Consider the following 65,431-nt stretch of genomic DNA (forward strand, 5'->3'; position numbering starts at 1 on the left):
GCACAGGAGAGGGGCAAAGGGAGAGAGGGAGAGAGAGAGAGGGAGGGAAAGCGAGAGAGAGGAGATCCTATGCAGGCTCCATGCATGGAGCCTGACACAGGGACTGATCCCACAACCTTGGGATTATGACCTGAGCTGAACTCAAGTGTCAGATGCTCAACCAACTGAGCCACCAAGGCCACACTCTATGTTGGAGTATCTTTAATGTATATGCATTATAATGTATATGCATTATAATACATATATAATATAAAGTATATATGCACAGTAGTCAATGTATATAATCTATAAATACATATACATATATTGGGGCCATGCTCAAAAGATTTTTCAATGAAAAGGAAGAAGTAAATTTTTTTTATTTTCCATAAACAACATGACTATTTTATGTAGTAAAAACTACAGACAGAATCTACAACAACAAAAAAAGCTACAAGAACTAATAAGTTAGGAAAGCTGCAGGATGAAGGTCAACATACAAAAATCAATTGTATGTCTACATATGTAGAATATGACACTGTACAGCCACTTTGGAAAATAATAAACATTTGGAATTAAAAATAAAATACTGGGGCGCCTGGGTGGCTCAGTCGGTTAAGCATCCGACTTCGGCTCAGGTCATGATCTCACGGTCCGTGAGTTCGAGCCCTGCGTCAGGCTCTGTGCTGACAGCTCAGAGCCTGGAGCCTGCTTCGGATTCTGTGTCTCCCTCTCTCTCTGACCCTCCCCCGTTCATGCTCTGTCTCTCTCTGTCTCAAAAATAAATAAACATTGAAAGAAAATTAAAAGAAAATACCACTTATAATAGCATTCCAAAGCATAAACTCTTAGGGATAAATTTTTTAAATGTGCATAACATCTGTTCAATGAATATTATAATAAAGCATTGCTGAAACAAACTAAGGAGTACCTAAATAAATGGAAAGGCTTCATGTACATGGATCAGGACATTTAATATTTGTTAAATGTCAATCCTCCCCGAAATGAGCTATATATGTGGTACAATAAAAATACCACCAGTTTATTTTTTAGCAGCTGACAAGGTGATTCTAAAGGCTATTCTCACAAATAGCTAAATCAATTGTGATAAAAAGAAAAACCAACTTGGATTGCATACAATGCCTGAAGAATTTTTTTTTATTACAGATAGGAATGTGTGAGTAAAAAATTGATTTGGAGGATTAAGTACATCTCTTTATCAGAAGTGTGTTTTAGGGTGTTTGTGGGGGGCAGGACTAGTTTATTCAATTAGATCCATTCATTTTGTTTTCAAATAACAATAATTGTTGATGATATAACATTAATCCATATTAAACAAATATTTTTCAAGCATGTCCTGTGTAATAAACATTGACCTAGGCTCTGAGATATGATGGTAAGTCTAAACAAACACAATCCTTGACTTTACGGTAAAATATAGTTTAGTGGAGGAAGGCAGTTGTCAATCAAATAACCATACATTTAAATATCTCATCATAAATGGATACTATTATGAAGGGAAAGTACAGCATACTACAGGAGGCCACAAGAAAATAAATCGGGACACTTTCTCTATTCTGAAGATATTGAGAAAGTTTACCCTGAGGAAGTGACATTTAAGCTGGTGCCTGTGGGATTGATTGAGTTGTTGATTTGTGAAGAGATAGACAATGGCCCAAATGGAGGGAGAGCATGTGTGAGAGCCCTGAGGGGGCATATGGTGAGTGACCGGCAGTGCCACACAGGTACAGATCCTTATACATCAGGGAAGCTTCTGAGATGGATCTGCCTGACAGAGAGTTGGAGTGCAGGCTAATTGACCTCAGGAGCTCCATCCTCTTTTGGTTTCAAGGGAAACAATCACAAACTAGTTGTAGGTACCAGAGGACCACAGAAGATAAGAAGGGACTGGCTGGGTGGCTAGGCACAACTGGAACATTGTGTTCTACCCCAGCATTTCCACAAACCTCGGGTAGTACTCTCTGTGTGGCCATCTAGAAAGGTAACTGTTAAAGATAAAGGACAATGTGTCTTCTATGCCTGAACTACCAATATGAACCTTTCCCTTTGGATTGACAAGAGAATTTCATGAGCAGTGCTCAGCTAGAGGGCCTAGTAATGCGTTGTGATCACGTATTTCCCTGCATTATTTGAAACCAGAGGATGTTATGTGCTATCTTCTGCAGAAGTAGAAGGTATGGAGGAAAGGTAAATGAGGTAAGTTGAAGGGTAATTGCAGGAAATGTGGCGTGGCCCCAGGCTGCAGAGGAGCTGAGTGGGAGAGCAATATTTGACGGTCCATTGTCATTGTGCCTACTAATCGGCGAGGGGAGGAGGAGAGGACAAGGGAGGCCAGGGCTTGACCATAAACATGAGAGAAAAACGAGCGAGCCAAGGAGCCCTCTCAACATGCGATGGCGGAAGGCGGCTATGCCGGGTCTCCAGCTCCGAGAAAGGGGCACGAGGAGGCGGCGCGGGCCCCGCCCCCTCCCCTGGCGGGCGCGGGCGCGAGACGCTGCGCGACGGCAGCGCCGGGCGCGAGCGGCAGCTGTCAGGCCACCGAGGTCTGAGCTGCTCTTGCTGACCCAGCGAGGAGGAGGCAGCAGGAACGGTGACCGTGTCGCTGAGGAGTCGGACTGCCGGCACGCAAAGCTGACCTGCCTGGCACCCGCGGCCTCTTCCCGTCTCTCTCCCATTGTATTGGGTAAGATGCCGGTGCGTGGGCAGGGAGAGGGGCTAGCGGCCGCGGACGCCGGAGGCCGGGAGGTAGGGGGACTGTGGGAAGAGGGAGAAAGGGAGGTCTGGGTGATCTCCGGGGGTATTTGCACCTTGGGAAAGAGGCCTAGGCGCTGCAGGGGTCGGAGTTGTGGGGGGAGGTGACGGTGGAGCGGGGCGTTGCTGAGTAATTTGGAGAGGCTGCCAAAGCCCGGCAGATAGATGCAGGGCTCCGTGGGGAGCGGGTGTGGCTCAGTGCGCATGCGCCACAGCCGCGCGTTCTGAGAGATGGGGGTGAGGTGAGACGACGTGGATCCGAGGTATTTGGAACTGTGCGTAACATCTCACTTTCTAGATTCCCAATGCTAACAGTGACCCTGTTGTAGAGATGACCGCATTCCTGGTCTCCTAAGGAAGCTTCTTTTCTCTGTACCCTGCTCACTTAATGTCACCCAAACATCACCTACCTGTCTCCCGGCAGTCTACTTGGGAATAAGTGGCCTCGGAACAGTGCCAAATTGCTACCTACTGTGCCTTCGGGCTCATAGCCCTAGAGCTGTCATTGTGAGGAGTGAAAAGTTAGAGGTGAAATTCCACACTGAACCCTTCTGATGGCATATAGGACATAAATATGGACATAAATGTGGGAATAGCGTTTCAGTGGCATGACAGCTGTGACATTTGGACTCAGAGTAGGGATGCAGCCGATAACTTGTTCGCTCTACACGATGAATCCAGTGTGTCAGAGGGCTTCCCCACTACAGAACCCACCGCACCCCCACCAACAAGCATCAGGTTGTACTGGCAACAACCTATATACCATTTAAGGTAGAGGGTCTCAAAGATGCAATCATTTCTTATTTGTATTGATTTTTACATAAGTTAAAGCCCTATCCAATTCTCCAGTGCTTAATTTCCAAATATTGTGCCAGGAATCAACAGTGAGTTGAGGAGCCCAACCAGTGTGTCACCACAAGATGGGCTTTCCCTATAGCTTTAACCATGGCTCCTCCCTTGTGCAGATTGTCACCAGGGCCACTCTCATGCACTGCCTAGCTCTCCCCTGACGCTCTTTCTCCACCTCCAGCCCTACTTTACCACATCCCTCTCAACACTTGCTCCCAAACAATCTGCACTATGGATTTGAGCATCATTCCACACATGGCAACTGAACTGACATAGCCAATTTGTTTTTTCATTTCTCTTCTCTCCATCATCATACTAAAATGTACTATTTTCAAAAGTTCAGCCTCTTTCTGGTCATTGTACTGCCTCCTTCTGCACCTCTCCCCAACCCCAAGCATTCCCAACTAAATACAATAATTTTAATAAGCTGTGTGGATGTGGTTTCAAGTGTGTTGAAGAACAGAAAAAAACTAGGAAGTATCAGTTGCGTGAATTTCTAATTTACCTTATTGTCTGGGACTTAGACCTTAAGTGGGGGAAAAAGTGAGTATACTATTCTTAGAAAATTCTTGTTAAATGCGGGAAGTGGGATAAGAAAGGGGAATTGCATTTCTAGGATGTTTGACTTGTTTACAGGCAGATCTGTCTCTGAAGAGGACCAAATTCATATTAAACATTTGAGTCAAAATCCTCACCTGATATGGGACCCGTACAGAATGCATATGGGATCAGACTTTCCTGTTAAATATACTTAGGGTTATCAAAGAATTTCACTGCCTACTTATTGCTATCTTCTTTTAAGGTTTGACTTAAATTTGGCATATTCTGGGAGAGGAAAAATTTTGGTTTGCTTTTATACTGTGCTAGATCTTTTTGAGTACGTACTAAAGGATATCATACTTAGTTTCAAATGATGATGATGATGGGGATGCTAGCATCCAATGAAAACATGTGGAGACAGTTATACTGCTCTTGTATTTGGTAGGGATGAAGAAATTTATATATTTATTTTAAAAATGTACGGGGACAGGGAGGGAAACTGGAGCATTTCCACTAGCTTTCAACAGGTGAAATTCCTGTTAAGTTCCATCTAGAAAGTGATCCAGATAAGTCTCTTTAGTCACAAATAAATAATAGTATTTGGACATATTACAGAACTGCAGATCTCTTGTTCCTTAGCATCAATTCAGAGGCATTATTTTTGGGCACCCACCTAATTAGTATTGATTATCCATGTGAAGGACCCTGGTGCTTGCTGCATGCTGGAGGGGCTTCAAAGACATATGCAAAAAAAGGGACTTACCTTCTAGGAATTTAAATTTGGTTGTGTAGGAAAGACATACTTAGGGAGAAAAGGGTATTTGACAAAATAAGGCAGTATAATAATATCATTTCAACTATAAACCATGAGATCTGAAGCTTATATGTTAATTTGTAAACCAAAGACAGGGAGAGAAGAGCCAGGAAGGTTTCATAACATATTAGAGCAAGGTAGATGTGGGCCAAAATGAGGATGTTAGCAGAGGACTTAAAAAGGATATTCCAAGGAAAAGTCCACAGGATTTAGTGACTAAAGGCAAGAAGACATGTATTCACTTCTACCTTCAGCAAACAAAAGGGAGTTGGAGGAAGTAGAGGAGAGTGGAGGGTTACCTTTGTAAGGTCACAGAACACAATAAGCACTCAAATGTTCTCTCAAGCATCAGTAGCAATATTAGAACAGAAGACCCTTAAGGTCCCTCCAATGCTGAGATTCTGTTGGTATATGCAGATGCTCAAAATTGTTGGGGAACAAGGCCTTCTCAGATATTGAAGAAAGAGAAAAAGAAGAATTGTTATCCTCCTACTGGCTGATCTTTTCTGAGAAGGGTTAATAGTGACTCACAAGGCCCCCAACAGTGAATGAAAGGAGGTGGAAGAGCAAAAGAAACAAAAATCTCAAACCAAAAATTTCAGTAAATGCTCACAAATCTTTGCAGACTTCATAAGTTATTCATTTCCCACATAATCCTGTGAGTTAAGTAGGGCAGTTATTGTCAAGTGTATATTTATATAGAAAGTTATTGAAACACAGCAAAATTAAATAACCTGCTCAAGTTCATAAAACAAATGTGGTGATGAAGACTCTTGTATCCTGTAGTGCACTTGACACTGAACTACATTGCTTTTTCCTCCCTTTTCCCTGGTATAGACCCTATGTACCTGGAAGTTATATGTGTAAATGACCAAAAGGGAATGCACAAGCAATTGCAGCATTATCTCAGATAGTTCTTAATACTTCATCATTATTCCTGGAGCTGAGTGTTTGGTTTCCACAATACTCAGTCCTTGACCCATCATTTGAGTTTATCCACAGCTGGGAAAATAGAGTTAGTGAGTTTAATGATGTGAACACCTGTTTGCTAAGAACTTGAGGAAGCTCTTTTGGCACTGACCCTTTATACCATCAGTACTATTACCCAAGTTTGTACTTCCTCTGTTCCTTTTTTAAGTGAGCATCCTGTAAAATTATCCTATGGACCAGTATAAAAACTAAACAAGAGTGATAATGCTTGTTTCATCTCCATTTAAAGAAATATTTGTTACTTGAGCTAGTTCTGAAGACAGAAGTTTGAAGGCAGGAAAAAAGAGGACAAAAATCAGTAATTGTAGAAAACTTTAAAGTTTTTTAGAGTAGGGGCGCCTGGGTGGCGCAGTCGGTTGAGCGTCCGACTTCAGCCAGGTCACGATCTCGCGGTCCGTGAGTTCGAGCCCCGCGTCGGGCTCTGGGCTGATGGCTCAGAGCCTGGAGCCTGTTTCCGATTCTGTGTCTCCCTCTCTCTCTCTCTGCCCCTCCCCTGTTCATGCTCTGTCTCTCTCTGTCCCAAAAATAAATAAAACGTTGAAAAAAAAATTTAATTTAAAGTTTTTTAGAGTAGATATAAACCAAGAAGGAGGATAAAACCTATCAATTTAGAAGGCATTATTTAAATTCATAATTACTGACTTAGGACTCTAATGAATCCCTTATTATATGATTTATCTATACTTTAAAAAATAGCATGAGATTATCAAGCAATAGATATTTCTTAAAATCTTCTTTATTCCTCAGTAAGAAAGAACACTCAAAAAATCTACGAACTGTTTTTTCTCTTTAGACCAGCACTCTTGATACTGCTTAGATAACACTCTTGCCATAATTATTATGTTAAATGAAGTTGTGTTTGAATATAATAAAGCCAGCTAAATACTAAAACCTGTGTTCAAGACAGATCAAAATTAATAAGTAAAATAATTAGCCAAGAGAATATATTATAAACAGGGAATCCCCAAACATAATTATTTCTTCTCTGATCTTCTGGAATCAATTGCATAGACAGCCTTGAGGCAGATTGATGAATGCATTAATAACTTTCTTGGAGATGGGAACATTGGTAGATATAAAGGGAAGGAATTTCATCTCTGACTTAGAATTTCAACACATCTTAGACTCCTCTGTGCTTTCCCTTTCCTGAATATCATCTATTGTGAATATCATCTTTCTTTACCTTTACTTTCAATGAAGAGTTCAATGGAGAGACAATATAAAACTTTTAAAATCACATTAAGTACACTTGGGTTTTTTTTAAGTTTGTTTATTTTTGAGAGAGAGACAGAGAGCAAGCAGGGGAGGGGCTGAGAGAGAAGGAGAGAGAGAATCCCAAGTGGACCCCGCACTGTCAGCACAGAGCCTAAGATAGGACTCAAACCCATGAACCCTGAGATCGTGACCTGAGCCAAAATCAAGAGCTGGATGCTCAACCGACTGAGCCACCCAGGTGCCCCTAACGTACACTTGTTAGGACAAATTAAAGTTTTTGCAATAATGTTATTTTGTCCATGTGAAATATTTGTAGCATGTTAAACTCTTAAGTATATTTGTGAAAAGCATCCTCTGTAGGTAAGTTGAGATTGCTCTGTTTTTTTCCTGACTTGAGTATATTTATATAGAGCCTTAACTTTGTTTTATTATAGATTTTTTAAAATAATCCTTCCCAATCTGTTTTCTAGAACCCTGAGAAGAAAGAACAAAACAAGAACAAGGAAAAGAAAAGACTAAAATTGTGACAAAGACCCAACTGGGTAGGTATATATATTTTTTCATTTGATCTCTTAAAAATGAATATTTATAAAAAATATATAATTATTATACATGCACCAACATAATAGTAAGGACTACTGGGCTTTTTAAAATTACATTTCAAATGTGTGCACCTCCAGAAGTTCTTTTGCATGTGCTCTTTTGATTAGCATTTAGTTTTCATCTCTTTGGGTCTCTTGCATAAATAACACCCAACTAACATCATCATTGTTGTGTTCCCACACTAGACCTAGTGTGAAAGTACTTAACAAAATCTAGTACAGGTTAATTGTTCAGTAAAATTTGATCTTTTTATGTTACGATGCATTCTAGATATCTATCCCATGTACAGACATGTTGCTGAGGTAACAAGAAGGGTACTGTATAATTATTAGCAATTTAAAGTTTACAGTATATTTTCATTGGTACTATTATGGTATTAGAACCTACATACAAAAATTAATAAGCTATTCAAGATTTTCTTCCTAAATGATAGCCGCTATAATGATACCAGCCAACAATCAAGAAAAGATTATGGAAGATCCTTTACTTGTGAGGGTATCTATATCAATGCAAGTATAATAAGGCAAATTCCTGAAGAAACTTGACCTTTATCTCTCCTCCAAGGTCTAAATGTATCCCCAAACTCTACTGATGGAATTAAAATTTCAGCTTATGCAGCTTTCTCTCCTCAATAATTCTTGGGTCCATCATGAACAGGCTTCAAACTCCAAATCAATTTCATACTGTTTGCCTCTTGTTTGGACCTGTCCAAACTGGAAGCTAATAATATGGTTACACATTTGAGTGATATTCCTGTTCTGTGCTCTCTCCCCTAGAATAGGGTCAGAACTGAACCAAATTATAGCACCATCTGCTAGTCCATTTACCCATGGCATTCAGCCATTTTCCTGGCACAGGCAAAAGACCTCAGAAAAACAAGACCTTTTTTCCCTTGTATGCAAAAAGAATTTTATTCCTTCTGTTGTACTATATAATATAGTTAGTGAGCATGAATCAAGAGAAGTTAAATTATTAGGTTATATAATTCACAAAATTTTACTATAAAGTTGATTTCAGTTCCAGGTTTAAATGTTTTACCTCCTACTTTTTCTTTTTTTTTCAGGTTCTCTTGGTTATAAACTCCTCCCCATCTGGTGCTGCAACAATGAGTGGGAAATCCTTGCTCTTAAAGGTTATTCTCTTGGGTGATGGTGGAGTTGGGAAAAGCTCACTTATGAACCGTTATGTAACCAATAAATTTGACTCCCAGGCTTTTCACACCATAGGGGTAGAGTTCTTAAATCGAGATCTGGAGGTAGATGGACGTTTTGTAACTCTCCAGATCTGGGACACTGCAGGGCAGGAGCGTTTCAAGAGCCTTAGGACACCCTTCTACAGGGGAGCAGACTGCTGCCTCTTGACCTTCAGCGTGGATGACCGGCAGAGCTTTGAGAACCTTGGTAACTGGCAGAAAGAATTCATCTACTATGCTGATGTGAAAGACCCTGAGCACTTCCCCTTTGTAGTTCTGGGTAACAAGGTAGACAAAGAGGATAGGCAAGTGACTACTGAGGAGGCACAAACCTGGTGCATGGAGAATGGGGATTACCCTTATCTAGAAACAAGTGCCAAAGATGATACTAATGTGACAGTAGCCTTTGAAGAAGCTGTCAGGCAGGTGTTGGCTGTAGAGGAACAGCTGGAACATTGCATGTTAGGTCACACTATTGACTTGAACAGTGGCTCCAAAGCAGGATCTTCATGCTGTTAAAAGTAGGAAGCCTTTTAAAAGTGTGCCCCAAATTGTTCAGTCAATAGTGTCAGAATAACTGTGCCCCTCTAAGAGTGCACACACACGTAAAAGGTAGAAGGTTGTGGATGTATGTCAGAGCCTTTCAAATTGAGGTTGTAGAGTGATTAAAAAAAAAAAAAAGCTTTGTCAAGCCAAGTGTATTTTTTGTGATTTCTTCTGTTTCCTTCTTGTGTGTATCAGGGCATTTCAGAAAGCTTTGGTCCTGAGAGATTTAAATATTTTTCAAATTGCAGTTTAAACTTAGAACCCAATAGCATGAAGGAGTTAAGGAGCTACAGCTGTCCCTTAAAGTGTTCCATTAATCAGCTAACAAATGTCACCATGAACTCTTGGCAAGCAGTTTCTGACATTTCTGCCAAAGGAAAAAAAAAATAAGACTCTTGAGCTGTGTCACAATGAAAAAATAATAATGCAAACAAGGATGTCCTAAGCTTCAATTATAAAAAGGTTGTAATAATTCGTATTGTAAGAGTATAATGATGTACACTGCCTTGTTTAAGTCCTTATATGTGATTTGTTACCATGTGGGCTTTTCAAAAAGTATCTCAATAAGAGATACACTGATGTCAGTGTAACTTGATTATACTCTTTGTGTTTGAAGTAACATGGTACTAGTGAATGGATTATGCTTAAATATACCCACCACTCTTGCAAATAAATGGTTGGTCTGCTTTTACTTCATAAGTCTCCTTTTGCTGCATAGGGATGTTGCTTCTCTGACAGCCTCTTATCAATTTAGCAATGTTGCTTAATATATGACTTTGGATGCAGTACTGTCTGCTGATAATTTTGATGGTCCTTTGATCCACCATGCTCTGTTCTCAAAGAAACCTTCAGAAAAGAGTGGGGAGTGGATGGGTAATGACCTTTTCTCACAAGGTTCCTTAATTCAAATACTGATTGTAGAAGGAACTAATATCTTGTATGTTTCACTGTATGTTCAGCTTGACAAACTAGGATGTTGAAAGTAACAAGAGAGCCGACTTTAACCCAGTGGTGGAATGAATTTCTCACAGAGTTGTCCCACAGTGGAATGGACTGCCTTAATAGTGAACTCCCTTCCAATGAAAATATTCAAGAAGATACTAGATGACCATCTGTTAAAATACCATAAAAATATTTTCTGTACTGGCTAGATGTTTGGTTTAAGGTCCCTTCCAGCTCTAAATACTGTATTATAGATATGCAGTCTAGTTCTTATTGTCTTGCAGTCTAAGATCTGTTTGTCCTGCAGAGTTTTTAATCTGTACTTTTAAAACATCTATGATAAAAATAGTGACCCAAGGTAGTAAGGGACAGTTAGAAATGACCCCCCAAAAGACATGTAGGCTGGGGAGGAAGCAGAAGCTTTTACAGGAATACAACCTAGAACTCTCCATTGTCACCGCATATGGAATCAGCCTTACACATGGGACCTTATGTACTTTAAGAGTTCTGGGAATTTTGGACTACACAGACAAGTGGAAGATGGTATTTCAACCCAGTCATATTCAATATTTCTAATTTAAATATAGTCGTGACCCCTTTGTCCAAGTAATTTTGAGACCAGAAGTCCAAAGCAGAACCGGGACCCCACAGCTCTTAAGTAATGGTCCCTATCCTGCCTATGCCTATAGCCAGCCACACTAATTTCCAAGTTCTATGATTGTTTTGCTACAATTATGTTAGGGTGAAAATCTGTACATCAGAACTGTTAAATGCTAATTGTTTTTAAGTGCATGAGACCTGGGGCCTTCTCTTTCTACTTGCACTTTGCTTATAATAGTTTCTATTTGTAGATATCAGGCTTATGTAAAGACCTTCATCCACTCACAAAAGTACTTGTCACTATTAGAATGGCATGTGGTCATTTAAGTAAAAAAAAAAATTTATGTGGGTATTCTATTCATAGACTTCCTGTCTAACCAAGGCAAGTGTTAATTTTATTGACAGGTCATCTGAAGCCCCTTTCCTCTTAGCCATACCAATTTTCTTCTGCCAAATCACTACACAATATCTTAATAAAAGCAGTTAACACTAAGTGATAAAAACAGTGGCATTTTTGGTGAGTAACACTCAGTGGGGTGCTGACATACAGTTTGGGTAAAATTATCAAACACCAAAGGCTGAAATCTGTGAGTACCAGGAACTGTGCATATAGGCTTAGAAATTGTGTACACTAGAATGTGCAGTGCTGTATTTTCAGAACGTTTTTTAAAATTAACACTGGATTTTTTGAATATTTCTAATTGGAACTATACTCTTTTTCAATAGTCCATTAAAACATCATACAGAAAAATTTTTAGTTTATTGTCATGTATTAGGCTAACATTCAGGGGGCCTCAGATTCCATATGTCTTCAAGTGGATTGATGAATTTCAGGTTAATTTGTGCCTGCCTTAGCCATCTCTATTTTACCTTGAGGTATTCCACAATCCTCTCCTCGTAGGTGCTGTTAAAACCTCAAAATTGTGTATCAGAAATTTTGTTTCAACTGTAAAAAAAATCATCTGTGTTAAAGCGAATAAAAAACGCATTTTGAATAACCAGTATACAGTATTTGTGCTTTCCTCCCCCTGCTTTCTCTTTTTGAGAAACTGGTTGGCATGACAGACAGTACCTGTCAATCAAATCACTCTCTGAGACTGCACTACATGTGGCCTCTGGATCATTTTTTCACCAAGGTACTCCAAGCAGCCACGTGGGCTCGAACTCAGGGACTGAGAGATTATGACCTGAGCTGAAGTCGGAGGCTTAACGGATTGAGCCACCTAGTCGCCCCTATTTTATGCCACTTTTTAGTGCATGAAGAGCATTGAGACTGGAAATTGGATCTTGACTCTCCACTTTATCTCTTCTTTATAATTTAAAGCAAATGTTAAAAACCATCACAAAATATAGACAGAATATACATATTCCCTTTATTTTCTTGACTGATAATGCTGTCCAGATCTTAGGAAAACACAAAAATATAGGTGAGATGAATCAGAAAACAAATGATAATTTTGTTAAATAACTCTGTTCTCTTGCTTCTCACATATTGGACTTTGAAGATACTTGCATTTGCATCAAATGACTTGAAATATCCATAGTGGTGACTTTTAAATTATGGACACACATCTCTCAAGAGCACATAAGTTTATTACATTGATTCCATCTGTCACAGATTTAGGCTTCTTCTCCCCTTCCTCTATTTTTGCCTATAAGAACTTTGGGCAATTGAAATCACAGGGAAAAAAAAAATTTTTTTTTTGGCTACATGTACTGTTTCATCTCTGAGGATAATCATTTAACAAATTATCAGACCATGCTTCAAATACAGCACCTACAATCCTGATTAAGCAATAATAATGCAGCCTTTAGACTATAGAAGATCACAGATTTATAAGCCTCTTTAAAAGGATTTGCTCATTCAAAACTGATATTTTGAAAGCAAAATAGTAGCTTTCTGTCTTTGCTGTTTTTCTGCCTAATTCATAACCCAGTGGGAAATCTCCATCTCTGGATGTCTTAACAAAGAGTATAGATCCTCATTTTTTGGAAATAGTTTGGCTATGATCCTTCCAGGAAGTGGAGGGTGTGGGATAGATGGGTTTCTCTTCAGTTTCACAATTTAATTTAAAAATTTAAAAAACTGCTGGAAAATCAAGGCAGTGTTTTGAGTAAGGTCAGGATGGGAGTTGGGGCAGGGACCTTTACTTTCATTTGAACTACCTGAAGTAGTTGTAACTACAACTTTTTTTTAAATTTTTTTTTATACATCAGCGATCCAGATAAGCATTTCACTTTTTTTCTCTCCTTGCTATGGAGATGTAAGATTCATTACAGTGGAGTGCTTTTCTTACCCTTGATTTAAGGGCAGGTAAACTGTGATACACCTTTTGATAAAATGTTAATATATTTTTTTCAAAACTGGTCGTTTTTCCCCCGTGGCTTTATCAAAGTATAATTGATGAATAAAAATTATATATATTCAAGGTGCTCAACTTGATGATTTGATATACATATACACTGTGAAATCATCACCACAGTCAAGCTAATTAACATAACCATCACCTCCTGAGGGTTTTTTTTTTTTTTTGCTTTTAAATTTTTTCAAGTTGCCATCACCAATGAAGCCCTCATTCTTTACTCCTTTCTCTTTAAGAGAAGGAAGGGATAATGATAGAAGTTAGGTATCTTTCAAGAATGAAAGAAGTTACTTTTTAAAATGTTTATTTATTTATTTTGAGTGAGAGTACCGGGAGCACACACGTGGGAGAGGGGCAGAGAGACGGAGAGGGAGAGAATCCCAAGCAGGCTTTGTGCTATTAGTGCAGAGACCAGCACGGGCGCGATCTCATAAAATTTGAGATCATGACCTGAGCTGAAATCAAAAGGAGGATGCTTAACTGACCGAGCCACCCAGGTGCCCCAAGAATTAAAGAAATTATTAAATGTCCCTTTATTGATCTGTTTCCAAAAATGAGCAAGGATCTGAGTCTTAATTTTCTGGTGGAGGTGGTGATGCTTGTGTGAGGTGTTTTTGAGGAGGTTAAGGGTTACTAAAGTGCTTTCCCAGTGAGAATAAGCATCTTCACAGCTCAAGATGTGAAGAAATTGTCATTTTTAGTCATGGAGGAACTGCTGCAGTGAACTATGTGTCTTTAGAAATTGTTTTGGTCTTCTCTAAAGCAATACAAAGAATTTTGATTCAGCCATATTTAAGTGCTTTTAAAAATTTGTTTAAATGTTTTTATTTATTTTTGAGACAGAGAGAGACAGAGCATAAATGGGGGAGGGTCAGAGAGAGAGGGAGACACAGTGTCTGAAGCAGGTTCCAGGCTCTGAGCTGTCAGCACAGAGCCCGATGCAGGGCTGGAACTCACAGACTGTGAGATCATGACCTGAGCCAAAGTCGGACACTCAACCGACTGAGCCACCGAGGCGCCCCGTTTAAGTGCTTTTTTAAATGGTGAGTTTTGTGCGTGCAACTATGTGTATTTTTTAGTAATCTCTCAATTCCTTTCATGCTTTATTAATTATGGGTAAATGTGTAATGAGTGTAACTCTAGCACCCCTGAATTTTATTCAGACAAACCAAGCTGTGCATCTTCTACTTAACTGATTGATAAAAAGAGATTGAGAAATGCTGCTATAGTGAAAGAAATACCTCTTAATTCAGCATTAGCTGTATTGATTAGAATAAAAATACAAATCATGCCTTCTTGTGGTGCATTCATTAGGAAACAAGCGATAGGTTTATCTCTTCTTTCTCCTCTTTTATTGTTCCTGGCAGTCTTAAAAACAGCATATCAAGTCTGCTGATAGATGAACAAGTATTGGTATGAAGTTTGAATCATCTCTTGTTCCATTTGTTCCCAACGAGAAAACAGTGTCACCAGTAAGCACTTTAAAACCTTGTCTTTAGTTTTTTTTTTTCTGAGTATAAAAGTTATATACATCCATGGTACAATAAATAAATAAATAAATAAATAAAACAAATCAAACTAAGGAACAAAAGAAACAGAAAAGCAAGACAAAGAAAATAAAAGTTATCTGTACTTTTAATACTCTGAGATAACCAGATTTTAATTATTTATGTATTTATTTATTTATTTTTAAGTTTATTTATTTGAGAGAGGAGAGTGTATGTGCAAGCAGAGAGGCAGAGAGCAAGGGAGAGAATCTCAATTAGGCTCCGAGTTATTAGCCCTGAGCCTGACACAGGGCTCGAGCTCACGAGTTATGAGATCATGACCTGAGCCGAAATCAAGTCAGACGCTTAACCGACTGAGCCACCCAGGAGCCCTATTAATATATTTATATATTAAATAAAATTGATATAATACTATACACACTGATTATAATCTTTCATTATATATATACTGAACTTTCCTCTAAGTTTTCCTGTATTCTTCTAGGAACTGTGTTTAGTTTTTGCTAAGTTTTAAAGTTTATTTATTTAGAGAGACAGAGAGAGTGAGCAGGAGAGGGGCAGAGAGAGGGAGGGAGAAAGAATCCCAAGCAAGCTTCACACCGTCAGCACAAAATCTGATGCGGGGCCTGAACTCACCAACCGTGAGATCATGACCTGAGCCAAAACCAATGTGGTTTTTTTTTTTAAGTTTATTTATTTAGAGAGACAGAGAGATAGGAACTGTATTTAATGCTTGCATAATATTCTATCGAAGGATTTTCCGTGATATATGTACTCAAACACTTATTGCTAGGCATTTAGATTGTTTCCCAACTCTCTCCTTTTATGAAACAGCAGTGAATGTCCCTAATAGTAATCTTAATTCACATCTTTCTTTTTTATAATTTTTAAAATAATTTTTAAAATTTATTTTAGAGAGAAATAGTTCAGGCATGAGCTGGAGAGAGGATCAGAGGGGGAGAGAGAGAGGGACAGAGAGAGACAGAGAGAGAGAGAGAGAGAGAATACTAAGCAGGCTCCATGGCCAGCATGGAGCCCAATGCAGGGCTCCATCTCATGACCCTGGGATCATGACCTGAGCCAAAATCAAGAGCCAGAGGCTCAACCCACTGAGCCACTCAGGTGCCCCTCTCTTTGTTTTCTATAAGTAAAATTTCTAAGTCAAAGATTGTGAATATTTATATGGCTTTTAATATATATTGGCAAATTACCCTCTAGAAAGTTGTCCCAAATTACATAAATACCAGTAGAATAAGAGGAGGCCTATTTTCCTAAACACTCCATCACTCGTGGAGTATTATCTTCCTTTCAAACCACATTTACTCAATTTGATGGATGAAAAGTGGTCTCATGTTTTGATTTGCATATTCTTCATCCTTTGAGTGTAAATAGTTGTCATGTATTTATTGACCATTTTTATTTTTTCTTGAATGAATAGCTCATTCTGGTCCTTAGCCACTTGGGTGGAGAACATTCATTTTTGTTTCTTACTGATTTCTAGAAACTTTTTTTTATATATTATAGGTATTAACCTTTGATCTTATCCATACTGATGGTTTTCTGCAATCCTCTCCCATATGTCTTACCTTTTAATTTTGTTTACAGTATTTTTAAATGTTTACTTATTCTTGAGAGAGAGAGAGAGAGAGAGAGAGCGAGAGAGAAAGAGAAGAGGCAGAGAGAGAGGGAGACACAGATTTCGAAGAAGTCTCCAGTCTCCCAGCTGTCAGCACAGAGCCGGACACGGGGCTCGAGCTCACAGACTGAGAGATCATGCCTGAGCCAAAGTCAGACTTTTAACCGACTAAGCCACCCAGGTGCCCCTTGTTTACAGTATTTTAATTTTTTTTTCAACGTTTATTTATTTTTGGGACAGAGAGAGACAGAGCATGAACGGGGGAGGGGCAGAGAGAGAGGGAGACACAGAATCGGAAACAGGCTCCAGGCTCCGAGCCATCAGCCCAGAGCCTGACGCGGGGCTCGAACTCACGGACCGCGAGATCGTGACCTGGCTGAAGTCGGACGCCCAACCAACTGCGCCACCCAGGCGCCCCAACAGTATTTTAAAAAACACTGACAGATTATTGAAAAGGTAATTTTCTAATGAAATAGAAAAATAGGGTGGGTAGGGGAGAGAAAAATGTCTACTTGATCTGTCCTTTGTACATGAGACTATGTACTTATTTTTATTTTGAAAGGTTATGAGTCTAAGCTTATGTCACCATGATGGAAACGAAGGCAGAAAGCAGAACATTCATCCAGTCTTTTTATCTGCATGATGCCCAATGTTTGATTTGGGTTTATTGTTGTTATTTTAATAAGCCAACTATTCTGAGATCTTGTATAAATACCGTGATACAGCTCATCTTTCACCCACAAGAGGGCAATAAAGACCGCATAGTGTTCTGCCATAGACTAAGAAGAGGACAGACTGAAAGAGCTGAAGGGATGCCTAAAAAATATCCATGTAGTCCACCTTTTCCTTACTCTACAGGCTGGAATACTGAATTCTGGAGGTGTGAAATGACTTGTTCCAAGGCACAGAGCTGGCTAGTCAAAGAGTTGAGTCCTATGCATTTTCCGGTTTACCATACTGTGATTTATCATATTGTGAGTTATTCAAATTGACACAAACTATAAACCCATATAGCTGATCCCAATTTAAAATGATTCGACTTATGATTTTTCGACCTTACAATGGTGCAAAAGAGATACACATTCAGTAGAAACCATACTATGAATTTTGACATTTATTTATTTTTGAGGGATAGAGAGAGATAGAGCACATGCAGGGGAGGAGCAGAGAGAGAGGGAGACACAGAACCCAAAGCAGGCTCCAGGCTCCCAGCTGCCAGCACAGAGCCCGACACAGGGCTCGAACTCACGAACTGCAAAATCATGACCTGAGCCTAAGTCGGATGCTCAACCAACTGAGCCACTCAGGTGCCCTCATACTTTGAATTTTGAATTTTGATCTTTCCCCCAGCTAGCAATATGTAGTGGATAATCTCATAAGCTGGGCAGTGGCAATGACCCAGGACTTCCAGTCAGCTACAAGATCATGAGGGTGAACAACCCATATGCTGACAATCATTCTGTACCCTACAGCCATTCTGTTTTTCACTTTCATTACTGTATTCAATAAATGACATGAGATAGTTGACACTTTATTTTACAATATACTTTGTTAGATGATTTTGTCCAACTGTAGGCTAGTGTAAGTGTTCTGAGCATGTTTAAGGTAGGCTAGGCTAAGCTGTCATGTTCCATAGAGTAGGTATATTAAATGCATTTTCTTCTTATGATATTTTCAACTTATGGTAGGTTTATCGGGACATAACCCCACTGTAAGTGAGAAAGAGCTGTACCTTTTTTTCTGATTTAAAAACTTTTTTGTCTTTTGAATAAGAGTCACATAACAACATTAAGCATTTTAAAGTGTACAACTTAGTGGCATTTAGTTGTGAATATATAAGTTTTAATCTGGATTCAAATCCCAGTCCTGCCTCTAAGTAGGTGTGTTACCTTAGGCTAGTTACATAACCTTACTGAGTTTCAGTTTCTTCAGAGGTGTAGGAAGAAAATGTCTTCCTTAACAGGTTTTTGTGAGGATTACCAGAAATAATATTCACAAGTGCCTTTAATGTTCTCGGTACAGAGTAGATAAGAAATTCTTTCTTTTCTTTAAGATATTAATCCATTGCTCTCCATCAAGTATTAGTGTACTTATTTCATATTAAGAATAAAAACAGATTCCAGGGGTGCCTGGGTGACTCAGTCAGTTAAGCATCCAACTTTGGCTCAGGTCAAGATCTCGCGGTTTGTGAGTTCGAGCCCCTTATCGGGTTCTGTGCTGACAGCTCAGAGCCTGGAGCCTGCTTCGGATTCTGTGTCTCCTCCTCTCTCTGCCCCTCCCATGCTCATGTTCTCTCTCTGTCTCTCAATAATAAATCAATGTTAAAAAAAAGGAATAAAAACAGATTCCAGAGGAGACTTTTCCCATTCCATGACTATTACTGCATTATTTATGTTGAATTTTAAATGCGCTCAGAGTTTAAAACTAATTACAAAGAACTTCACAACTCAGGTTCTTGTGACATAGTTGGCAAAGATCGCATTATTTAATAGATGCAAAGGCCCCCTTTAAAACAAACAAAAGTCTTTGAGGAATTTTGAAAAATAGAAGATGATTCTAGTGAGGCACAGAAAGCATGATGATGTGTGTGCTACTTTAGGTCAAATTTTAGAACTAACTAATGTAAGGTAATCCAATCCCCCCCTTTTTTTTATAAATAATAAAACTGAGGACCACAGAAGTTAAAGAAATTCCTGGCATGACAGATCAGGCCTTGGAACATCCATATCCTACTTCTCCAGTGCTGTTTTCAGCACACTTCACTGTCTGGGACCAGGATTTATTTTTTTCATTTCCCTCCAGCTTTATCCAGATATAACTGACATAACATTGTGTCAGTTTAGGTAAGGTAACATAAGTAAACATAAACATGTTTATACCTTACCTTTAGGTAAGGTAAACATAAGTTTAAGGTATACAATGTGATGACTTGATACATGTGTATGTTGCAAAGGGCTTAGTACAGTAAGGTTCACCTCATGTAACTACCATTTTGTTGTTGCTGCTGTTGTTATGGTAAGAACATTAAAGCTGTACCCTCTTAGCAACTTTTAAGTATAAAATACAGCACTGTTAACTATAGTCATCATGCTGTACAATAGATCCCTGGCACTTATTCATCTTATGTTGTTTGAGAGATGCAGAAGAAAGAGGGATGGGGAAGAAATGAAAACATACGGGCAAAGAAAGGAAAAGTTCTAAGCAAAGCAGAGTTTAGGCTTTAAACAGTGGAAGGAGAAGAAGCAAACAGTGGCAAGCAACTTTTGCCTGGAGAAATTTTTTTAGAGTCAGTCATTCCCTTATTATTCCTCCCAAGGAAGTAACCCTAGGAAGTACTGAGAAGGTATGCCTCCCCAATAGCCTTCGACTTATTGAATAAACAAAATCTACTGAAAATCCTTGCAATCAGGAGCTGTTAGTTGTTGTTAGCATCCAAGTCTTTAAAAAGTCTTACTAAAAATTACTCACATGACTAAAATCTAAGTGGCCCTAATAAAAAGAACAAGACAAGAGATATCTGACAAAGATGTTTAAAATTCTGTTCTTCAGTCCCATAGTCTCCTTGTTCCTTTTATGTGCAAATAAAAAAGAAAAATAGTTACTGGCAATCAATTGTGAAAATTATTGTTTAATTTTATAGCAGTTGCTAGCTTTTTTTTTAGCTAAATCTCAGCCAAATGAGCTTTCTGATCTGTAGTGTTATTCTTTAGATTGCCATGGCTCTTTCTCCCAGTGAAATTTTTTAAAATAGATCTGGAGAGTTATTGTCTCTCTACATGATACACTTTTAATTGTTTTTTTTTTCTAGAATCCTCCTTTAGTTACAGTGGTAAAAGCTAATTTATCTAAAATTCTGGCAGATTTTTCTTAACTGGCACTTGCACATTTCAATATTATAATGAGAAGTAATGTTTATAATGATAATCCATAGACATTGTAAGAGACTAAATTACTTACTGGATCACAAAAGAAAAAAATAAGGGATATTAATTTTTAGTCCATTCTATAGTATAGAAAAAAAGGTATTCCATGTATGATGTATAGAGTTATTATGTGGGAAACAAAGGCAAAAGAAAAACTTTCCTTATAACTTATAAATCCTTGAGACAGGCAGACTGACCTTCCTCTAGGACCTCAGCTGCCTCGATGTTGACACTTTGCTAAGGCCAAAAGACAATCTTGGCTTAACATTATCCTGACCCCCAGGAACCTGTAAGTCTACTTTAACATATAAAAATTCCATTGGAAACTTCCTTTATGTCTACTCCCCAATATATATGTTAGCAATCATCCTCCAAGCATATGGCCTACTGATATATATCTGAAGGGTCTCATAACTAAGGTTTGCTAGACAGTGAAAAATGATTTTTTCCTAACAACAGCTAGGCCCTTCAAGGTCCTGAAAACCTTGCTTCCAAAATTCCTTAGAGACTTATGCTATCCCTAACCTCCAAATTTAAAAGTATATAATCAGTCATCCAAAACAACCCCAGTGCAGCTCTTCCTGCCCATGGGTCCTGTTCGTGCACTGTAATAAAACCACCTTTTTTGCACAGAAGACATCTCAAAAATTCTTCCTTGACCATAGGCTCCGAACCAGGACATTTCCACATCATTTGTGGTGTTCATGATAACATAAACCCAATACTCTACTTCCCTAGAATGGGGAGTTCTTTTTTTTTTTCCATTTCCCCTTTACCTTAATTTTCCCCCACAGGATCTTATTTCAAGAATGGTAGGTTATTTCTTCCAAATTCCACTGTATGTTTGAGTACTTTCACCAAATGCCTACCAAGTGATCATAGAATCAACCTGGAATACTGTAGGTGACAGGGAACTTTTATAATGCAGATGACTACATCTTTAAAAAGATGGCACACATTTCCTTACATGGAATCAAAATCTGACTTCTTATGAGTTCCACTGACTGATCCTAGGGACATTCAAAACAAGTGTTTCACATGACATAGATCTTCCAAAATTTGAAAACAGCTCTATCTCTCATAGATATAATTTTCATGACTTGAAATCTACCAGGCCTCAGTGAAATACAACATGCTTAAACCCATCATCGTCATAGTAGTAAATAAAAGTTTGTCCAGTGTCTACCCTGCACCAAACACTATTTGAAGTATGAGGCTGAAAAAGGATAAATGGGAAGCAGCAGGAGCACAAGTTGAGGTAGAAGCAAAAGCACAAAGAACCATTTAATTTCTGCTAAATAAAGTGGATGTATTTTGAAAGTAATAGGCAAAAAGAGAATGGCTTTAAGCAAAGAGCTGGAATGCTCAGGTTTGTGTTATGATATGATTACTCCAGTGATGTGCATGATGGGTTCTGGTGGACTAAGGTTGAGCAACCTAGAAGTAAGTGACCAATGACTGTAACCATAGACTTGCCAGTTATGCAAGGCATTTGACTTTAACCTGCCAACATTTTCCAGGAATGCTCCACAGACCAGCAGACTACCTATGGCAGAACCACCTGGGGATCTTGTTAAAAACACAAATTCTTGGACCTCACTCTTCCTGCTAAATCCAGGTCTCGGGGCAGGGGGGTGGTGCAGACCAGGCATCTATATTTTACTGAGTTTTCTAGCCAGCTGTGATGTACATGGTCTGAGGGCTGCTGTTGAAAAGATTCAACAGCAACAGCCAGAGTCTGTTCGACAAGTGAAAGCCAACAAGCCTGATTCTCTGAAAGCCTGACTCCTCCAAGGCAAAGGGCTTGGAAATGCCCTGGGCCCAAGGCAGGGACACACCTCAGCCCTCCTGCACACATCTTCCCTGCACTGTTTGCCTGGCTGGTGCCTTCTCTGTCTCAGGGTCAAGCCTACACACCACCTCCTCAAGAGTCCTTTCCTGGCCTAATACTTGATTGTGTGGGCATGCACAACATCCTGATCTTTATTTTCTTCTGTTTATTACAAGTTGTAATCTCACATCCATGTGTGTGGTTCTTCATAAATTCTCTCTGCCCTCCTCACTAGACTTTAAGCTCCATGAAGTCCAGGCCCGTGCCTATTTTTCTCATTGCTGAGCACCCACAGCACCTAGTGCAGGGCCAAGCACAGGAAAATGGCAGCTACATACTTTGGAATGAATGCATGAATGAATAAATGAAGGCACGGATGAGGAGGCAGTGGTGACAGCCCCACCCTGGAGGACAATGCCGAGTAGCAATCCGCTGTGGGGCCAGTCCTAGCTTCTCTGTTGGCAAGGTTGCTTGCGATACCATTAATGGGGTTGAAAGGTGGCAAAACAGGGCCTGGTCCCCCTTCCTCCTAAGTTCCAGCCTCTTGGAAGAATCCTAGGTCACTCTGAAAATGTAAAGCAAACAGAGAAGTCAAGGCAGCCAAGTCTGAGGCAACAGGCCAGGGCAAGTGCCACATTTCCAGCTACTTGGCTGGGTACCTGGAGGCCAGGGAACTTGCTGCCCTCTTTCCCTGGTCCTGGTCTGCCCAGCCCCCTGGCTCCCGGAGGGTAGGTACTGAAGGGAAGCAGAATTTGCCACCCCAAAACATGCCCTTTGGCACAAGGATTATTTTAGGCTGATTATTTTTTTTTTAATTTTTTTTTCAATGTTTATTTTTATTTTTGGGACAGAGACAGAGCATGAACGGGCGAGGGGCAGAGAGAGAGGGAGACACAGAATCGGAAACAGGCTCCAGGCTCTGAGCCATCAGCCCAGAGCCCGACGCAGGCCTCGAACCCACGGACCGCGAGATCGTGACCTGGCTGAAGTCGGACGCTTAACCGACTGCGCCACCCAGGCGCCCCTAGGCTGATTATTTTTAAGAAACAGCAGACAGGTAAGAGACATTGACATTTACAAGGGAAATCTCCATTTGTAGAGGTGTCTCCCTCTCTGTACCAGGAAGAAAAGGATGGCTAAATCTCAGAAACTCTTATCGCTGGGGAAGGCAACAACCTCAATCTGCATAGCAACCTTGCCCTTGCTTACTGTGCTTTGCTTGGTAACCTCCCAAAACTGAATCCACTCCACCCCCAACATCTTCCTTTGTCTTTAGCTGAAGATGATATTTGAGGCGGTGGCTTGTGGCATTTGGGGGAGTTACTCAGTTTTCCTGGGTCTGTCTCATGGATGTTGTTCCTGTTTTACAGATGAGGAGACTGAAGCTTTGTCAGGCTAAACAGGTTTTCACAGCCATGCACCTCAGAAGAGGCAGAGTTGGGGTGTGAACCCGGGAAGGCTGTCTCCAGAGCCCACGCTCTGTATCACTAAACTATATATGTTTCCTCATTTGTACAAGTGAAGATTCAGCCAGAGAAGCCAAGCCATGTGCCTGGAGTCACACAGCCAGATAGTGCCAGAGCTGGAACCAGAAATGTGGTCTCCTCTTCTCCACTCTGGATCTCTTCCCCACATGGCCCCATCTCTCTAGGTACAATAGGGATAACTTGACCTACTTTACCCAGCCAAGCAGAATTCAACAGCCTAGACAGAGGCTGAGTTCTCCTCAATCTCATGACTGGATTTTCTTTGACTCCTCAGCACTGCAACGTTCTAAGGCTGGGAAGCATGGTGGAATCAAACCTCTGTTTGTCCAAAGCTTCTGAGAAGGATAACAGCAGATGTGCACTGTTGTTACCCTGCAGTGAAGAGCCTGCATGTGTCCCATCACCCTCAGGGACTCCCTGTCACAGGCTCTATAGAGAAAGCTCCCACCCTTGTCACTGTACCTCTTCTTCTGCTTGGCTCTCTTTCTGGCTAGCTGTGGGAGCTGGGGCCAGGCAGGTCACTCCCACCCAGGGCTTTTAATGAGAGGTTTTGTCATGCCCAGGCAGCAAAGATGAATAATTTAGTAAAGGAAGCCCAGGAAATTTTGTTTTTTCAGAAATGAGTCCCTTGACAGTGGGAGAGGCAGAAAGGACTGCATCTTATTATGGGTGTAATGGGGGTGGGATGACAGTGTACAGAAGAGGAGGAAGGCTACACATGAGTTCTTAATAGTGTAGGTTTTCAGTAAAACGTTTTAAACAGAACAGTTATGGTAGATCAGAATTGATTTTTTAAGGATTCCTGACTCTAGTGAGTAGGGTGGATTGGATTGGGGGATAGGATAGAGAGGCAGGGAAAGCAGAGAGGAGGCTATTGCAGTCATTCATATTTCAATTCTAATGAGAGGGGGTAGAATAGAATGGACAGGATTAGATGTGGGTCATGAAGGAAGAGTCTAGTATGATTCTTTGGTTTCTGAGCAATGACTTCAGAGCAATCTTTAATTTGTTAGTTTCTCCCTTGAAATGTGTTATTTTAGCTGTGTTTGCAGAACCACAGCAGTCTTCCTGCCAGCGTGGGATTTAGTGACAGCTATATCCTGGTGCAGAGCTGGAAGGTGGGGCAAGCTTTGGGCCACAGAGAGCACCTCCCAGCTTCCAACTATTCCTCCCCCAATAACTTCATTGCTATGTGATTTTCTTGAGGTAATCAACACCTACTAATTCAACCTGAAGTTACATTACCTTTCTTTGCAGCCACTACCAAAGCTTCTCTCCTTTCTCCTTCCCTTCCTCCCTTCTTTCCTTTATTTCTCCCTTCCTCACATATTTTTGAGGCACTGGGCTAGGCATGAGGAACTCATTATCAATCATACCTCCTCGGTGGTTTCTTCATTGTTATTGCTCAGCTTTGTACTCCTATCTTATACTAGTGCGATTCACTGGAGGAGATGGAGATAGGAAGATATTACTGTATTCAATGGATAACACTTAATGCTGTGTGAGTACACTTAACCCTAATAAATTGCATCTTCTTAGAGCCAGCACATGGTCACAATTTGTTAACATGGTTTCTTATCCTAATTCTGGCAGCCACTATATTTGCTATCACTTTCAACCCTTGTCATTCACAGATTTAATATATCTTTCTTTACCTTACTTGTTGATTAAAAATTTGTTGTGCTGAAGGACAGAGCTTTTCAGTTTGACCCAAAACCACTAATTAGAACTTTCAGGATGCAATCATTCAACTTATTACAAGCCCACCTAACTATATCATCAAATAATCAGTATTTTTTCCATCTTATCTGCGAGACTACCATGGAGATATTTAGTTAAATCTCTTCCTGAGGTCTGGGTACATTCTCTTATCACTTTGGCATAGATCGGAGATAAGCAACCTTCAAATATCTATCCCATATGTTCATTTAACAACAGAGCCCCCAAATATATGATGCAAAAAAAGGGGAGAATTGAAGGAAGAAATAAACAATTCAACAGTAATCATTACAGACTTCAATATCCAACTTTCCATAATAGAACAACTAGACAGATGATCTAGGAGGAAACAGAAAACTTGAAAAATATCATAGACTAAATAGACCTAAAGGGCATCCATAGAAAACTTCACTGCAAAACAACAGAATATCTTTTATTCTCCAGTGCACAAGGAACATTCTCCAGGTTAGATCATATGTTGCACTATAACACAACACTCAGTAAAATACAAAGGATTGAAATTATATAAGGAATGTCCTCTGACCACAGTAGAATGGAATTAGAAATCAACAACAGCGGCACCTGGGGGTCTCAGTCGGTTGAGCATCAACTCTTGATTTCTGCTCAGGTCATTATCTCACTGTTAGTGGATTCAAGTCCCCGTTCTGAAAGCCCAGAACCTGCTTGGGATTCTCTCTCTCTCCCTCTCTCTCTGCCCCTCCCGCACTCATGCGTGTGTTCTCTCTCTCTCTCTCTCTCTCTCAAAATAAATAAATAAACATTTTTTTTTAAATAAATCAACAGGGGCACCTGGGTGGCTCAGTTGGTTAACTGAACAACCGACTCTTGATTTAAGTCATGATCTCATGGTTTGTGAGATTGTGCCCCTTTTTGGGCTCTATGCTGACAGCATGGGAGCTGGCTTGGAATTATTTCTCCCCCTCTCTCTCTGCTCCTCCACTGCTTGCTCTCACACGTGCTCTCTCTCTAAGTAAATAAATAAACATTAAAAAAAACCAAATCAACAACAAGGAAATTTGGGGAATTTACAAATATGTGGAAATTAAACAACACTCACCTAAATAACAAATGTATAAAAGGAGAAATCACACAAAAATTTCAAAATTCTTTGACATGAATGAAAATTAAAGTACAACATGCCTAAACTTAGAGGATGCAATGAAAGCAGTGCTTAGAAGGAAATTATAGCTGTAAACACCAATATTAAAGAAGAAAAGATCTCAAATAAATAATCTAACCTTTCCCTTTGAGAAACTGGAAAAGAGTAAACTAAACCCTAACCAAGCAGAAAGAAGAAAATAGCAAAGCTTAGAGTAGAAATAGATGAAATAGAGAATAAGAAAACAATAAAGAAAATTAATGAAACTAAAAATCGTTCCTTTGAAAGATCAACAAAGCTGACAAAACTTTAGCTAGAATCAACTAAGAAAAAAGAGAGAAGACTCAATTTATTAAAATTAAGAATGAAAGATCATCCTACAGGAATAAAAATTAGAAAGAAGGGGCAGTGACTATGAAGAAGTGTAGGTAAATAACTTAGATATTCCCTCCAAAAACAAATATACTTCCTTCCATAAGGACATGTTCCCACCACCCCTGTTTAAGCCCCAGGAAATGCACTTCTATCTTAGAACAACCACTTTGTCCCAGCTTGCAGCTACCCAGGGTTCAGGAACTCAGAGCATCTCACTGGGCAATCAAAAATTATTTTTTTTTTATTTTGAGGAGGACATTTACAAGATTCTTTCAGTCAACTTTAATCTCAGGGAAGAGTTAGCAAAAACAATAGTGGTCTGGCTCAACAGCAAGCACTGAAAAACCATCTGAGGGAGGGTCGTATGAAAGACAAACTTCCCCTACTTCCCAGTTTTTTGTTTTTCTTGACTGCCTCTGGATTGATTAATTTCAGAGAAACTGAAGAGGGTCCAAAGGAAGAACCATCAAAATGATTAATAAAAGCAAGCTACTGAATGGTGTTAGGAGCTTCTAGTGAAGGACAAGAAAAGGGGATGGAGAGGGGGAGGCCCTGAAAGCTGAAGTCAAAGCAGCCATCAGAGACTGCAGAGCTACGGGGAGCTATGGGAGGAAAGGGCAAGCAGCCTGGGCCCAGCTCCCCACTAGCCATCGCCCAGCATTGGACCAGGCACTCTGGAGATCGACAGGCACATAAGGCTTGGTCTGTGCCCACAAAGATAGGGAGAAAGGGCTATATCCACAAAGGGACAAATTACAGTCCAAGCCAAGAATACACGTGCTGTGAAGAAGCATTCATATGTGCCAAATGACTAGAGCAGAGATAAGTGCTCAGCATTCCTAGGAGGATGGGAACCTTCACAGGCAATGGGGCTGAAGCCTAGGGGGAAGGACAGGATTGGCTAAGCAGAGAGGAGGGAGAGCCACACAGGCCCAGGAGAACTGCAAAACCAAAATGCAGAAGATGGGATAGGAGCAAGGAAGAGTGAAAATCCATACCTGGTGAAGGGTGCAGTTCTCAGAACAGACTAGCGGGAAATGGACACTAGCAAAGGCATTTACAGTTTATGCTATGGGGTGAGGGCAGCCACTGAAGGCGTCTGAACAGGACAATGTCATAGTGCCAACCATGCTTTGGCAAGATGGATCTGTCTAGGCACAGTGGATTGGAGGCTAACACTAAGCCTTTTTTTTTTTCCAAAATCTGAGCTCTTTATTTTTTTTTATTTTTTATATGAAATTTATTGTCAAATTGGTTTCCATACAATGCCTAGTGCTCATCCCAACAGGTGCCCTCCTCAATGCCCATCACCCACTTTCCCGTCCCCCAACCCCCCATCAGCCCTCAGTTTATTCTCAGTATTTAAGAGTCTCTTATGGTTTGCCTCCTTCCCTCTCTGTAACTTATTTTCCCCCTTTCCTCCCCCCTGTTCTTCTGTTGAGTTTCTCAGGATCCACACATGAGTGAAAACATATGGTATCTGTCTTTCTCTGCCTGACTTATTTCACTCTCCAGTTCCATCCACATTGCCACAAAAGGCCATATTTCATTTTTTCTCATTGCCAAGTAATATTCCATTGTATATATAAACCACAACTTCTTTATCCATTCATCAGTTGATGGACATTTAGGCTCTTTCCATAATTTGGCTATTAACACTAAGCCTCTAAGAAACCTTTTGAAGGGGTTTCTGGGTGGCTCAGTTGGTTAAGCATCTGACTCTTGGTTTCAGCACATGTGACAATCCTAAGCTTTGTGAGATGGAGCCCCGTGTCAGGCTCTGCGCTGACATTGTGGAGCCTGCTTGGGATTCATCCTCTCTCTCTCTCTCTCAAAATAAATAAATAAACATTAAAAAAAAGAAACCTCTTGCAGCTACAGCCACAGAAAATGTGTTCAAGCTCTGACAGGGGCCAGGCCTCAGTTGACAAAGCCAGCTGGAATCCAAGATTTTCTCCAAAAGATGCAGTCTGGGTTCCACACCCTGAGACCACAGCCTTAGAAAGGAAGAAAGAAAGAAAGAAAGAAAGAAAGAAAGAAAGAAAGAAAGAGAAAGGAAAGGGAAAGAAAGGAAAAGAAAAGAAAAGAAAGAAAATAAAGATTGATTTTAGATGTAATGGGCACATTCCTAGAAAGGCATACACTACTGAAACTGACTCTAGAAGAAATAGAAAATAATAGGCAAAGAGATTAAATTAGTAACCAAAAAGCTTTCCACAGAGAAAAGCCCAGAACCAGATGGCTTTATTAATTAATTCCACAAAACTTTTAAAAAGGATTAACATCAATTCTTCGCAAGTTCTTCAAAAAAAATAGAGGAACAGGAAACACTTTGCAATTCATTGTATAAGGCCAGTATTACTATCCTGATACCAAAGTCAGATAAAGACATCATGAGAAAAGAAAATACAGACTAATAATCCTTATAAATATATATGTAAATATTCTCAACAAAATACTAGCAAACTGAGTGAGGCAATATATGTAAAAGATTATACACCTTGACCAGGTGGGATTTATCCCAGGAATATAAGGCTGAACATGTGAAAATCAGTTAGTGCAATTCACTATATTAATAGAATAAAGGGAAAAAACACATGATCATCTTAGTAGATGACAAAATTGAACACCCTTTCATGATAAAAAAAAAAAAACAAAACTCTCAACAAACTAGGAATACAATGGGACTTCCTCAACCTGGTAAAGGGCATCTATGAAAAACCTAATCTAACTTCACACATAATGGGGAAAGACTGAGTGCTTTCTCCTTAGATCAGAAACAAGATAAGATATGAACTTTCTCCACTTTTATTCATTATTGTAATGGAAGTTCTAACCAGGACAATTAGGCAAGAACAAGAAACAAAAGTATCCACATTGGAAATAAAGAATTAAGATTATCTCTATTCTCAGATGACATAATACTATATATTTAAAAATTTAAGGAAAAAACCCAAATTATTAGAGCTAATAAACAAGTTCAACAAATTTGCAGATCAACACACAAAAACCAGTTTTATTTCTATACACTAGCAATGAAAAATCCAAAAAGAAAATTAAGAAGATAATTCCATTATAATAGCATCAAGAAGAATAAATTACTTGGAAACAAATTTAACAAAAAAGTGCAAGACTTGTACATTGAAAGCTACAAAACCTCAATGAAAGAAATTAAAGACCTAAATAAATGGAAAGACATCCTATGTTCATGAATTGGAAGGCTTAATATTGTTAAAATGATACTCCTGAAATTATCCTACAAAATCAACACAATCCCTAGCAAAATTCCATCTAGAATCTTTGCAAAAATTGGCAGGCTGATGCTGCAATTGATATGGGAGTGCAAAAGACCCAAAAGAGCTTAAAAAAAAAAAAAAAGGAAAGATAGTCTTGAAAATGAAGAACAAATTTGGTTAAAATATTTCCCAATTTCAAATTTACCACAAAGCTACAGTTACCAAGGTAGTATGGTAATGGCATAACAATAGAAACATAGATCAATGGAATAGAATTGAGAACCCCGAAATAAATCCTTACACTTAAGGTCAATTGATTTTTAACAATGGTGCTGGGATAATTTAATGGAAAGAATCGTCTTGTCAACAAATGGTCCTGTGACAACTGGATATCTACATGGAAAAAATGAAGTTGCACCCTTGTCTTACAAAAAAATATATATGTAAAAATTAACTCAAAATGGATCTCAGACCTAAACATAAGAGTCAAAACTATAAAAGTCTTAGGAGAAAACAGATGAAAATTTGTGAGCTTGGGTTATTCAGTTGTTTCTTAGATATGATAATGAAAGAAAGAACAACAAAAGAAAAATAGATATATTTGATTTCTTCAAAATTAAAGATTTTTTGCCTCATAGTATATCATCAAGAAAGTGAAAAGGTAAGTCACAGAATGAGAAAAAATGTTTTAAAATTATATGTCTGATAAGGGACTTGCAGCTAGAATATATAAAATACTCTTATAATGCAATAATTAAAAAAGGAAAAATAACCCAACTTAAAAATAAGCAAAATATCTGAACATATATTTGTCCAAAAACATCCTAAGGGGTCACGAGCAAGTGTCCCCAAAATGTGCCACTTTGGCATGTGGGCTATTTTGAGCTGAAGGCAACTGAGACCCTGTGGGCTCAAAAGAAAGTTTTGCCCCCCCCCTTAACTATCTAGAAGTATCTAAATTTGGACTTTCCTCAGAATAAGAGTCACTGGCAGAGATAAATATTATCTGAGTGATACATCTGTATGACAGGACAAACATCTAATTACCAATCACCTGCTCTTCTTATTGTCCTATGAATTTCCCTCCTCTCCTTTGAGGCCCCAGGCCCCTATCCCATTCATTAGCTTAGGATGGCATATATACTTCATTTTACCTATCTTTGAAACTCTCATGTATGTGGGTTTCCCTCACATAAAAAATTAAATGTGATCTTCTCCTGTTAATCTGTCTCATGCCAATTTAATTCTTACACCAGCCACAAGAAATTTTGAGGGATAGAGGGAAATTTTTCCTCCCCAACATATCGAAATGCCCAATAAGCACATGAGTAAGTACTCAACACCATTAGTCACCAAGGAAATGCAAATCAAAACCATAATGACATATTACTTCACACCTACTAGGATAGCGATAATGGAAAAGCCAGATAATAACAAGTGTTTGTGAAGGGGCGGAGAAATCAGAGCCTTCATACATTGCTGTTGGGAATGTAGAATGTTGCAGTAGCTGTGGAAAACAGTATGGTAGTTCCTCGAAACGTTAAACATAGAATTAGTAAATGACTCAGTAATTCTACTCATAAGTATATACCTAAAAGAATTGAAAGTACATCTTGTCTCAAAAATTTGTACAGGGATGTTTATTGCAGCATTATTCATAATAGCCAAAAAGTCAGAAAAAAAAACAGATGTCCATTAACTGAAGAATAGATCAAATGCAGTATATCTATACAGTGGAATAAATGTTACTTGGTAATTGGATATATCATTCAACAATTGATAGATGTATTATTGCCAACAAATAGAACAAAGTGCTGATATATGCTACAACATGGATGAGCCTCAAAAATATTATGCTAAAGGAAAGAAACCTGTCACAAAAGATCAGATGTTATATGACACTATTTATATGAACTGTCCAGAACAGACAAATTCTTAGAGACGGAAAGTAGATTAGTGGTTGCCTGGAGCTGAGAGGGAGGGGTAAGATTATGGGAAGTGACTGCTAATGTGTATGGAGTTTCTTTTGGGGGTGATGAAAATGTTCTAAAGTTGATTGTGGTGATGGTTGCACGACTCTGTGAACACAATGAATCGTACCCTTTAAATGGGTCAGTTGTTTGTGTGTGAATTATATCTCCTTGAAATTGTTAAAAACTAATCTATCACACACTGATAGCCTGAAGTATGAGTTTATTTTCACAGCTAACTTCAAAGAAAAGAAGAGGCAAATAATAGCCTAGTCATCTTCCAGGAAAGCAAAAACTGTATCAAGCTACCTCCTAGATATTAGTCCCACTTACCCTTGAGATATGTCATAAACGCTATATACATCCAACCAGAAAAATTATGAGCAATTTCAAGAAAAAAGGATTCCATTGCAGAAGAGCTATTTATTTGTTTAATTTGGACCTCAGGTGGCTGAGAATTGAATAGATTATACTCCTCATTTTTATTAAATGATCATTGTCATTCTGGGTGAGGCCTCTCTCTCTCCCTGTCTCTATTTTTCCTTCTTCCATGAATCTACTCTCATTTTCTTCTTCTACTTCAGGTACCCACTCTCATATGTTTAATATAGTTTGTAAACATGCTGGTACTCCTGTGAATTATGTGTTAGTGTTTTATGTAGTATGTATTTTTTAGCTGTTTAATTTTTGATAAAATTTGTTCCACACTTTGTGGCTACATAATCTGCACAGTGGCATTTATGTTGTGGGACTCTTCCACATTGAGGGGACTAGGTGTCCCAAGTTCTGATGAGCTTGTTCTGGCCCTGGGCATCCGATCATCATTAATCTTATTTTGTCCTCAACATACCCTCCTTCTAGGACATACAGGACAGTTTTGTTACACAAATGTTTTTCTTAATTTCAAAGTCCCACTTCCCTAAGATAGGAGGATGTGTCCCCGTCCTGTGGACCACAGAGCAATGGTTAAATGCAGAGACTCTGGAATCTGACTACCTAGGTTTAAATCTTGCTAGGAGCTGAATTGCTCCTTGCTAGGAGGAGGAAAAAATGGGGATGTTCTGTCTAAAGGGTACAAAATTTCAGTTATGCAAAATAAATAAGTTCTGTAAATCTACTTTACAACATAGTGCCTATGATTAACAATACTGTATTGTACACTTAAGATTTTGCTAAGAAGGTAGATCTTATGTTATGTGTTCTTACCACAAAAGGAAAAACAAAACAAAAGGGACAGAAGGAAACTTTTGGAGGTGGTGACTAACTTTATGGCATTGATAGTGGTGATGCTTTCAAATTGTATACGTATTTCCAAACACATCAGGTTTTAATATATTAAATGTCTACTGTTTTTTGGATGTCAGTCGTACCTCAATAAAGTGGTTTAAAAAATCTTAGTTCTAAGAGTGCCTGTTCAGCTCAGTCAGTTAAGCAATTGATTTCAGCTCTGGTCATGATCTCACGGGTTCGTGGGTTCCAGCCCCGCCTGGGGTTCTGTGTGGACAGCTCAGAGCCTGGAGCCTGCTTTGGATTCTGTGTCTTCCTCTCTTTCTCTCTTCCCTTCCCCCACTCGCATTCTCTCTCTCTCTCTCTCTCTCTCTCTCTCTCTCTCTCTCTCTCTATCTCTCTCTCTCTCTCTCAAAAAAATAAAAATTAAAACAATTTTTTTATATATTTTGGATACTAACACTTTATCTGATATGTCATTTGCAAATATCTTCTCCCATTCCGTCGGTTGCCTTTTAGTTTTGCTTATTGTTTCCTTGGCTGTGCAGAAGCTTTTTATTTTGATGAGGTCCCAGTAGTTCATTTTTGCTTTTGTTTCCCTTTCCTCACGAGACCTGTTGAGTAGGAAGTTGCTGCTGGCAAGATCAGAAGTTTTTGCCTACTTTCTCCTCAAGGATTTTGATGGTTTCCTGTCTCGTATTCAGGTCCTTCATCCATTTTTAGTTTATTTTTGTGAATGGTGTAAGAAAATGCTCTGGTTTCATTCTTCTGCATGTTGCTGTCCAGTTCTCCCAGCACCATTTGTTAAAGAGACTGTCTTTCTTCCATTGGATATTCTTTCCTGCTTTGTCAAAGATTAGTTCGCCATACTTTTGTGGGTCCAATTCTGGAGTCTCTATTCGATTCCATTGGTCTCTGTGTCTGTTTTTGTGCCAATACCATGCTCTCTTGATGATTACAGCTTTGGAGTAGAGGCTAAAGTCTGGGATTGTGAAGCCTCCTGCTTTGGTCTTCTTCTTCAATATTTGGCTATTCAGGGTCTTTTGTGGGTCCATACAAATTTTAGGATCGCTTGTTCTAGCTTGGAGAAGAATGCTGGTGCAATTTTGATTGGGATTGCATTGAATGTGTAGATAGCTTTAGGTATTATTGGCATTTTAACAATATTTATTCTTCCAACCCATGAGCACAGAATGTTTTTCCACTTCTTTCTATCTTCTTGAATTTCCTTCCTAAGCTTTCTATAGTTTTCAGCATACAGATCTTTTACATCTTTGGTTAGGTTTATTCCTAGGTATTTTATACTTCTTGGTGCAATTGTGAATGGGACCCGTTTCTTTATTTGTCTTTCTGTTGCTTCATTATTAGTGTATAAGAATGGAACTAATTTCTGTACATTGATTTTGTATCCTGCGACTTTGCTGAATGCATGTATCAGTTCTAGCAGACTTTTGGTGGGGTGTATCATGTTTTCCATGTATAATATCATGTCATCTGCAAAAAGTGAAAACTTGACTTCATCTTTGCCAATTTTTATGCCTTTGATTTCCTTTTCTTGTCTGATTGCTGATACTAGCACTTCCAACACTATGTTAAACAACAGCAGTGAGAGTGGACATCCCTGTCGTGTTCCTGATCTCAGGGAAAAAGCTCTCAGTTTTTCCCCATTGAGGATGATATTAGCTGCGGGATTTTCATAAATGGCTTTGATGATGTTTAAGTATGTTCTTTCTATCACGACTTTCTCGAGGGTTTTCATTAAGAAAGAATGCTGAATTTTGTCAAATGCTTTTTCTGCAACAATTGACAGGATCATATGGTTCTTATCTTTTCTTTTATTAATGTGATGTATCACATTGATCAATTTGTGAATGTTGAACCAGACCTGCAGCCCAGGAATGAATCCCACTTGATCATGGTGAATAATTCTTTTTATATGCCGTTGAATTCGATTTGCTAGTATCTTATTGAGAATTTTTGCATCCATATTCATCAGGGATATTGGCCTGTAGTTCTCTTTTTTTACTGGGTCTCTGTCTGGCTTAGGAATCAAAGTAATGCTGGCTTCATAGAATGAGTCTGGAAGTTTTCCTTCCCTTTCTATTTTTTGGAAAAGCTTGAGAACATTAGGTATTATCTCTGCTTTAAATGTCTGGTAGAATTCCCCAGGGAAGCCATCTGGTCCTGGACTCTTATTTGTAGGGAGATTTTTGATAACTGGTTCAATTTCTTCACTGGATATGGGTCTGTTCAAATTTTTTATTTCTTCCTGTTTGAGTTTTGGAAGTGTGTGGGTGCTTACGAATTTGTCCATTTCTTCTAGGTTGTCCAGTTTGTTGGCATATAACTTTTATAGTATTCCCTGATAATTGCTTGTATTTCTGAGGGGTTGGTTGTCATAATTCCATTTTCATTCATGATTTTATCTATTTGGGTCATCTCCCTTTTTTTTTTTTTAATTTTTTTTCAACGTTTTTATTTATTTTTGGGACAGAGAGAGACAGAGCATGAATGGGGGAGGGGCAGAGAGAGAGGGAGACACAGAATCGGAAACAGGCTCTAGGCTCTGAGCCATCAGCCCAGAGCCTGACGTGGGGCTCGAACTCACAGACCGCAAGATCGTGACCTGGCTGAAGTTGGACGCTTAACCGACTGCGCCACCCAGGCACCCCTCCCTTTTCTTTTTGAGAAGCCTGGCTAAAGGTTTATCAATTTTGTTTCTTTTTTCAAAAAAACAACTCTTGGTTTCATTGATCTGCTCTACAGTTTTTTTAGACTCTATATTGTTTATTTCTGCTCTGATATTTATTATTTCTCTTCTTCTGTTGGGTTTTGAGTGTCCTTTGCTGTTCTGCTTCTATTTCCTTTAGGTGTACTGTTAGATTGTGTATTTGGGACTTTTCTTGTTTCTTGAGATAGGCCTGGATTGCAATGTATTTTCCTCTCAGTACTGCCTTCGCTGCATCCCAAAGCGTTTGGATTGTTGTCTTTTCATTTTCATTTGTTTCCATATATTTTTAAATTTCTCCTCTAGTTGCCTGGGTGACCCATTCATTCTTTAGTTGGGTGTTTTTTAACCTCCATGCTTTTGGAGGTTTTCCAGATTTTTTCCTGGGGTTGACTTCAAGTTTCATAGGATTGTGGTCTGGAAGTATGCATAGTATGATCTCAATTCTTGTATACTTATGAAGGGCTGTTTTGTGACCCAGTATGTGATCTATCTTGGAGAATGTTCCATGTGCACTTGAGAAGAAAGTATATTCTGTTGCTTTGGGATGCAGAGTTCTAAATATAACTGCTAAGTCCATCTGATCCAATGTATCATTCAGGGTCCTTGCTTTTTTATTGATCCTGTGTCTAGATGATCTATCCATTGTTGTAAGTGGGATATTAAAGTCCTCTACAATTACCACATTCTTATCCATAAGGTTGCTTATGTTTGTGATTAATTGTTTTATATATTTGGGGCCTCCCATATTCGTCACATAGACATTTATAGTTGTTAGCTCTTCCTGATGGATAGACCCTGTAATTATTATATAATGTCCTTCTTCATCTCGTTACAGCCTTTAATTTAAAGTCTAGTTTGTCTGATATAAGTATGGCTACTCCAGCTTTCTTTTGAGTTCCAGTAGCATGATAGATAGTTCTCCATCACCCCACTTTCAATCTGAAGGTGTCCTCAGTTCTAAAATGAGTCTCTTGTAAACAGCAAATAGATGGGTCTTGTTTTTTTTTTTTTTTAATCCATTCTGATACCCTATGTCTTTTGGTTGGAGCATTTAGTTCATTTACATTCAATGTTATTATGGAAAGATATGGGTTTAGAGTCATTGTGATGTCTGTATATTTCATGCTTGTAGTGATGTCTCTGGTACTTTATGGTCCTTCAACATTTCACTCACAGAATCACCCTTTAGGATCTCTTGTAGGGCTGGTTTAGTGGTGATGAATTCCTTCCATTTTTGTTTGTTTGGGAAGACCTTTATCTCTCCTTCTATTGTGAATGACAGACTTGCTGGATAAAGGATTCTCAGCTGCATATTTTTTTCTGTTCATCACATTGAAGATTTCCTGCCATTCTTTTCTGGCCTGCCACGTTTCAGTAGATAGGTTTGCCACTAGTCTTATGGGTCTCCCTTTGTAAGTTAGAGCTTGTTTATCCCTACCTGCTTTCAGAATTTTCTCTTTATCCTTGTATTTTGCCAGTTTCACTATGATATGTCTGTAGAAGACCAATTCAAGTTACGTGTGAAGGGAGTTCTCTGTGCCTCTTGGATTTCAATGCCTTTTTCCTTCCCCAGGTCAGGGAAGTTCTCAGCATGATTTGTTCGAGTACACCTTCAGCCCCTTTCTCTCTCTTCTTTTTCTTCTGGAATTCCTATGATACAGATATTGTTCCATTTGATGGCATCAGTTAGTTCTCTAATTCTCTCCTCATTCTCCTGGATTTTTTTATCTCTCTTTTTCTCAGCTTCCTCTTTTTCCATAATTTTATCTTCTAATTCACCTATTCTCTCCTCTGCCTCTTCAATTCGTGCTATGGCCACCTCGATTTTATTTTGCACCTCATTTATAGCATTTTTTTAGCTCCTCATGACTGTTTCTTAGTCCCTTGATCTCTGTAGCAATAGATTCTCTGCTGTCCTCTATGCTTTTTTCAAGCCCAGGGATTAATTTTATGACTATTATTCTAAATTCTTGTTCCATTATATTGCTTAAATCGTTTTTATCAATTCATTAGCTGTCGCTACTTGCTGGAGTTTCTTTTGAGGAGAATTCTTCTGTTTCATCATTTTGGGTAGTCCCTGAGGTGGCTCCAAACTACAGGGAGCTTCCCCTGTGTTGTCCAGAGTAACTTGTGTTGGTGGGCGAGGCCACAGTCAGACCAGATGTCTGCTCCCAGCCCACCACTGGGGCCACAGTCAGACTGGTGTGTACCTTATCTGCCCCTTCTCCCAAGGGCAGACTCACTGTGGAGTGGTGTGGTCCCTGTCTGGGTTACTTGCACACTGCCAGGCTTGTGGTGCTGCTTTGATGGGATCTGTCGTATTAGCTGGGGTGGATCCGCAAGGTGCACTGGGGCGGGAGGGGCAGGCTTAGCTAGCTTTGTTATAGGTGATCCCCTGTGGGAGGGGCCCTGAAGAACTGGGAGGGAGGCCGACCCAGCAGAGGGATGGATCCACAGAAGCACAGCTTTGGGCGTTTGCAAGCAAGTTGAGTTACGGGAACTGGTTCCTTTTGGAACTTTGGCTGGAAGATGGGAGAGGGAGATGGGGCTTGCCAACGCCTTTGTTCCCCCTCCAAGCTGAGCTCTGTCTTCCGGGGCTCAACACCTCTCCCTCCCAGCGTCCTCTCACCCTCCCCGCACTCTGAGAGCAGAGCTGTTGACTTTTAGCATTCCAGATATTAAGTCTCGCTGGCTGTCAGAACTCATGCAGTCTGGCCCCTCCACTTTTGCAAGGGGCTCTGCCTTTCCCATCGGGCTGCCCCTCCACCACCCAGGCTCCCTCCCCCCAGTCCGTGTAGCACACACCACCTCTCTGCCCTTCCTACCCTCTTCCGTGGGCCTCTTGTTTACGCTTGGCTCTGCAGAGTCTGTTCTGCTAGTCTTCTCATGGTTTTCTGGGTTATTTAGGCAGTTGTGGGTAGAATCTAAGCAATTCAGCAGGAGGAGGTGAGCCCAGCGTCCTCCTATGCCACCATTGTCCCAGGTCTCTCTCGATTTTAAATGTTTTCTCAACCAATGAATACAAAAAGTACAGCTACTACCGTGGTGGAAAATTGAGAAAATTTTTAACTTGGAAAGAGATTCTCATACTCAAAATGCTTTGGAAAAACTGCTACTCAGTATGGTCTCTAACATGCCATGTATGAAACTGCAACATGATCAATTAGCACTGGTATTTACATTAATTTTTTATCTTAACATAAGAAAGAAATTTTTTTGTTTATACCTAACATAAAGTTAGACTCTGATGTAATCAGTTTATTTGTCAAGGAATGATGCCTTTTCCACAATGAATGAGAAAAATAAGTGCTTTTCAAAGAAATTGCCAGAGAGAACATTTTGAAAACAAATATTTGAGAATGTTTCCTTCATCTTATGATTTTGCTGCTGAGCACTGCGTGTGACACCCATTTGCCCAGTTGTAAGAAAAGAAGGTAATGGGACATATAAAATTTGTCTAAAACATTCTATTCCAATAATTTGGGCTCATGTGTAAAAATATTGTAGCAGGCAAGAGCCACTGATTGCTGTCAGGGAGGGTGGAAATTTAATAGCCAAATCTTAACAAAAAGTTTTGCATAACTGCAGAGTGAGACCAGAAAGTAGCGTGCTTTGCTAAGCACAGCTAATGTCATATTGCAGCCATTTAGATCTATGAATCTTTGTGAGGTATCATTTTCAGCTATGACATCCATTAGATACAAACACTGGTTTAAAATGAACTCAGTATTTCAAAATATTAAACCATCATTTCAAAATTAATGAGTCATAGTCTGTCATAATGTTGTTACAAAAATATTTAAAATAATGTTTCAAATAAGAGATAAATTTGTACATAATCAAGTAAAATAAATTTATTTAAAAATATTATTATGTTTATCCCATCTTATAATTTTAAATGTTCCATTTTGCAAGATTTATAATGCATACATTAGTAGAGCAGTACATGAATATAACATTAATTTTTAAATATAAATGTACTACACGTTTTAATACATTTATATGTAATTACATACAAAACATCTCAAATTTTAATGTGCATGTAGATCATCCTGGGATATTATTAAAGTGTAGTGTCTGATTCAGTAATTCTAGGGAAGGGTCTCGGTATGCATTTCTAATGAGTTCCCAGGAGATCCTGATGTCACTTGTCCTCAGACTACACTTTGAGAAGTATGGTGCAGACGTGTGGGTTCTAACATGTTTTACTATAGGGTTGCACCATCAGAGATGTTTGGAGATGACTAGGAATATACTAAACTCCCTTCAGGTTATCCTTTGGAACTACCGCTTCTCTTAGTGGACTTTCTGGTAGGGACTGCGCTACAGTGACTTAGGTTCTGCTCCCTGTCAAACACCTGGATGCAACTCATGTCTACAGCTTTAGCAGCCACTTGAAGTGGGATAATATTGACATCCTCAAATTCAAACTGATGTGACCAATAATGGCACGTGTTCCAGCCTGGAACTGAGGGATGATAATTGCCTCAGCCTCAGAGGACTCAGTGTGAGGATTCAGTGAGATAAGATGTCTGAAGTACTGTACTTTGTGGAAAGCTCAATAAAGTATCACTGTTATCATTGGAGGTGGGGCTGCTTGTGGACTGGACAAGACTTTTTTTCAGTTATTCTGGGTCTTCTTCACCACTGAGACAAATAGGTCATCAAACCCCCATGTCATAAAGCATGACATCGAAATTTTTTTTCAACCTGGAAATATTTTAAAGTATCTGTAACCACCTCAGCTACTAAAAACAAACAACAGCAAAACACACACACACACACACACACACACACACACTCAGTAAAAACTCATAAACCACCTGTCTTTGAGAAATGTAATTTATTTGTGTGTCCACCCAAATAAACCAGTCGCAGAATATATCCTGTGGTACTTTCTCTATGGAATTATTTACACTATTCACCAACAAGAAGTTGGAAACATGTACTGAAAATAGCAAATCTGGTTTTAGGAAAAATGTAGGCTTTCTTTCTAACAATAATTAGCTGAGCTATTTGTTTAGTAAAACACTCCTAGCTTGTAATAACATCATGTACATATAGGAGAACGCTTATGTTTCCATTCACATTTATTTTTTTGTTAATGAGGACTGATTTAAGATTTTAAATCAAATGAAACTTTGGCAAATTCATGTCTGGTATGTTTGGGATCATGGAAGGGAGATTTGATTGCAAGAGCTATATCTCCCTTCTTTTTTTAATGTTTATTTTTAAGAGAGAGAGTGCGAGCAGGGGAAGGGCAGAGAGAGAGGGGGACACAGAATCCAAAGTAGGCTCCAGGCTTCGAGGTGTCAGCACAGAGCCCAACGTGCGGCTCGAACTCATACCGTGAGATAATGACCTAAGCCAAAGTCGGACATTCAACTGACTGAGCCACCCAGGCGCCCCCATTTCCCTTCTTTTTTTAAGCCACTCTACATGTGATCTCAAGTCATCAAATAGAATTAGAGCCATCTACACATTTTCAAATATCAGCTGGTTTGTTTGATTTTACTATTGTAACCCTCAGAATCCAGCTTTGTGGTTTTCCCCTTTCATGTTTGAAAGGCAGAGTTTCACATAACCATGTAGTATCCACGAAGCTAGTTCTTTGGAGCCTAGAGCTGGCTTACTGTCCATGTTGGTCAGCGAAACAGTACAAGGCCATTTAACATTTTTCAACCCTAAATATCATAGCATGTCAGCACTCTTTCTCTAGATACAGACTTGCATGCCTACACCTTCTTTTACTTGACCCTTTGTTTCTAAGGGGACTGTACAAGATTCTCCCTGATTCTGTTTTCCACCTTTTCTGTTAAAGGATGTTCGTCTCATTCTTTACCACAAATCCTATTTCCATCTCTAACCCTTTTTTGTCTTTGAGTTGAATTTTATAAGGGCAAAGACAACCTATTTTATTCACTGCTGTATTACCAACAGCTAGCATAACACTTGGCCCAGAGAATTTGTTAAATAAATATATGTTGAAATTTTGAATAAGATTTTAATGTTGTATTTATTTTGGTTATTTCATAATCTTGAAAATACTCATTTCTTTATCTTATTTTTCTTTCCTTTGGAATAAATTAGACCAATTGAAGGAGTACCACAGCAGGAATACACAGACACCAAACTTTAGAGGACAACAAAAATTTAGAAAAGCATGGTTTATTGTTTCAAAGTGAACAAGGAAAATGTTCCCAGTTTATATTGACTTGAATTCCTTACCTGTGTATCAATGTAGAAAAAGGCCAAGCATTAATCGTTTAAGTGTAATAATAAATATTTCTTGCATTTATTACTTAATTTTCATCAAGCTAACGGTTAATGTCAAAATAGACACATTATCTGTGCTCATAGTAAGGAAATTCAGAGAGAAGGGCCTTGTATCTTATACTGCTCTTCCATGACTTCTCAGATTCAGCCCGGATGAAAAGGAAAAGACATGCTGAATAGCCTGTGTGTATATAAATCCAGATCCATGTGCCCTCTGACTCCCCAGATGCCTGAGTGGGTGGAAGCATGCACATGCATTGTGACAGTGTATGCATAAATACTGTCACATGTAAGGTCAGAAGCAGAGTGACATGGAGAGAGCGAGTCACAAGTTGTTAGGACTCTAAATTGAAGTTTTGTTTTACCAAGGCCTTAGAAAACCAGAGCCACGTGAAGTCATGGCCCTTAACCACTACCTCGCCCACATACTGAGGGGAGAATTCAGATGCCTATTGCAGTCAGCCAGTCAGATTACTTCTTGCATACTCCCTGCCTCCACTCCATTTCACCCTGGAAGACCTCTCTGCTATGATTGAGGCTGAGATCTCTGAACGTAAGATCATTATATTTATCACTTTTCTACCCATACCACCCCCAAACGTGGCATTCCCAGGAGTTAGCACAAAGCTTAGTAGGTGCTCAATAAATGTTAATAGCCTGAATTAATGAATGAACAAATGTTGTTCTGGCCAGAGCTGCAGTATATAAACCCTGAATAACTGCACTCAGTACTCACCCTAAAGATAGGACAAGCAATACAACTGACACTGTAAGAAAATGTTTCTTGTTTATACAGCTGCATCTTGATCTTTGGCTGATTTAAGCACAAAGAGAGCTCTTTCAGCTCAGAGAAAGGAGGTTTATGGTGTGTGGGAGAGCTAAGAACAATGGGTTCAATTGATAGACTGGAGATGCTCTTAGCTTCTGAGAGCCTGGAAACTCCATCTATAGATCAGTCCCAGAGGGCAGAGCCAAATAAGGGCAGATGGAGAATATGGCTTTCTTGGGAACTGGCTTTCTGCAGCTCTGAGGCAAAAATACATTCACTCTATAGCACCCTGAATCAACTCTTCAAAATATGGTGCTGTGTCTTTGTTTTGCCAGGGTCTAAAAATAAGTCTTTGTCATATTTTTATGGTTTTTGTCTTAAAGTCATCCAACTAGACTTGCTTGCGGAATATTAATTGTGAAGCAGAAATTAGGAGATTAAATTGAAACTACTATTTGAATGGAGCTCCTTAACTGATGACTAACTTGTTGCCTCTAAGTAAAGTCGCCTTTCTCTACAGTCATGCTCATTGCCAGATGCAACTATGGAACAATGAATCTGCAGCTAATTTTAAGGCCACTTTCTTTAGGCTGATCATTAGAGTGCTGTCCAAGAATGCCATATTCTAGCCTAGGGTTGTAAAAAGGATTAAATGCTATTTGGGGTAGTGAGTGGACTGGCCATTCAAGGTAGTAGGTGTCACTAATTTACTTTAATAGTGCCCCGCCACAGACTGTTTAAATTTACATTGTCCTTACCATATCTGCTCTGCCCCTACCTTAAACCTTTTATCCAGTACTTTTCAGATAAAACTAAGCACTATTCATGTATGAAACACTGAACATCCAAACAATTGAAAGAGAAAGTAAGAATAACTTAATCCTCAACACACCAGGGCTGGGGCACCATTATCATATTAAAGAAGTAACCATATTTCAACCTGAATGAACAAAACACTCTGAAACCCCACTTCTAGAAGAAAAAAAAAAAAAAAAAACCTTAAGACAGGTGTGTCCAAGCATATAGGCTTTTGCTCTATATATTTGACTAGAAGTTCTCACACATTAAGACCTGAACTCTACAAAAACAAACAAACAAACAAACAAAAACAAAAAACAAAAAAGCCCACCTGAGTTCTAGTCCAAGCTCAGATATGTGCCTACTGGGTTTACTTAGACTCTGTTTCAAGCTATAAAAACAGTAGTGATTTATCTATTCTATATTTCAGAAAATTGTTGTGAGACTGACTTGGGTGACCTGAAAAATAAATGAGCTTCTTGAACACAGCGCAATAAAGGTCTAATTATTCGAGTTTCTATTGTGGGGTTAAACAAAATAATTAACTCAAAGGACACGATGTTTGATTGAGAACATTCTTAATTTTATTTTTCTTTAATTTTATAAAATACATTTTGTAAGATAAGTTCCTAAAAGTTTATCCTTTATGTGTGTTAAATTGAAATTCTATATCAGAAATGAAGGAACACTTTCAGTTAACTCTCTTCATGTGTGTATATGTGTGTATGTATGCATGGGAGATTTTCAGGGAAGGGTTGGTTATTTGTTATGTTATTAAATCAAAACAAAACACAAGATATGGATTACTTCACTTTCCTTGATCTTGATTGGTTTCTCACAGAATCTTTTCCATCTCCTCCTTCTATGCAGCCTTGAAGCTTATCTTGTATACTGGTCTGAAGACAAATATTAAGTATATTTTTGTAAATATCTTACATCTCCTTAAACGTTGCTGAAACCACTTTGGAGGAGGGAAAACAAAGTAGCTCTTTAAAACAAAAGAGCCATCTACAGTAATATCCATAAAATCTTTCTTTCGATAAAGACCACTCAGCCTTTTCTTTTTTAACCCAAAGTTAACAAACACAGAAACACACCTGGGAGATATTCAAGTTTCAAACTCTTTCCATATTTCCATTTCCATGGAGCCTGATGGCTAAGGCATTTGGTTATGTAATCTATACTAGGAGAATAACCTGTATGTTAAACCTGACTCTTTACACACCAAGTTAACACTGCTAAATCAAATCACCCCCCACTAGCATAAAAAGAACAATCAAATAAGTTATTCAAATTGAGGTTCAAATTCACCAAATCTGTTTCAACCAAGAGCAGAATAATTTGGAGAAAATCTAGTAGATGCATGGGACTAGCCAATTTTAAATATTATTTGCAATGTTTAATGTTCAATGTTCATCTGTTAAAGAATCATAATCAAAGAATCATTTCCTAGACCTTTCTGGTACAACCCAAAAAAAGTGATAAACAAATTGGAAAATGTGAAATATGCATCATTCTGAAACAAATCAAGATCTTCTAATTATCCTCTATGACTGAATGGATAATACCCCATGAAAAGAGCACCATTGTGAAGATATGACAGAGGCCAGAGTATACAACTAATCAACAGAAAAAAGACACGCTATCTGAAGAGTTAGCTATCCTGTGTCTACCAGAGGGCTAGCTCAGTTTACACCGTTAGCCACTAACAACTGCTGCTCCTTAGGTCAGTCTTTTTATTTCATATGAGCTAGGTTCTCTCTGTTCTCAGCTCCTTGGAAACCAGAGGGTTGTCATGGTAGCTGTTATCAAGGAGAAGGGAGAAGATGCTGACAACACCTTGCCTCTCTTCTCTAATAAGGTGTAAGGCCAAGTGCCCCCTTGGGCTACACAGACACTACGCTCCCTTATGCTATAAGTAAGTTGGCTGAGTTAGGGCTTAAATAGTCCATCACCATCAGGGTCAGTGCTCTCTTTCTATGGGTGAAAGATCCTTGCTTTGACCCCTTTCCTCCCAGCTTCAATAGGTAGATTTGGGCAAATGCTCCTATTGTTTTGACTGCATTTTTTTTCTTCTATCTTCAGTGGTAAGAGGGAGACAGAAGTAGGTTGTTTCGTACACCAAGGAGAATGTATTTGGCCCTGATAGGTGTCAAAAGGACCAGGTACATCCCTTCTCTCTACCTGAGTATCTTTCTTTCCACTTTGTTTCCATCGGTGGAAGTGCCCTGTGAGAAGAAAACACTTCCTGGTCCTCAGGAGATGCTTGAAAATTGAATTACAGCCTCCATTTCTTTGTGACTTGCAGTTGGGGAGTCACCATCTGAAGAATTTCCCATTTCTAGCAGGAACCAGCTGTGAAGCAAAATGACTAAAAGAGGTACATAAGAGGGGAGAGTCCATAGAGAGACATTAATCACCACAAGACTCTCCTTTCTTGTTACACTCATCAAGTAAGAGGGCCAGTCAGTGGCAAAGGCAAAGAGTTAACATGGGAGATGAAGCATCGTAGGCTGTGTGGTTAGAGCCTTGCTATTAGAGAAAGGGAAATTTCTACAGGAGATCAGAACTTGGTGCCTCGGCCCATGAGTTTAAGGACGGCAAAGTTGTAAGTGGCAGCAATCATGAAGGTGAGCTGTAGGAACAGAAGAGAAAATGCAAGTGAGAGTAGAAAAGAAAGCTCTCCCTCCTCTAAAGCTTTTTGGGAATGAGGAAGGATAGAAATAAAAACAGTTTAAATAAAGGAAAAACCCCTTATCTGTGAAAAGCAGCGTGTCTCAGGCTTTTATCCTACATACTTGACCAGAAGTCTTCTCTGAGACATCTCCTTCTAATGGCTCAGGCCCAGAGAATCAACTCAACAAGGACTTTTTTGACCTATGTTAAGCCTGGCACTGGATTTTCCTCAATAAAGTGAACAATGCATGGGCTCTGCCATCATGCTATCCACATGTCTGAGTGATCTGGAGTCACAGGCTGCTTGCTGCAGACACACAGCCACAACATGCAGTACAATCCTCCCTGTTTAATCTATTACAGAATGAGGAACAACTCAAGTTTGTATAAAAGCCTCAGCAGTAGAAGCCAGGGGGTTTGCAAGCTCATCCTTGAACAGTCACTACTTATTTAATGACTACAGATAAATTCCTCACCCTTCAGTGCCCTAGGTTTTTAATCTGAACAATGAATGCACTCCATTGACACTGCACTGTAACACCATCAGCAGGACCTGGGCATAGAATCATATTATAGTAATAACAGTTTTAATAATGTTAGAAGGTCCTCCCAGTATTTTTAGGAGAGTACCTAAATCCTTTGGAGAGTGCCCAAGGTGGATTCATATTTACAGCATATAGAATTCCAGGCTTTGGAAAATCATGTTTAGTAATGTATCAATGTTCTTGTCACTCATCTGACCAGGGTGTGTTGAGAATTAACTGCAATTTATGATTGCAAAGTACTTGGAAATATTACATGCTCTGTAAATGCTAAATATCATTTCTGACTATTAATCTCTTACCTTATTTTCTCACACCACTTTGCTTGTTCCTGTCTAATTTCTGAAGTTTTTCAACTTTGGTAACCCAAATTAGAAGTTCATAGTCTATACCTTTTTTTGTCTCTTCCCAGGAGCTTCTCTCCAGCATTTCAAGGTTAGGAATCTATCTTTTTGCCTTTCAGCATGGCTGTACCCAAGCTATCCCAGGACCATTTATTTGCTTAGATCATTCAGACAACTCACCAGGGAAATCAGTGTGGCTGCAGCTCCCACAAATGCAGCAATAAACAGGTGGAAGGTCATTTGGAACTGCAAGAAAATGCAAAAGGGAGAAAAGTTTCTTGCAACCGCAAAAATATGTTCTTCTGTAAATCATGAATGCAGCTTTCTAAATATGTTAACATCTTTGTGCTAATTCTGCATCTATAACTAAATTGCCACTTCTTTGAGTATAGGCCTCCTGTTCTTTTTTTTTAATTTTTAACATTTATTTATTTTTGAGAGAGAGAGACAGAGACAGAGACAGAGTGTGAGCAGGGGAGGGGTAGAGAGAGAAGGAGACACAGAATCTGAAGCAGGCTTCAGGCTCTGAGCTGTCAGCACAGAGCCCGATGCGGGGCTGGAACTCACGAGCTGTGAGATCATGACCTGAGCCGAAGTCAGACACTCAACCTACTGAGCCACCCAGGTGTCCCAGGTCTCCTGTTCTTTAATATACATCACAACACCTAGTCACATAGCATCCAGAGCACGGAATACTCATAAAATATTTTAATCAACTGGTTCCCGACAGTTATATCCAGGATTCCAAATTTTAAAGTCACAAATTTTTTAACTTAGAAGTTACTGCCATCTTTCTCAAGATTTACTTTTATTCCCCTGCCTCATTTGTATATGATATCCATTACCAATACAGTGTTTTCCCTTTCAAATGTACTTTTTGTTTTTACTTTTCATTACAGATGGAAAGATTCCAAACTGAAAGTGTTTTGTAAAACCTATGAGTGTCTCTATGCACAAATCATCTTCTTGATAAGGTTTTTAACTAAAAGAATAAAATTTTTCATTTGGGGGTTTCGTCAGTAAGCTCTATCTTTTCCTAAAGCTACAAATTTCTCCTTTAAGGAAGTAAGTCTTGGAATGGAAAGTTTTCTATGCAGCTCTAGGGAAAATAGATGTTTTAAGAGCTACACTCAAAATCCAGCAAAGAGAAGTTGTGGTTTTTAAAATTCAAGGCCTTGTGTAGAAATTTGTATGGTACTAGCCAATTCCATTGTAAAATAACTCAAATGGCCCACTCACCTCAGCTGTTTTGCAGATGGACAGAAGGTTGGAGCCACACACCTTGCCAGGGAAAGCATTCCATGGTAGAACACCTGAATAAGACACACAAGGCAACCAGGGTGAGTTGTGGAGTTGTGGGGCTCCATGAAGATTTTCTTTCAGGGCCCTTCTTCTATCCTTAATCATTCTGGCTGAAAAGTTGGGTCCTACTAACAATCACAATCCCTTTTTTTGTAAAGATTTGCCAAAGAAGAAGAAGAAGGTGAAGGAGGAGGAGGAGGTGGGGGGGAGGGAGGAGAAGAGGAAGAAGGTGGTACTGAACAGTTGTGTAATTTGGTCTTTGTCTTTGAAATGTGCTGCTTCTGGGTTGGGAACAACAGTCAACCAGGCTAGAGCAGTGTGAACAGCCAAGAAAATTCCCACCACTTCCAAAATAAGTTCCCTTTCAAGGGAAGAAGTCTCTACAATTTCAGTGGAAAAGGATTAAAAAACTAAGAGCCAGGCATCCATAATATTTTCCCCTATAATTACCATCCTCATTATTCTAAGTAAAGGACAAAATATATAGTGCTTTCACAGGGGGTAGGAAGACAAAGCACCCATATCCTAACTTACCATACATTCTGGCATCAGCACAGAGACTGCCTATACTGGCAGAGGTCTTGCTGGGGAAGGCAATAGATTGGCAGGTGGTCCAGGTGTTGAAGTAAATGTACACAGGCACAGCAGAGCAGGCAAACACCAGGAGCCACACAACGGTCAGGGCATAGGTGATGCCCACAAACTAAAACAATTGAAATGGGGTGGTTAGAAATCAGCATCAGCCTGGAGATGTTGCAACACAAACTAGGAGATCCTGGAATGGCATGTGCCAGATATGAAAGCAGATTCCAGAGATCTCCACCAAATGAAATTAGTAAGCAGGGCACCTCTGCCAACTGTCATTGGCAGTATCTACTAGAGAACTGGCCCCAAGTGTGTTGGAGGGTGGGGGAAATGGGTGGGGGTTGGAGTGAGGAGGATCCCTGGGTTAGAGAGGCTTCAGGAGATTTTTTGGCAGATAAGGTGTGAAGAAATCAAAACAGATCCTGAAAGAAAGTCGTGCCATTTCTCAAACCTTAGGCTGAGCTTAGAAAATGTTCCTCGTCATAGGACTTTTGATCCCTAGTCATTGAGCAAAGCCAATAGGAGATTTAAATATCAGATACAAAAACCTTTCTAAGCCAACTGCTGGCCACAGAAGACATCACTATAATCCATAGATAATCAACCCCCAAAGGATCTTAACTCTAGAGATGGAAAACCAATGTGTATCTCAGTAGAAGCATGGATAGTCCTCAGACAAAGATGAAGCATTAAAAATGCAGATCTATGCTAGTTCCCGCTGGGACCTCCAACAGAGTAAAATCCCAGAATATTGTGAATTCCTCCTTGGAGTCAATTATTTTTTTCCATGATCCACCCTCTCTCTCAGATCAAGCACCTGTATGTCAATCCCATGAGTAGCATCTTAGACTGTTAGGCAGTCATATCTAATCTTGTTGTGGTCCCCGCTAAGAGGAGAGTAAAGGAATACCAACAGATGTCTTAGAAATTGTCTGATTGTATGAAGTGTCCACAAAACTCATGCCGTTTCTTTCTTTCTTTCTTTTTTCTTTTTTCTTTTTTCTTTTTCTTTTTTGGATGAAATTTTCTAGGGAACTTTTGAAAGTTGAGGCTAAGCCAGCTGGGCACCACGTTCTTCCTGACCTTCTCGTTCGGCTGTAGCCATCACTTCCTCACTCAAAAGCCAAGCCCCTAGAGAGGGCTCAGCCTTGGGTGGGGATGAGGCCACAGACTCACGCCCAATTGTCCCCCACCCCTTGTTATTGCCACAAAATCCTGAGGATGATCACCTTGTCGGGATGTCCTAGCCATTTTCCCAAACAATGACACACCCGCTCCAAAGAATGAGCTTGATGTTGGCCTCTGGAACCCCTCCCCTTCTGGCCCCCTGTTACCGTTGCGCTCAGGCCCTTGCCGCAGATGGTGGTCTTGTAGTCGCCAAAGATCTGCCTGACTGCACCGGTGGTGTAGAAGCCCTCAGCCAGCAGGAGGGCCCCATAAAGGAAGAAGAAAGAGGCAGTTCCATAGATGACATACTGGAAGGCATGGATCCTGCATTAACATATAGACAAAACATATCAGGAAATCTTATTGAGGACCCAGTTAGGGCCCTTCTTGCAAAAGTGAGGTGGACACTTAAGTGGGCACCTAAACAAGGCTAGGGATTCTTTAGGAAAATCACTAGGTTCCTCCTCAACCTCTCCACCTTATCTTTATTGAAGTAAAGAAAGACAAAGAGTGTAGCCAATAGCACATGCTCCTCCACCCACCCCTTGCGTACCCTGTGACCTGAAGAACTAGGACTGTATTCTCCTTGGCCTGACCCTTCAGAGATATTCCTTCAGTAGGAGAAAGAAGAGAGGAACTAGACCAGGAGGAGGATGGATGAAGGAACAGGGGCCTAATATGCTCTAGGAACAGGAAAGTCTTAGTACAGGGGCCTGAGCAGAATCAAATGGTATATCAAACCAAGAGCAGCAGCCCCAATCTGTCCAGTCATTGGACCTTCCCTGAGTTCTCCATACCTATCACTGTAGAGGCTCCAACTGAGTCAATGTTAAGCCTATGGGCAGAAGTTAGAACATGTGGGACAAAGCAAGTGTGGTGGGGGTGAAGGGGCAATGAGAAGTGGACTGGCCAGCAGACAACCCTCCCATTTCTGAATTTGGCACTTCCCCCCATTTAGGACCTTAGATGAGGCATAGGTGAAATCTGCAAACAGAAGGAAGACTCAGAAATCCTGTCTGGCTCCACACTAATCCCCTACTAATCATTAAGGTACTGATGAGTCCTGTATGTCTCCAGGGAGAGACAGAAAGAGAGAAGGGTTCATGTAGGACAGGTACTTACACATTGATGAGATACTCATAGTCCTGGTAGTTTTTGGAGAAATAGGTCTCAATTAGCTTTTCTGTGCCAGTGAGTGCTTCATGTCCACAGCCACAGAACAGTGCCACCCCAAAGAAACACAATCCAGTGGCCACCAAGGAAGCAAAGGGGGCCCCTACAAGACATCTTGCACAGCACTCCAACAAGCCTGAGGAAGAAGAAGGGGAAAAGTCATGTATGTTCCCTGTGTAGCTTGTGCCACTCATACTTCTTTGTCAGACAAGTCAAGGCCCATGCTCACATGCACAGATGGAGTAGTCACCCCAGATTCCAAAAGCAGAAGAGTCTGAGCTTTAGGCTTCTGGAATGTGAGATTGACCCCAAAACCATTACTTAGCTGTATTCTCTTTTTTTGGACTTTTTTTTTTAATTTTTAAATTTTATTTAAATCCAAGATAGCTAACATATAGTGTAATAATGATTTCAGAAGTAGAATTTTGTGATTCAGCACTTACATAAAAAACCCAGTGCTCATCACAAATGCCCTCCTTAATGCCCAACACCCATTTGGCCCATCCCCCACCCAACACCCCTCCAGCAACTCTCAGTTTACTTGTGAAAATAAATCCTTACTTTTAATTCCTAGAATGTATGTGTTTGTTTGTTTGTTTGATAATTAGTCATTGAAGGGGTGCCTGGGTGGCTCAGTCTGTTAAGCATCTGACTTCAGCCCAGGTCATGATCCCGCAGTTCACGAGTTCAAGCCCCATGTTAGGCTCTGTGCCGACAGCTTGGATCCCAAAGCCCGCTTCAAATTCTGTGTCTCCCTCTCTCTCTTCCCTTCCCCCACTCGCACTCTGTCTCTCAAAAATAAATAAACATTTAAAAAATGTTTTAATAATAATTAGTCATTGAAGTAGCATGCTAGGGAGATTAGGCAATCATCCTCTCTTTTCTTATCATTCTGATTTGTTTGTTTTAGTCATTTATCAACTCTTATGGAGTACTTACTATTTGCCCAGTATTGTGCTGTTATGTGGGATGTGAAAACATAAGACATAGACTGTGCCATACGAGAGTGTTTTGTTTACTAAGGAATAATGAGCTAGGTAGATCTAATATTTTCAACTAACAATTTCAGACAGCCAAGGAAATGGTTACAGAAGGTAACTAAGAGTTCCAGGAAGGGATGGGTGCAAGCCAGAGATATTGGTATTGTCAGACAAGATTTGAGCCTTGGAGAGCATTCCAGGTGGGAGAAACTTTGGAAATTGTATGCTCCTTGATATTCCTGAATACTGTGTGTATTTGCTGCATGGAATGCTTGCTTCTTCATCATCTATAATGTTATGTGGAAAGCAGTCCAATGGGAAGGAGGAAATTGGCAGGGAGCAGGGGATAGTAATGGGAGGGTGACTATTGTTCACAGTAATAAAAATGCAAGCTTAATGATTTTTTAACACCTTGCATGACTGATTTGTCCCCCTATATTGCAGCTTGGCCAATGTCTGCACCCTCAGGCCTACACTGGAGTTCTGTCAAAACAGCTACAAAAAAACTCTATACAAAGTCAGAAAAGCATGAAACATCTTTCTGGCATGACAAAAACACACCAAAGCCTGGGAACACAGGTGTCTGAAAGTGCTAAGAGTCCCTGAGATCCCAAGTCCTGTTACCCCAGGCCCCATGCCAATGTTGCTGAGAAAGAGGAAAGGCACACAAGAAGTCATAGGCTCTGAGAACAGCTGTGCCCCAAGTACTAGCCCCATGTTCTAAGTGCCACACGGAGCAAAACTTAACAAATGTCAAGTAAATGGCTGACTAAATGAGGAAAGGATGGCTCCTTCTGGCCACTTGGCCATATCCCAAATCTATACCTATATCAATATCGATATCGATATCAATATAGATATAGATATAGATATAGATACACATACATATGCTATCTGGTTTTATACATCTATTCACATATCATACAATATATATGATATATGAATTATTTTGTATATATATCATATATATATATATATATGGATTATATACAAATATACAGCTGATGTGCTGAGAAGCTGCTTTTGAAAAAGTACTTTGGAACTCCTTATAAAAAGAAAGCAAATTGTGCTAATTTCTACTTTTGAATTTTTATTCAAAGCTCACTTGTCCATACCATTGTAGCAAGGACTAGGGGAGTCCTTTGCCCAACCCTCTTAATACTAGTAGTTTCTTTTTAGCCCTATGTGCTTAAACATCTGTTGGTTTGCATGGCTGATGCAATGTGAACAGATTTTGAAGGACCAAATTATCTATGATGGGAAAGTTGAGGTAAAGGCATTTATCTCTGTTCTCAGAGCCACAGAATGAGTGAGTCCTATTACCCATCATCCCATAAAATGACAACCCTTCCTTGGTCCTCAAAGAGACTCTTCCTCAAAGATTCTGGTATGTGACACCAGAGATGAGGCTCAGGAGCTTCAGAAGCAAGCAGAGTAAGTAGCTAACATTTGAGGCAGAACTGAATTTTCATCCTTTTCCAAAAACTGAAGAATGACTTTCAGAAAATTTGGCCTCTATGAAAAGCAATCAATTTGTAGCTGTGCTGCTGTAAATGGAGGCAGAGTTTACTTAGTATGAACTTTGCAATAATGTTTGGGAAGAGTGTTTCATCAGAGCTGGCCCATGGTGTGTGTGTGTGTGTGTGTGTGTGTGTGTGTGTGTACGTGCATGTGCACGCATGCATGCATGCAAATGTGCACATGCACACATGTATATACCAGAAAGAAAGACACAGCAGATGAAATTGATCATTGTTGGAAAAATTGATCTTCCTCTTTCTCAACAGGTTAAGATACTAGATGCATCCTGTAAGTCAATAAAAGGAGCTTGGAAATAAACAGTGTTTTCCTACTCTGTCTATCCAACTCTTTCCCACCCCCAAACTCTTAGACTCTTCTAGTAAAGAAGGTCTCTGAAGCCTGAGGATGGGGGGAGGGGAAGGTCAGTGACCCCACTGTTCCCTCTCTCCCCAGCACAGGGTCAGGGCTTGGACAGAGCCCTCCATAGCTCCCTTGGACAAAGAAGCCTTGTTTTTCCCTGAGATCTCAGGAACCTCATTGGTATTCTGCAGGGGCCTGCAGGCCTGGGGGTGGGGAAGGGGGTCAGACCCAGGGAAGAATGGCATAACTGTTTATTTAGCCCAGAGTAAGGACAGCCATCCACCCTAGCAAGTGACTGTCCTGTGCCACCCACTCACCCAGCTTTTTCACCCTGGAAAAAGCTAAACAGTCCAGGTGTTATTAGGGATGAAAGAATTTGAACTCTTGCTAGCCAAACAGGGAATCCACTCTAAGTTTTAGTTAGTATCCCCACCAGGGTTGTAAAGATAAGGAAAAATCCTCTTTAGTGAATCAAATCCCTTGATAATCATCCAAAAATAACCAGAGTGTCTTATGGAATATCTTTACTGAATGATAAAGGACTAAGCTTTGGAAGCAACTCTGGATCATCAACTGATACACTTTTTTTTTTACATACATTTTTCCTCTGTTCTCTTAGACCTCAAATAACTTAGCACCCCTTTTCTGTTCCTCTGACATTCAAAGCAAGGGTCAAGAGGGACATAGGTTTTAATGAATCTTTAATGTGGAGTTGGAAATAAATGGCCCCAGATAAATCTATCACTCTGGAGCTCTACATAGTTAAACTATATCAGCATACACATTACATGTCAATTTCTTTGTAATCAAAATGAAATGTTGATTCTGATGCCATTTAAGTTCAGCAGAAAGGAAGAATCTCATTCAATCCGTCCAAGCAAAAAATCAACTTTTGGATTCCGAAGGGGAAAAACTCAGAACATGCAAAAAAAAAAATGTGTCTTCATCATAGTAGTTGACAATCATAACGTTCTAAGAAGGTTCCACTGGGTTCACTTTGATTTTTTACAGCCCAAGAAATATCCTTGGGAATGTGTGAAGCCACAAGCTCTACATTTCAGTGCCTTTCATGGTTGAAAGGGTATTGGTTTAATTTAGGAAGGCTATAACGGATTCTGGAGAAGTTCTTTGGCTCTCTCAAGAGACATGCTCATGTTTCCAGGCTAAAGACAGACTTTCACATGGTATAATTGACATAAAAGAACTGTATAGTAATAACATTACCCAGTGCAACTCAATTGGATTAAACTGCCTGACTTTGGTGATAAGTTATAGAGAAAAATAAATACCTTTCCCAGTGTTTTCCTTTCATTTCTTTTGATGTGGATTCAGTACAATTATTAAGCATATATGCAGTAAGCTAGGCACTGTGAGAAACAAATGGGAATTATAAAGCCTTGTCCCTTTCTTCAATGACATTTCAATCTTGGGGAGAACAAAATTGTGTCTGTGAATCAAAGACCAAAGCTACCTATAACCTAATGTTAAAATGTATACGACCAAGTGCTCTGGGCAAAATGTAAGCAAAAGGTAAATACTCATTGTTGGCTAGATTTATCTGCAAACTTCCAAAATGAGTCCAATCAATCTGTGATTGAACTTCAAACCCTTCTCACCAATGCTTTTCAGAGGAATCTAACAAAGATCATCAGGACCATTGTTACTCTTATCCAGATCCGTGTCCATCCAAAGGATTGTGTTGATCCTGATGCTGTCTCTTTAAGCAGGAGCCAAGAGCTCCCAAGCCCTCTCTCCTTTCCTATGCCCTGGGAATGCCTCAAGGACCAGCTCCACGATGGAAATTCAGTGTGAATCTGGGAACTCATCAAAGGGAAGAGAGTAGGGGCTTTCATCGAAAGAGATGGTAGAAAGAGACCAATTGTGCCTTGCACAATTCTCAGCCTGTCCCTTGAATCCAGCTGACAAAGGGAAAGATAGAAGAACCCTATACAATAGAGCTAAACAACAGGCAGGCTCATTGAGCAAAAAACTGGCCCCATCTCCCTAAGTCTCTAATCTGCACTACACTCTTACCCTCCTCCCAGAACCCACCCCTAACCTCACTCCATGAACAGAGGCCTCCTTGACTGGGGCCTATAATGGTTGACAGGGCCAAGATGCTAGAGCAGCCGTGACTGGTACTGGGGATGGATGAGGATCAGTGGGTGGGTTCTAGGAGTAAAACAACAATCATCAGGAGGTGCCAGAGACAAAGACTTTTGCTTCTGGCCTTATCCTGGTCAGACAAAGCCCTGCCTATAATCTCGTCTTCCCTACATGAACTCATCACCTATACCACATTCAAGTGCTGAAAGGGTCCCTGCAGCCACTGGAGCATGGGAATTCAATCCTGCTGGATAGTCGAGTTATATGGATAAAGTTAAATAAAAAAGAATTTCAGCCTCTTCTTTGGACATAAATTATATTATTATTACCATAACAACAGCATTTGAGCCAACTTGTTTCCTATACTCCCTACTCCTCCCCAAACACGCACACACACACACACACACACACACACACACACGTGACAATTCATGCCCAAACATATGGAGGTTGGAATAGAACCTTGATTGTTAAACTCTGTCCCTGATACATTTTCTTCATTTTGCCCACTTATACAGAAGTGAAAAAGTACCCGGCAATAAGCTAAGGAGATAACATTTTCTATACCTTATTCCTTATGTCAGTCTCTCACCATTTTTTTCCTCTCTCCTTGGTTGCAGTGTAAAGCTGATCTGGGAACGTTGTTCTCCTACTTGGGATATCACTGACTCTTTTCCAGATCCCTGCCTAGCAGAGAGCTCAGAGGCAAGTGCAGATCTGAGATATCACCCTTAGGACCATTTTCAAATAGCCAAGGAGGAATTAATCAATCGGTACTTGTTGAACTTTTGAGGTAAGTTTGACACTGGATAGGCCTTAACAGTGGGAAAGAAAGGGAAACCTGCTCTGTTTGCATTCCAGACTGATGTGACTATTCTTGACCATATCGCTGCCCTGACTTCATCTTCTCTGGATCTGAAGTTCTGTAGGCAAGGATGGCATGTCTACAGTTGCTTTCTTTCAAGACCAAGAACTATACCCTGAGGATGGTTTTCAGGGTTTCAAGATAATACACAAAAAGGCAACAGGGAAAAAGATGCCACTGGCTGGGTGCCAGTGCCTTGATGGGTTTAGACACTATATGTCTCCCACCCATCTCCCAGGGGGTTCTTAGACCTTATTACTACTCACATAGCTTTGAAAGATTAGTTCTAGTTGTCAGGCTGTTGAGTAAACTTCTGGCTTTCATAGTGCAGAACCAGGGCAAAGGCTCCTCCAAGCAGAGCAGGCCTTTCAGTCTGCCTAACTCTCCAAGATCTCCTCTGGCTCTGCAAAGCTAAGGTGAGAAATGGGGTGGGGAAGGCTGTCCATGATCATTTTAGTCAGTGTCTCTAGGAAGACTGAGTGTGCAGTTTTGGATCTGGTTTCTTTTTAGCTCTTGGCAGTCTTGTGACATTCTTGCCATCCTGGTGGGATTCAGTTTGTATTCAGGAATTCTGTAAAACTGGACCCCTCCTCTGCTTCCACACTTCTTGTCTGAGCTACCCTCACTTAGTCTGCACCAGCCAAAACTATACTTACTGCTCGGCAAAGAGCCACCTTTGGAGGGAAGCATCACAGTCTGGTTACCAAGGTAACAGCCACTGTTCTCAGACAACAGGCTTGCAGGAGCCAATGTTTTGCTGTTCAGAAATGGCATTGTGTTACTGAGCAGGGAACAATCAGCTACTGCTCTTTAGCTCTTTTCTGTTTCCATTGTTATCCCAAAGACTCATTTGGAACATTCCCCTCCCAAGGCGGGAAAAGGTTTAATGAACTGTCATTTCCCCCATAAGCCTTTTGTATTGAGAATACTGAATTCAGTCTTCTTCTTTGTTTCCCATCCTATAGGATTCTATCTGGTCAACGTAGTGAGCTCCCTGTTTCTGGAGGTGATTAAACAGAGATGGTCTATTATTTATAAAGTACTTGAGATACTTTGTTATTGAATAATTGGAAACTCAATGGCTACTCTGTTATGTGCCCCTGGCCCAAGAATTGCCCATCCCCAGGATCTGGGATCCAATACACCACCTCAACTTTGCCCTTATCTGTGGCAATTTCCCCTGGAGGAAATCATCCAACCTCCATGATATAGGAAACTGTCCCTGTGGTCACCTCATTTGTTCCTGCCTTTTCCTCAGGGCTTTCATCCTCTGAGGAAGTAATATTTAGCATCATTCTTTACTCCTTTTCCATTTTTTAATTCACAACCTACCCAATCAGCTGCCCTGACATTATGTAGCGTTCCTGATATTACCAAGGGTAGGAATTGAGTTTCTCCAACATTCACCTCTCATCTGGCTACACTCAGTTGGTCAAATGATTCTTACCCAAGTGCACAAAGTGTACACAAAAAAAGTCCAAACCACTTTGGAAAGAGTTAAGAGTCAGTTTATACATGCATTATTTTATAATAAATGGTATTATCATTATTTACAATTGTTATAGAGCTTTCCCATTTTCAAAGAATATCCACAACATTAGTACTTGATTTTCACAACCCTGCAAGTAGACAAAGCAGTTATTGTTATCCCCATTTTCCAGAATATGAAGTGATAATTCACAGTGGCCAACCCAAGGTCATGAAGTTCATAAGTGGCAGATATGGGATTCAAACCTGGTTGATTCTAGTCCTGCCCTCTTAATTATCCATGTTGAATACATGTTTCAAAAAGCTCTCTCAGGATGAAACAACCTAAAGGCTGACACCAGCTTAATATAATTGAAAACCGTTTTCTATGGATGTTCCTATAGTCTTCTGGGTACTATATTTGATGGTGAATACATACAATAATTGATTCTCGTTTCATTTAGGATGTATTCAAGCTGCTACTCTTCTTTTGCCAAATGTGAGTGAAAAATGTCTACACATCTCTGTGATATCCTGTGTGGACAAAGACCTTCATGATCTGTACACCCTGCTCTAAGTAGACACTATGAAAGACGAGATAGCTTCTCTCTTTGTTCATGGAACTTGGAGAAGCCCTTAGTACTCAACCAAGTCAGCAAGATCCGTAAGGTCCCAGCAGCCTTCTTGTCATAGGAGCATAGGAGGGATTTAGAGTCTGAATCATGCCCTCAGAAAGGCTAAGTCTATGATATTAGTTAGATATGATCACCCATATATGTACACGTGCACACACACACACACACACACACACATACCCTACCCATATCCATTGAAGCCTTTATTTTCATTTCCTGAACCCGAGATTGGCCTTCTCAGCCATAGCCAAGCCTGAGTTCCATCTTGCTCAACTCCCCAATTTCCTTCTGATGTCAAACGGGGTCCAAATTTCATATCAAGCAAGCAGTCATTTTATACATCTGAAGGCTAGCCAACACTCAGTTGTCACCAGAAGAACCAGGGATGTCAGCTGACCCAGTCATTACCAGGGCCTAGGAACCGGGGAAAAGAGAAGGTAGAGGGAAGTGAGGGGGTAAGAGGACACATGACCATATCCAACCCTCTGGGCACTCTCTCCAAGGACCTGTGGTACTCTCCACGTGCTGCTGGAGTTCTTGGGCAATAAAGCATCATTCTCAGTACAGCAGAAAAGGAGTTAACCGAATTGAGTGCTAAGGAATTAAAGACAACAAGTGCCAAAACACAGCTTATTGAAACCATTGGAAACCCCGAACCTTAAAGTTGGAAATTGTCTTGCAAATTTCTGTGCCTGCTTGAATCTTCCATGCTAAAGTTTTTGAAACTCACCCATGTCTTTGGAACTCTGACTCCAAATTGTAGCCGGCTGGCTAGTCTGCTTTGCGGCTGACTTTGTTCAGCTGGAAGGATCCTGGTCTCTCCAGTCTCCTTCTTCGGTCCTTTACTTTTTTCTGAGTATCTTTGTCCTCTTCTCCTGCAATGAAAAGGGCTTTCTGATTGACAGCCAACCCCCTTAAAGAGACAGGCCCCGCTTTCCTCCTCCTCTCCTCCTCCCCTTCTCCTCCCCTTGTCCCCACCTCCTTAGGGATACTCCCTTCTCTAAGAACTCCATCTTCTCTTTCTGCCTTTCACTACCAATTGTTTCATTTTCTGTTTTTCAGTTTTTCTCTAAGCCTTGTCTGTGAGGAATTTCACTTTGATGCAGAGCATCTGGAATGTGGTTTGGGGGTAGAAACAAAATGAGGTCCTAGGAACCTCCAAGTGATGCTTGGGTCTATTTGGTGTGGGATGTTGCAGTCCAAGTGTCAGAAGCCATAGAAGCTGTAGCCATGGCCAGGGGCTCAGGGTCAGAAACCTAGATGTTATTCCCAGAGTACTTCCAACTCTGCCCCAACTCCACCCCTCACTCTTAGCTGCTCTTGGCCCTGTCTACCTTTCCCCTCCCCACCCAACTCCTTAGCAAATAAGCATCCGTCCTCTACCCAGCTCTAAAAAACATAATAGAGAAGAAAATTTTGTCTTTTAAAATAATTTCTTCCAAATCCTTCTTGGTTTCAACTAAATGAGGACAAAACACAAGCTGTTGATTCCACGAACAGATTTTGACCAAGCTGGGGGAAGCTACAATTGTAATGATTTTATAGAAAGGATAAAAGAGAGCCAGAGAGATGACAAGACCTATGCAAATTCACAGAATAAGGTAAAGAGAAGGTCAGAGTTAGGGGTATGGGTGGTTTCCAAGGAGAGTAATTGACTTTGAGACAAATCACTAACATGATCTGGGAATCAGGTAGTCAATATCCAATCCTGAGACTGTAGTGTCATCAAAGAGCTAAGGCCAGGCTGGTGAGAGGCAAAGGGTGAGTTGGGGTGAAGCAGTGGCTGCCAATGAAGGTAGAGAGAAGGGGAAAGGAAATAAAGTATTTGCCTCAGAGAAAAAACACAAGAAAAAAATGGCCAAGCAACAAAAACAGGGGAACAATATATGAAAAATGGCCAAGCAACAAAAACAGGGGAACAATATATGAAACCTACCTTACCAATAATACTTATTTCTAAAGACTGTGAAGGTATTTGAGGGCCCATTGTTAGGTGGGATTAGTCTGGGAAGGTTTTCTAGAAAAGGTGGACCTTAACTTACTCTCCTTGTTAGTGCTCTCTTTCCCTTCAGGGGCCTCAGAGAGAGTCACCACTCTGTTGACCTTGAGGCCCACATTCTCCCATGGATGACCTATGAAGAAACTGGTTGGCATGTAACTGAAGGAATACTTATTAGAAGACTCCAGGAAAGAAGGTATGACCCACACACAAAAAAACCAAATTTTTCCTAGAGCTTTGCCTTGGGGATAGAGAGGAGAAGAAAGAGGTACTGAACAGAGCTTAGAATCTTCCTGTGGGGAGGAGAATGGTAAGATTGTATCTTACAGTTTTTTCTTTGTGCTGTGACCTTGGACACATTCTGGCTTGAGCTCTGATGTTAGGTGAATCCTCTGCAGATGTCCCTGTGGATTCACCCAGGTCCTCAATCCTACAGTATTTGAGACTTGTCCAGAGTCCTATAGCTCTAGATCCTTTGCTCTTATACCAGCCCCAAAGAGACAGGATCTCTGGAAATGCTGCCCTTTTTGCAGAGCTGTATAGGAGCTTCGTAGAGCAGACCATGATATCGATGGCAGAAGTTTCCAGGACCCCTGACCTTGCTGACCCTGCTCTCCAGCCATAGATTCTACCTCCTGAAGAAGCTGGGTTGTAGGATTGTGCCAACAATTAACTTCTGGATGATTGTTGTCAGAATCTCCCTGGAGGAGAGGGAAAACCAAAAGCAAGAAGTCACCAAATGTGTGCCCTTAGCAGCTCAGATGGGTGAAGAAACTGAATCCAAACTCTGGGGGTTCTGATTTAGCAGGTGAGAAAGATGGTTTTTCACAGCTTGGATAGATGAGACAGCTCTGCATGCAGGGGAAATCGCTCAGGCTGAGTCTCCTCACAAATCTACCCCTAGATTCTCAGCAGCAGCTCTGGGGACTGTTAGGCTACTTGGAAGAAAAGATGTGTTCCCAATAAACTCACAGGTTCCAATTTTTCAACCATGTTCCTCAAATACACATTTCTCTTCTCCTTTCCTTCATCTCTATTGCCTTACCATTCATTCTATCTTCACAAGTCTCAATCTTTCTGTTTCTGCTCTCCATCTCTGTCTTTCTTTTTCTCTCTCCACACTCTTTGATGGATCATGTCTTCCTGTATCCACCGTGATTTTATGTCCAGGGATGGGAAAGGTCTCAGGTAGGTCATGCTCACACTCCCCAGTGCCTTAAGGTTCCAGCTACCCAAGATCTAGTATGTTGTAGTCTGTATGTCCTGACTGCCTCATAACCCACTCACCACCCCTCTCCTGTCCTGAGCCCTCCCCACAGGCTCCACGGTGGTTTCTTTCCAGGTCCCCAAGGGTTGTGTGTGTGTGTGTGTGTGTGTGTGTGTGTGTGTTTTAATCTACCCCCCCCCATTTCTATGATACTGCTTCCAATAGTTCTGCTGGGCGCCCTTAGCAAAAGTTCTCCAGAGTTCACTTGGCAGTGCCCAGGAATTCCTCAAGAGGGCATTACCAGCCTTCTTGGTGACAGCCTGCTGCCTGTGCTGGGTGCTTGTGGGAACAATGCAGGATTGTATGAAACTAGTAAACAGTTTCTTTCATGAAATTCTGATTATACCTCAGAGGATTTGGACCCTTCAATCATAGCTTGCTTTGGTTGTGCAGCTTTATTGCAAATAATTCCAAAACACTTAGATATTACTTCCACTATCTGTGGTGTGATCCCATAGTAGCAGATTCTTGAAGGCCACTAGGCAAGTGGGTTCTCTTTGGCACATTGAATAGATTGAACTCTGAAACTCAGCAAAGTCCAGTGAATTTCCTCAGGAAACTAAACAAGGGCTATCGTGCCCAATCTTGTGGTCCATATCTTCTACCATGTCCACAGAGAAGATTGTAAAGTGGAACAGAGAAGGTATAGTCCCAGTGAAAGCCCGAGATCACCTGCTAGCATTTAGGCTTCTGGAGCTGAGGCTCTGCTTCTCCTCCCCAAGATAATATCCTTCCAGACAAAATTTAGGAAGGCAAGTGGCTTCTTCTTACAGCTTTTCTAGCCCTGGCACAAAAGGCTGGCTGGTTGGCAGGCAATATATTATGTCTTATGTACTTGTGACTAGAACTTTCCACACCCAACTTCATGCCAATTGGCTTGGCCATGCCTTTCTAGCCAACAGAACTGAGGGCTGAGGGCCAGAAATGTCACATACTTTGGGCTGGCACGGAGTGGGGGGGGGGAATGAAGGGTGCTCTCCTTCCTCTCCTGAAGATTCAGAAACAATACAAGAATTAATGGGGGCTGACAGTGTGTTGGGTATGGATTGTGGATTGTGGAGATACCCATGACTTGGGGATAGTGTGAAAGGTAGCCTCTAAGCCAAAATAATCAGATGAATAAACTCAGGAGTACCTGGGCAGTGCCAAATAGCTACTAGCAAAATGGAGACATCAGTTGTCCACATAATGCACCTCCACCAACATGAATACTAAGCCAGCTTTGGCACAGTGGTCCCTGCAAAGAGGCTGCATGTTTGATATAATCTCTGAGCACAGCAAAAATTATACCACTATCCTTGGCTGTCAAAAACTCACTTAATTTCTGAGGACCAATGTTATTTGCTCAATTTTACTGACGGTGTACAGAGGCAGCTTTCCCAATGCCACCCAGCAGGTAAAGTACAGAGCCACTGCTAGAGAATGCCTCTTTCCAGACTCTCATTGCTTGGAAGTTACTCATAAGATTTTTCTATTCCTAATGAATTTTTGAATAGAGAGCTTTTGGCTGAGCAAGAACAGCCAGGGGCAGAATGGACAGACTTTGGGGTGCTGTGGCTGAAGTATCCAACCCTCTGTACTTCTCAGGCTAAACCAGATGCCCATGTTAAAGATCCAGACAGGGCAAGTTGCATGCAGTTTGTAGATCAGCAGGATTGAAAATCAGTCAGTGGGGATTAGATGATACTAAGGGCTTCATTGTATTTGTTATGTGTGATAATAACATGGTGGTTATGTTTTTTTAAAGGGTCTTTATCAGTTAGAGATGCATAGAGAAATATTTATGGGTGAAATGTCATGATGCCTGGGATTTTTCCTACTCCAGAAAATTATAATAAAAAAAAAAGGTTAGATGAAATAACATTGTCCAAATGTTGAAAATTATTGAAGCTGATTGGTAGGTACATGGAGTCACAATAAACTATTTTCTCTCCTTTGTGTATGGTTAAACTTGAGGTCAGAAAAGAGGAGTCATTAAAGTTAAGATTCAAGCTAATTCAGAAAGGAAAAAGAAAACCAAATCTGGAGGCATCAAAATTCCGGATTTCAAGCTGTATTACAAAGCTGTAGTAATCAAGACAATATGGTACTGGCACAAAAACAGACACATAGATCAATGGAACAGAATAGAAAACCCAGAAATGGACCCACAACTATAGGGTCAACTAATCTTTGATAAAGCAGGAAAGAATATCCAATAGAAAAAAAAGGCAGTCTCTTTAGCAAATGGTGCTAGGAAAACTGGACAGCAACATGCAGAAGAATGAACCTGAACCACTTTCTTACACCATATACAAAAATAAACTCAATATGGATTAAAGCCCTAAATGTAAGACAGGAAACCATCAAAATCCTACAGGGGAAAATAGGCAGTAACCTCTTTGACCTCGATCTGAGAAAAGAACATTTTCTTTTTTTTTTTTTTTTTTTT

General features: G+C 40.1%; 2 protein-coding genes across 3 annotated transcripts; one reads left to right on the top strand and one right to left on the bottom strand.

Moving 5' to 3' along the window:
• Window positions 1-2,492: 2,492 nt before the first annotated feature.
• Window positions 2,493-12,046, top strand: RAB9B (RAB9B, member RAS oncogene family). Its single transcript, XM_040467282.1, has 3 exons — window positions 2,493-2,683; window positions 7,630-7,701; window positions 8,826-12,046. Exon 3 carries the CDS (start codon window positions 8,868-8,870, stop codon window positions 9,471-9,473), a length of 606 nt encoding a protein of 201 aa, XP_040323216.1. The 5' UTR covers window positions 2,493-2,683; window positions 7,630-7,701; window positions 8,826-8,867; the 3' UTR covers window positions 9,474-12,046.
• Window positions 12,047-44,572: 32,526 nt separating this feature from the next.
• Window positions 44,573-60,618, bottom strand: PLP1 (proteolipid protein 1). Of its 2 annotated transcripts, none has more exons than XM_040467278.1 (7): window positions 60,465-60,618; window positions 51,750-51,936; window positions 50,690-50,951; window positions 49,410-49,578; window positions 48,813-48,886; window positions 47,754-47,819; window positions 44,573-46,646 (listed from the first exon to the last, which is right to left on the bottom strand). In XM_040467278.1, the coding sequence occupies exons 1-7, from the start codon at window positions 60,466-60,468 to the stop codon at window positions 46,575-46,577; spliced, it is 834 nt and encodes a 277-aa protein (XP_040323212.1). In that variant the 5' UTR covers window positions 60,469-60,618; the 3' UTR covers window positions 44,573-46,574. The 2 variants fall into 2 exon arrangements, with proteins under 2 accessions (XP_040323212.1, XP_040323213.1); XM_040467279.1 differs by having other exon boundaries at window positions 50,795-50,951; window positions 60,465-60,616.
• Between the last annotated feature and the right edge of the window lie 4,813 nt (window positions 60,619-65,431).

This window comes from Herpailurus yagouaroundi, unplaced genomic scaffold, assembly GCF_014898765.1.
Source record: "Herpailurus yagouaroundi ecotype Mexico unplaced genomic scaffold, PumYag 67416, whole genome shotgun sequence".
Lineage (NCBI taxonomy): Eukaryota > Metazoa > Chordata > Mammalia > Carnivora > Felidae > Herpailurus > Herpailurus yagouaroundi.

What these genes read in the sequence shown, in the direction of transcription:
- PLP1 (XM_040467278.1), bottom strand. An exon ending in TGCTGATGCCAGAATGTATG is followed by an intron (nt 48,887 to 49,409) that starts GTAAGTTAGGAT and finishes TGTCTTATTCAG; the next exon opens with GTGTTCTACCATGGAATGCT. An exon ending in CAGCCACACTGATTTCCCTG is followed by an intron (nt 46,647 to 47,753) that starts GTGAGTTGTCTG and finishes CTGTTCCTACAG; the next exon opens with CTCACCTTCATGATTGCTGC.
- RAB9B (XM_040467282.1), top strand. Translation starts at nt 8,868, where the DNA reads ATGAGTGGGAAATCCTTGCTCTTAAAGGTTATTCTCTTGGGTGATGGT.